Below are 72,089 nucleotides of genomic sequence, written 5' to 3' on the forward strand. Positions count from 1 at the left end.
TCTGCACCCTCATAGACCTTATTATTGTCTATCTAGGAAGGAAGTCTGCAGTGAATTCTTTCTCGAGACATCCAAAATTATATATTTACATTTTTCTTCATTTTCAAGTTTCATTGCAATGTTCAAATTTAATAATTAAAGGTGAGCTACGGAAGATACTACTTAGCTAGAGCGCACTGAAATCAAACTTTTCATCGACTATTAACATTTAATTTCCAATTATTTTTGATTTTTTATTCTATACGTAAAATGTTTAACGTTTTAAAATCTCATATGATTACACAAAACGTAGCTAAGCTGGGGAGTGTTATTCACTCGAGTTTTGAGTTCACCTCCATTTGCACTCAGTTTTTTTTAAATTAATTTATTCTGTAATTTTCTCGTTAACATCATGTTTACGCGGAAGACCAATGTAAACATTTATTTGCTAACGCTCAGCCAAAGCCCCTAGACTTGACACCCAACTTGCACCCTCATCGAACTAAGTGTTGCCCGTAGAAACGAAGCTTCATGTAAAATTTCAAGTCTATAGGTAATTTCGTTTACGAAATATCTTTTGAACAAACAGACAGAGAGACAGAAATTATATTTTTCCAGCACTTCCAGTGATAGGCTTCGCTAATGCTCAGACAGTAAGTGTCCATATTGCCTTTTATAAGTGAATTTATAATGTAACATACAGCTAATTCTAAGTAAAATTTATCATTCCTACTTATGATACCGAAATTTTTCAACATGAAGTATCTTTGTATAATAAATGTGAATGAAATTTAAGTTTGAAATCTAACTTGATTAAATCGAAAAGAGTGATAGACTTCAAGAGTGTTCTTGTGAATCCAAATCCATTAGTCATTTTCGAAAAAGTGTAAACGTATCACAATTAACGGGCTAAACACGTTATTGTAATAAAACATTTAACGGCCAGTAAATGTTTTACATTTTACGGAACAGTGTGATTAACATCCAGTATTGGGGTAACTGTTAGTCACAGATGAGATAGCCAACCTTAATTTTATCTGTATTTTTGAATAAAGAGTTTTGCTCATATTTCAGTGATTATGATATTTACCAACTCTTATTATTTAACTCAGACAATTCGATACTTAATGAAAGAGTATAAAAGCTACAGTCAGAGAACACAATGCCGCGTTCACACAGCGATAGTAATCTATATGTATCTCTTTCTCAATTGCTAACTGATCTCAAGTAAGCTCGTAGTAAAGTTATTATGATGTCCAGAAGTTAAAGATCCTTTGCGGTTCCAGTGCCTGAGTTAGTGTGTTGAGGACTTGTAATGGTGACCGACACTGTGGTAGATTGAGTACATCTCATTGGTTCCCAATATTTTAAAGGTAGGGATTATAGTGATATAGGTTTTTCAATGCTCTTATACCACAAGAATATATAGGATTTGTTTTGATGTACAAATTCTGTTAGTAAAGGATATTGCTTTCCAATAGCTCTTTTGTCTGAAGAGTTATCAGTATTGAGGACTAAATTAATGTGGGGTAGGAATCTCCCCCAACAACAGTCATATTAGATTCCGAGCTAATATCTAATCTAATATATGGAACATATTGTACAAACTGACAAAAACTTAGTAAAGAATTAATAAAAACCACATAGAAGTGAAGGAAAATGCTGATATTTTGGAACGACTTTATTTTATACGGGGTAAAATTTATCTAGATTTGTATGTTGAGGTAATAACTAGATTGAAAATGTGTAACCAGTTCTTTAACAAAAGAGATACCTGTTGAAGGTGCATAAAAGTGCCGCTTAAAGTAGCGCAATTGACATCACATAGGAATGGTTACTATATTTTAATTTTGAAAGAATAATTTGAGCACATCCATTTAAGATAACATTTCTGGAGACAGGTAAATTGAGAAAGACGCTTTCGACGATTAATTAGAGAATTGCTTTTTTTTTTATAAAGATCTTAATTTCACTAAGGAATAAGAAGAAAGAAAGTAATGTAATTTTCGAGTATTTTATTTTAAAAAAGGTATATAATTTCGTTACATTATAAATCAATGACAACCATACCACTCTCTTAAGCTATAATTAATATCGTAAAGTCTATTTACTGTAAATATTTCATACTTTTTATCTCCTGTTTTTATTTAGTCTTGATTACAAAATAAAGGTACTTGAAAAGCCTATAATTCATTTCTTATAAAGCTATCAAATAATGTTTTCTACTGTTTCTATCTTCTAGGAAGTTATCTTAAAGAGCTCTGGCTTTAAAATAAAAATATTTTACCAATCAAACATCGATTGAACCTTGAAGGGAAAAAACTACTTAACGCCTTTAAGTATTTAAAAAACTTCTTATATATTTTGTACAGTATATACTGTGATTAATATATTTTGAAGTGCTCAAGGTAAATACTGAGGATAATCATTGTATACAATGAATGAAATTGTGGTTTTACGAGTTAATGAGTTCCTAAACAGTTTTTAAAATATAATATTTATTTTCAAACAAGTTATAGAAACAATGTTTGGATTATTTTGAAAATTATGTACGTTCACAATGACTCAATAAATTGTAAAACATTTGTTATCAATACTTTACGATTTCATACAACTTTAATTAGTTTGTAATACGATTAGAATATGATATTGAACGTTGCCAAGAGTAAATTTACCATGAAAATTCGCCAAGAAATATCAAAAATAAGAACTTTTTAATATCAATTATTTTCATATTTACTATTTTATTTTTATTGTAATCTTGAATTTCTCTTTGGAACTATTTACATTTAACTCATAATAAACGAACATTTTGGTCCATGTCAATCAGAAAAGTAACACTCACACTCTTTTTTTAATTGAAGATGCAATAAGACAAATTATTCTTCTTTACGATGTGAAGTTGTAGCCTCTCAAAAGTTGCAAGTTCCTGATTCACGAGTTTGCACTCCGAGCAAGATGGCGGACCGATGCCAATACATAACCGTGCGACTGGGAATAATGAATAGAAACGCCTCATTGAGTGGCATATATCACGCTGGAAATCTCCTGATTTAAACACCCAAATCCTGCTTTATTCTTTCCGGAACGTCTCTTCCGAAACCGTTCTTTATTGTCAGCCACCAGAACTTATGGCCGTCTTTGAAAGAGCGGGTGGTTTTCTTATGTACATTTAAACTGGATTTAATTTTATGTGCCAAGTTGTTGACGTATTAATCTCAGTCAAGCAATAGTAAAACTTCATTGAAGAAACTGGTTTGGTATTACATAAGTTAATCTAAAAACACTTGCAGCTTCGATTGATTTGAAAAAGTTCTATTTAACATTCATTAATCTCTGTCAAGCGATAGTAAAACAGAATACCACAAAAGAAGTTAACTTAGTTTGGTATTCTTGAAGAGAATCTTAAAATACTTGCAGCTTTGAGTGATATGAAAATGGTCTATGTAACAGTAATTAATCTCATTCAAACGACAGTACTACTGAAATTCATAAAAGGAACTGGTTGGATATTCTAGAAGTTAGTCTTAAAAACTAGTATCATTGATTGATTTAAACATTGTCTATATAACAGTAATTAATCACGGTCAAACGATAGTACTACTGAAATTGATAAAAGGAACTGGGTAGACATTCTAGAAGTTAATCTTAAAAACTTGTATCATTGATTGATTTAAACATTGCCTAAATAACAGTAATTAATCACGGTCAAACGATAGTACTACTGAAATTGATAAAAGGAACTGGGTAGACATTCTAGAAGTTAATCTTAAAAACTTGTATCATTGATTGATTTAAACATTGCCTAAATAACAGTAATTAATCACGGTCAAACGATAGTACTACTGAAATTGATAAAAGGAACTGGGTAGACATTCTAGAAGTTAATCTTAAAAACTTGTATCATTGATTGATTTAAACATTGCCTAAATAACAGTAATTAATCACGGTCAAACGATAGTACTACTGAAATTGATAAAAGGAAACTGGGTAGATATTCTAGAAGTTAATCTTAAAAACAAGTATCATTGATTGATTTAAACATTTTCTATATAACAGTAATTAATCACAGTCAAAGGATAGTACTACTGAAATTCATAAAAGGAACTGGGTAGATATTCTAGAAGTTAATCTTAAAAACTAGTATCATTGATTAATTTAAACATTGTCCATATAACAGTAACTAATCACAGTCAAGCAATAGTAAAACAGAAATTCACTAAAGAATAAATTTTTTTACTCTTGGAGGGAATCTAAAACACTGGCAGCATTTAGTGATTTGCCATACATAACATAATTATTAATATACGTCAAATTCTCATGAAAATCAATTTAATTTACTCTTCTACGATATGACTGGGCTGTACAATAATTTACTAATAAAAATCGGAAATTTAGAGTCAAATAAGGTACGGGTGAAATGAAAAAAAACACACACACACACACACACAAAACTAGTATACTGATTCACTGATAAAAGGATAGTAATATGTATGTATAACGTTTTTTTTTATTTATAAGATCTATGCAATTACTTTATACCCATTTGATATTCTTCCTCTCAAAAGTAGCATATCCTTGAACGGCGAAGAATTTTAATTGGCTGCCAATTTTAAGAGAAGAGGTTCAATTTAATTTTCTTCATATTATTGTTTTAGAGTTATTCAAACCATGACCTACTATGGTTACATTTGGATTGTTGCATTGGCTCATTCAGTGCTTAGCTTAAAAGACCTATACAATTATATTCAATTATTACTCTCAGGTTTCCCTGGACAATGGAAAGATTTTATTAGAATCCTGCTATTTAAGAGGGTCAAACGAATTTCATACTCATTCCTTCCTTCATATTATTATTTTATTTTTAAACGATTTACGACTTACAAATGCTTAGTATTTATAGGTTTAGCACGACGAGAATTTTGACACGCCTTAGCAGTCATTATGTCATACATGTATTCCTTATATTGTATTTAAAACTTTAAACATTCAAATGATAAGATATCACCAAAACACACAAAGAGTTAACCTTGATTTGTTTACTATCCGAGTTAGTAGGCTAGTTGAGCCTCAGCTAAATTGTACTCTAGAGTGCTCTAGGTTCTCAGTAAACTAAACAGTCTCATGTTGCCATTGAGTTAGAAATGATGAAGTGTTTGACGTCTCAAAGCAAATAGGAAGGGATTCACGAACAAAGAGTTTCAATTGATGCGGAATTGTTCAGCGGCCAATCCATAAACTCGGCGCAGAAATGTCATCTTCCGGCGTCTGGACCTCCCCACGGAGCGGTATTGTTTTTATTATTGTATTTACATAGAAATGGTTGAACAGGATTCCAAGTGCTTTCCATAACTGCCTTTTATGTATTAAAATCGCCTCAGAACCGGCGTACATTTACATAAGCCGCCTGAAGATGTCTCCCGTGATATATAATTTGGTGGTGAATATATACCCCGCCCGTGATATGTCTACCTGAATTAAACATTTGCATCAAATGGCTTGGTGCTCTCCGCAGTTCTAAGCGGCCCAAACGTATTCACGCGAGATGGCTATATCAGTTAGGAGAGATGATTTACGAGTACTAAGGATTTTACCGTAGCCGAGTAAGAAAGATATCAGGACGTTTCCTGTTCACTGATGTTTCCATTACTAAAATGTGTTCGACATACGATATCGGGTCGTACAACTATCAACTATTTCGCATTACTGCATCTTGGATAGTATGTTACGATGGTAATTGATGATAGTGATTTACAGTACTGTGAGAATGATAAAATTACAATATGCCTACTAGTTGTTGTCAAGTCTCTCGTCATATTAACCCACAGTAATAGTGTGGATAAGTCTCCCGATTAGACATGTGTAATACATTGTGTGTGACTGAAGAAGTGTTGATTGGATACGATCATCCTGAGAAATCAGTAAACCCTACTCACTAGGCCAAGGATCTCTTAACTTTCAACAGAGTGTTCATTAAGCGACGAAAAGACGAGAACCGGCACCTCTGAATCCTGTCTTTGTCAGTAAGGAGAATTACCATCACTGCACCATATCGTGTGTCAAGCGTCAATAGAGTCTTTGGAAAATCTTGCTACATTTCGGATTCCACTGCAACCAATTGGTCATGGTTTGTAATTCCTATAAATCATCACCCCTGCATCATAGTATCTCACCATGCCATGTTTTGGTACCTCTGATTCTCAATAGATCGTCTCCAGTAAATCTAACTTTATTTATCCTGCTACGACATTTAGACCAATGCTTGTCACTTTATGCACTAGTATTGGCATTATATTAACTTCTAATACTAATAAGCTATTCGCAGTTTTTAAATAAATCAGGAACTATAACACTTAGGACTCGAACATGGGACTTAACTTTCAAGGCGAACATACCAGAATCATGGTTTCCATTACAAAACAGAGCTCTAACTTTGTATCAATACTTGTTTTCCATCCTATATTTCTGTCCAATGTGCATGAAGAAAAAATATATTTCAAGCAATTTTTAATAATGGTTTAATAAGCATAAATGGCATACTTGACACAAATTGTATTGATATTTCGGAGATTCGCCTAAAATACAACCGAGCAAAATACACCTACTCAAAGAAGCGGAGTCTAGAAAAAACTGTGTGAACTTCAACTTGTAAACCATATATTCAGTACAGCTTAGTGTAAAAAGCAGCTACATAATTAGCTATGCCTTAACTTATCCTAGTTAGACAAGGCGCAATTCATTAAGATATCAGTCAATTACTACTGTATACCCAATTACCAGATACTGATTATCCTCAAGGTCAAGTTAATAGGTTATATCAGTATAGGTATTATATACTATGAACTTGGCCGTCACCTATATCTAAAGTGCACTTTCTACGTCACATAGCGATTAGTACTGTAGTTTAAGATTTAAATAGAGTTTTAAATCATAATTATCTTCTATAATGTTAATGAGTTTATTTGAGACCATTCCAACTTCAGAACCCAATAATACGATATTTTGCATATGCATTCATGTAACCTCTAAGGCCAGCTGACTTATTGAAAGAAATTGAAATAGGCTACAAACAAATTGTTTGCAATAAAACAATAAAACAAGTCCTAGATATGCCTAGAAATGTTTATACATTCAATTAAATGTATTCACAAAACTATTTTACAAACTAGATATTTCAATGTTCATAGGCTGGACTGTTAAAAGCTTTATAAACGTTAACAATTTAAAATTTAAATATTTTAGAAACAATTTTAAGTTGTTGTTAGGTTCTATCTAATAGTATGTAATAATAATACTATGCATTAATACTTTTTTTTAATTACATATCCCTCTTAAATAGTAAATGTACTAACCGATGAATAATAATATACGCAGATGTAAGCCACACCAGGTGAAATACAACAGGCTTAGCTGATGTTCTTTACAAAATTTCAAATCTGTAGCTTATTTCATTCTGGTGATTCTTCTGGCAAAAGACTGGTAATTATAAACATTCAAATTATACCTCCTCCAGCAGAGAAAAGAGAAATTGCCTGGTAGGTGATAGTGATAGGTTTCAATGACGCTCAGCCAACTTTCATGGTTTAGAGTAAGAGAATGGTTGCATAATTATAGAAATTAATCTATTATTTTTATAAATAAAGTTTCATGCAATTAAACGTCTACAGATGAAATCTTTTTAAGATATAGTACGGATGATTAGAATAATCTGGTACTGTATAACATGTTAAAGTGGCATATGATTGTATTCAGTGTGTTTATTCAGTTGCCATCATAGTTCTCATAAGACTAATGTAGAAATGTTTCTAATCAATGGAGTGACCATGTACTATGAACGAGCTCGATGTATTTAAGACTTGAAACCAACTCGTTGGCTATATATATATATATATATATATATATATATATATATATATATATATATAGGAATGAAGCTTTACGCAATGTTTCAAGTCTATTAGTCAGTTCGTTTTCAGTATATCGTTCGGGCAGACAGAAATGGGGTTTCCAATCCCTTGATATTTCAGGTTTTTCTATCGCTCAGCCAGCAAGAATAGAATATGTTGTAGCACTATATAACAATCATCAATGGCATTCAATAACAACATATGCTCTGTTGAAGAAACAAATCCAATAACGAACTATCTATTTTAATACAACATATAATGTATATTATATGTTGTATGAATTTTAACTCAAGAATAAAATGTATATTCATCTTGCAATGACAGTATATGATAGGTAAGTATACCTATTACTATAAACTGAGTTACTACTATAAAAAGTAACTTTATAATAAGAAAGTCGTGTAGTAACAGGGAGAGGAAACTCCCATATGAGTTGTCAGTACATTATGTGCAAGATATTTGTAAAGTTTAAACACATTGTGAATATATAATGTTTTCTGAGCCATGTACTTACGCTCACTTTTACGGAGGATTATTACGTATCTATATTGTAAAAGCAGCACTTTGGGCGTGAGAGCTTTACTTTAAGGGGGTTCGGCTCAAATTTAGCAAAAAAAATTAAACTTTTTTTTTTATTTGTGAATTGTTTTCTACAACTCTTTACCGTTAATTTAACACAAATTTCATTTAAATAGGATGAGTATTAGTGGTTTTATTGATATTTTAGTTTGTGGAAGCACATGCATTTTTTACTGGTACCGTTGGTTAGCAACCTTGATTGTGCTCTTGAACACACTTTATATAATACACACCTACTATTTTAGGTTATATTGTTTGTTTGTAACCTTCCTCCTACAGTTATGGCAGAGATAAAGCCCATTTTTAGAGATTTATCTCAAGAACATTTGTTGCGGAAGTGCCTCCATGGTGGAACACAAAATCCTTGCGAGAGCCTGAACAGCATAATTTGGAACCGGTTACCGAAATCGACCTTTGTGATGAAGAACACACTTGACTTGGGAATTTATGAATCCATTGCTACCTTCAATGATGGCAATATCAGAAAGTGTAAAATCCTGAGTAAATTTGGTATTTCCCCTGGCCCAATGTGCATAAACGCAATGAAGAACTTTGACTTGACCCGGATTAAAAAACGCTGAGAAAGATATGTTGGAAATCGAGAAAAAGTGCCGGAAACAGCGAGAGATTGCTAAGAAAAGACTAGAGGACATGTATGCAGAGCAGGAAGATCCAAACAACCCTTCATATGGACCAGGCATGCACTAAGGTAGGATTACTTATGTCACTGTGGTTAAATGATGTTTACTAGCGATTTAAAAAAAAAAAAACAGATTTTTTACACTTAGGAACAATTTTCTCCTGAACTACTTGAGTTATTGCATTGATTTTTGATTTTGTTTTGTTATTTACAATGAACAATATGAATGATGGGATATTCATTATTTTATATAATAATATATTTTTTTATTAAAAATAAATTTTAATTTTGAATGAATTTTTTTCAACATTTTTTTTTGTTTTAAATTAAAAATGATTTTCATTTAATTCAAAAACCCATCACTTAAATATTAGGTATAAGGATAAGGATCAAAATATAAAAAAATAGCTTATTACCTCTAATGGTTTTGGAGTTGTGTGTTCCTAAGTTTGTGCTTTTTAACATGGAAAGGATAGGACGAGCCGAACCCCCTTAAACTCCAGTTTGTATAGTCAATATTTTATTTTATTCACGTGTCCTGGTGACGTACCTCATACCCACAAGAATCTTCAAGAGCCCTGATTTATTTTATTTTATCCAGTGTAGAGCTCAGTTTGTGAAAATTGTGGCGATGGAGAGGTTCCATCCCTTGTCTAACATAAGACAAGATATTTATTATCAGTTACCAATTTTACACAGTAGATTGTGTTACATAGTAGATTGTGTATACCTAAATTTAAAGTATGTAAACGTTAAATTGTATGGCATTGTGTACTCACTTTACGTTTTTACTCTCATTTTTGACACGTGTTTTTTTACCTGTTTACTACCTTTTTAATGAACATTTTGTCAATTCTGTAAACCCAATATGGAATCTCTTCACTGTTTCTGATAAATCGTTTAGTTTCATTTGAGTAAGTAAATGATCCGCAAATGCTATTATAATAATTGTTTATGGTTTTTTTTTTAATTTCAACAATATATGTTTAAAACCATTTTCGGTTCTAGCTAACTTGCAAACATTTTTCAAAGACGAGTCGCTTTAAAAATAATAAACGTATGTAATTTACTGATGGTTAATATTGAATACAGAAATAATCAAGATAATAACAATTATTTTTTCCTTTTGGATCTAAAATCACGTTTCATGGTAATTTGGAAAACTCTGTTTTACGTTTGGCGTTTTATGTTCTAAGAAGAGATACTGCACAAAATTTAGTGCTTATTTTCCTAGATATGAAGCAATCATCTAGCTCCTTATTTTCAAAAAGTACTTAAACAAAATTCATTGGTTTTGACGTGACAACGTCTTAAATTAGGTTGCGGCTCGGAGTCACTCATGAAAAAGTGTAACGCCCGGTAACGTTACGATGCCCGTCCAGTGGGTCCGCCGCACGGGATCCGCACGGGATAAAGCAGATAACTGTGGGTCCGCCGCACGGGATAAAGCAGATAACTATGTTTATTCGTGAAAATGTGGAGTGCTTAGATTCGTCATTTACAACAACTACAACAATAAAGGTAAATAATTGTACACTGATATTTCATTATCGTAAACTATGATTGATTGATTAATTGTTAGATTGACACAAAAGTTGAGAAACTGAGTTTATAGGTTATGTCATACTATTGACAAATGTTGATAGTGTTAAGTAAATTATTAGTTTAAATCACTCTGCAATCAATCGTAATTCAGTCGATTGAGAAGAAACAGCGCGTATTGCTAGTCAAACATTTAAAATAACAAATTATAACCTCTAACCTGTCATAACAGTGCGACCAAACAAACGAACTAAACCGACCAATCACCACGCGCGGAGTTTAGAATTTAACTGTGTTTAGCAAGTTTTCAAATTCCAATTTTAGTAAATGTTTTATTCAACTTTACCATTTACAATAACAAATTTTAATTAATTTCAAATTATGTACAATGTTTTAGTAAACAAAATATATTTCTATAGTTAAAATTTGTGCAATTCTTATTTTCATTCAATTCCTTGTTCCTATTGTGCAATTTAATAATATTCATATCAATAAATATTCTACCGAGAAAAAGACGTTGTCACGTAAAATCTTCGCCCGTAAAACCGACTTTACAGGCAACCATAATTTTTTTTTACTTAAATTTTTATTACTTGATCGGTGCTCATCATCAATCACTTAATCCTCTAGTCATAATAGCAGGTTGAAAAGAATTATTTAAATCTAAAGTCTTGACATATGAGATATCTATGTAATTTCATTGAATAGAAATAATTTAATTGAAATTTCCTTGTCTATTACGTTCTTTTCAATAACATTTACAAAATTAAGTTAAGCTCCATTTTACTTCTCGCTTAGTGCAGCGTCTGAAATCTGACACTAGTACAGATTGATTCCTGGAATCTACAAATTTATTAGCATTACCATAGCTACAAAAATGTACAATTACTCATAGATTTATGATAAACCCATAGTATTACATCACAATGATACAATATCATCATAAACTGGTAATATCACTATACTTTTAAGAGATATTCTTGAATTTTCAAGAGTTAATGAGACAAACAGCTTAAAATTACATTATTAAATTAAGAAATACAATAAAATAACTGTAAAATATTTAAAATGCTCAGATATACTAACTTCTAACCTTTATCGCACGACAATTATTTCAAATATTACTCGTACATAACAATGTTGTGGTATGAGTGTGTCATAATTAGTTATCTTCACTGATACATATTTTTTTCATGAGTATTTCGAAATAGATAAGAAAAGGATAAAATAAATAGCTATTGTTAAATATATTCACTGTAACTTCGTCTGCGTTGTTTACTGTATACAATTCGAAAATAACTACATTAAAAGTATTTCACGTTTTGTATTGAAATTAATATGAAAATAAAACAGCCTATAATGTAATTCGGATAATTCGAATGTCAAGTAAGGAGCGCCTGGGGGAGGCTTTTGAACATACTGTAGGAGTTGGCTAAGTTACTTACTCTTTGATCAGAGAGTATAGTTACATAAAATAACTAGTGGAGCTATAATGACGTTCAGGACTCCGCAACTTGTCATCCAATTAATATGAAGTTGTTAACTAGATATGTAAAAATGTACTGCTTTTTATTATATAACTTGTTATAAGTTTAACAATTGTTATGAAATCACTATCTTAACTTGTATTCTTGCCTGGGTGGTTCACAAAATTCAACACTGGTCTCGCTCGTTAAGGAGCCCTTAAAGCGAGTAAAGTTATTAACTGTTAGGTGTGTAATTTTACGAGTCGGTACTTAAATCATTTAATTTTTAACACAGATTTAATCAAACAAACTTTGTTAAATTTGCCGCTGCCGGCGCCAGCTCGTTTGAATGCGCAAAACTTACGACTTCCGACCCAATACCGCTCTGGACAGTTGAAGTAAAAGTTTAGAACATTTTAAAATATTCTTTGGGAATATTGTGTAATGATATCACATAAGGTTTTTGATACATTCCAGAATGGTCACCTCCTTTTTCCGAAAAACAGAGGAGTGGAGAGCTACTCAATTGTTTTGAATAGGATGATCACTCAATTGATACCTCCAATTAAAATGTCAAGATCAAAAACAACGAAACCAATTTCTCACCATCCCTTGAAAATGGAAACCGTTTGATCAAAAGGTCAAATTTAATATTCGGTTGATCGTTACGTCATATGGTTCAGGTCCTATGATTTTCACCGTCCTTCTTATTTTGTGAACTTTTAAAATAAGGTATTAATCGAAGTTCCTCTTAAAAACCCTTAGTTTATCTAAAAAAGGCCATATTTGAGAGATGGCTAAAGGTTTTTAACTGTCATATCAACCCTCATACACCTCATTTTTAAGGTTTTAAAGGAAGGAGAATATCTATGACAACCAGAGATCTCCAAATTGACCTGTTTTAGCAATACAAAAGGTATAAACTGTTTATGCCGTAATTTAAAAGGTATGTATAGTACTGCCTGGTTGTTACTATGGTTAATATTATGTGAAAAACTAAAGTTATAAAATATTACAGGCTACAAAAAGTAAAATACTATTACTACAGGGTCTTAGGATCATATAAAGTATACAAGGAAGTACCAAGGAAAAGATTCCTCAATATATCTCACTAGTATTAAGTTAGCTCAAATTCGAATGTAAATTGATGATAATAAAATTATTTAGCCTACTCATATTTCAGGTAATAAATTGGATTTATATCCCAGCATATGATATCATGTATAATAACATTATTTTATGAGTAAAAAGTAATGTACATATTGTTAAAGTAAATAATAGCATGAAACATAGCAACAAGCATTATAGGTTTTTATAGAGGTGTGCCTTATATGCACTACATAAATAATACCTATAATGAAAATATGTATTATTGGCATTATTTATTTTTAATATTAAGGAAAAACCTAGATATAGTCACAAGAGACAAAGAGCCTTATTAGTAAGAATTTAACAAACTAATTAATATTAGAAATTAAAATATTCGAACTTAAATAGAACAATGTAAAAAATAAATTAATTTAAATTAAAACTTAAGTTAATTAGGCCCAACGTCTTGTATTTTCCATTTAGTAGCTTTTTATATGAATTTACATGCCTTGCTGTACTAAAAGAAATTTTTATGTAATTATTAAAATTCAAATTACTTTACTAAACATATTAAAGGTTTAATTTTCAGAAAAATAATTAGGATTCGTTTTTTTTATTTTACTGATTTGTTGCATTCACATTGAAAGTAAGGTGAATACAACAAACTAAACAGCTTTGTTGTTTTGCAGACTGGAGTGCACAAATCCAACATTACAAGACATTTCCTTGTAGACACGTAAACTAAATTATCTATACTCAAACTAAAAAGATGAACAAATACCATAGTATGTACAACGACTACATGTATTATTTAAGTATACTGATGGCCATTTTATTTTACATTCAACATTTTTTCGTTCAAACCTACAAAAAACGACACGACGTGAAAACTTTAAGAAAAATTTAGAGCCTATGCTTCTTAAACAATTTCTATTGAATTAAACAACTAATTTAATAGTATTGGAAACCTTAAACATAAGTTTTTCAGAAAATTTTAGATGTATGTAGTACTATAATGCGTAAAAGAATAATTAACTAAAGTAATCCAAGTGATAATTAAATAAGTAAATACATGTCATTTATTTCATAGTGCCTATGTTATCTAGAAATGCCGGTGCTCGTTTATTAGACTAACAGGCAGCTAATCAGTCGTAATTACTCAATTACCTGGCACTGATAACAAGTTAAGGTCAAGTTAATCAGTGTTAAGACCGTTGTTCCTGTATGTTACTCAAAATTAGCGTTGGCTTTGTTTTGATTAGTTTTATACCATATAAAACTATATAGGCTCTAAAAATGCGTTGCTCTTATGATTTGCTTTTAATTTCAACATTGGAAGATGTGATTGTAGATTAAATCATTGTTCCAAAGAGGCACTGCTTCCAATATAAAGAAATGCCTTATATTGCTAGGCATGTCAGTTATAACCTCAATTCGCAAATTGTTCTGGTCTTCTGTGGTTTTTGACTGTTGAAGAGTGGAATCCGAAAAACCTAATCGATGTCCGTTACTTACACAAAAAGTCCCTCAGTTCGGCCGATAGGCAGATTGGATTAAGTAGGAAAATTCTATTGGTTAATCAAAAAGATTTAATTAGGTTTTCAATTTTATTCGTAAGAACCGCCTTCGTGTTCAGTTTCAAAGTATTTTTAATTTACGAATATTTTATTGATTGCTTAAAAATTTAATGAAAGATTAATCCTAGCCATTGAAATCAAACTCAAAGGCAAACTAGGACCAGTAAGTGTTATAACGTCAATACTAGTACTTATAAATATAGACAGTTTAAGTAAAAACTATATAATTTAAACAGGGAAAATGGATAGAAAAGGAGAATATAAAACAGGGAAAATGGATAGAAAAGGAGAATATAATTCAGCTAAAGATTTTAGAATTTAGATAAAAGTAGGCTTTTTACAGAGGGAAATGGTTTTTTTAACTATATTAAAATGTTGCTGTATTCTTTAAGTTCAATTTACTTTTGATCAGTTGTGTTAATTAACGTTAACTGAAAATAAAGTTTGTTTTCGTTGTTTTCGTTGGTTATTGGGAATTAAAAAAAATCATACGCTATCATTAATATACTCTAAAACATTAATGCTGTGTATTTTAATGTATATCAAAGCAACCATGATGGAAGAAGAATTATATTCATAAATACGATATCAACCACAAGTATATAACCTGCTATTAGTGTATCAAAGCCCCTTTTTCTTTAAACCCGTATTTAAAAAACGTTATTCATGAAAAACTCTACATAAGACAAAGCACATCAAACTCAACGATGACCATTAAAACCCACATATCAGTCGGTTAGAAGAAGCATAAAATTAGACGTTCATTCATAACCAGAAGGTTATAGGTAGTTCCATTCATCCATCAGAGTATTAACTCCCCATTCATCTTGGGATGACAGGAGCTGCCCACAAATATGCCGCACCGCTTCATTAAAAAAGGCACCGCAGCAGGAACCCTTGACCGCCAGGAGGTGCGGAGGCGGTCATCATCACGGCCTCACTTCAGTCATCAACTTGTCATTATTAAGACACATCATCTGATCCTTGATCAAGTTAAGCCTGTTGTGTTTACATGCTCAATCAAAGAGGTGTAAATCAAACAAGTTATATTTTAGGTTTACTGAGCGTTAGCAAAGCTCATCACTCGAGGGACTGTAAACATGTTATTTATGTCTGTCTGTCCGTCCGCGCGATATCTCTAACTGACCTATAGACTGAATGAGCAACGTCCATTTTATGGTGAATGGTCCATGGATTTTGGCTGAGCGTTAACGAACATTTTTGGATTGGTCCTATCTATGGCTGGCCATTATGGCAAATAAAAATTCGAAAAATTCATAAATTTGTATTCAAACTGAGTACAGTTGAAATTTAAAGGTGTGACTAATAGGCTAATTATGCGCAAGATATTACAATTTCTGTTTTATCTACCGAGAACATTTTATGTACATCCAGCGGACAAGCGTTAGACATCTCAAGAATGAAATAAGCTACAGACTTGAAATTTTGCATGGAAACTCAGAGGAGCTTGTTATACGACATGTGGTGTGGCGTACCTTAGTTGTTCGGAAATATTTATTTGTTTTCACAACTCCATGCGCTAATGTCAGAACAGTTTTACTGCGTGAATACGTTTCGTCCATTGAGAACACGAGAAACAAAAGCGTCACATAATTAAAATATAATGAATACTAATATGATCAAATATTTTAAAATAGTCTAAATATAGTCTAACACTCTCACGGATCCCTTTGCGTTTCTCGTTGCTACGAAATGTAGAAATAGGATACCTCACTCCGAAATAAAGAGGCTCCCATCGCCATCCAATAAGTTCCTGCAAACAAGCAATAATTTGCCGGGCTAAGTGGAACCACTCTTTGGAGAGATTATTATAAATGAGTCGTTGAGAAGTGACTGGAAATAAAATTAAATGAAACCACTTCAGCTAATTTGTTTACAGTGAAGAGACGGTTCAACAGATTGTACACTTAGTTTTATTTTAGTTGATGCGCTCGGGACGCGTATATTTAGAAAACCTTTTACTAAAACTGCTCTTGAAACGCGGCTACAATGGTTTGTGGTCTGCATTTATGTAATGCTACAATACGAGCATTTCATAAATTTAATAGTTCCACGTCAATTTATAAACAACTACTTTTAATTTTTCTAATTTTGCTATAACTTAAGGCCCATTATAAAATGCGGAACTTACATATATTTTATCTAATGTTTCTTATAGAGCAAAGACACTGTGATCCTATATACTAATTGAAGAGCATTGGGGATAAAGATAAATATGCCCGGTGAGTTTGACGACTTGTACAAGAACAAGACTTGGTGAGATTTCACCCGTTTCTTATAGTACATGACAGTATGATTATAACTGCGGCTTTGGCTCATTCATTACAATGATGGTATGACCTCTAAGTATCCTATCCAAAATGAAAATTGAGTTACAGCTACAATAGTTTATAACAACTAATTTAAAGTACACGCTAAGATTACAAAAAAAAACTCAATAATGATCTGAATAAAAATTGCAGAAAGTTCGTTATCAAGATACACTGTATTATAAAGTAGGCTACGCTGGTTCCACAGATACAAAGAAAACTCAGGATTGGATTTGTTATTATAATGTATTTACCAGAAGGCTAAAAGTGCAGCAAAATTTTTAAGGAGAAAATCTGCTGAATTTTGTCTAAATACAAGTAAATATTAGAATAATATAGAAGAACAAGGCACAGAAATGTTAAAAATGGCAGCAAGATAAAAATACTGAATATTATCAGCACGTTTTTGCTACTTCAAGTTATTAGTCACTTTTACGTTTGCTAATCACATTGTTATGGCAAATAATTTAACAACTTACATTTAAAACATTGTTGTGATAAGTTATAATCATATGTATCTTTGACTGTTGTATTCAGTTCATGAATATAATCTTTATTGCCTTCAACATATTTAGTTTATGCTAATGCGTACAATGATTAGTCCTATACAAATTATACAGCAATGACAAGATATAGTTTGATGATGGTGCATGTTCGTTCATTGCAGTTGGCTAAGAATTATTAATAATAACAAAAAATAATATCGAAATGATACTCGCATCACACATTCCTTTTTATCCACCAAAATCTCACACAAGGAAGGGTTGGACAGACCTAGTTCCTGTTCTGGTGGTCACATTGTCCCAGTTGCTTGACGAACCCTAATGGTGATCACTACTTAATCAGTCCGAAGTTTAAAATTTTAAGAATTATATTCTCCGAGACGTCAAATCCTGCAACAAATTATTGTTTACTATGAAGATATGATATTATAACTCTCGAATAGTACTTCTGAAACACAGCCAGCTTTTATTCATATCTGAACATGTTTTATTATGACATCACTCAAGAACACAGGCCCCCTTTTTACATTCCAAATGGGGATTGTACTACATGCGTGATACATGTGATATAATTTCAACCACGGTGATGAGGGACTACAGTGAGACTGAGTGCAATGACAAAACAAAGCCTTCAATACCAGCCTAGTAAGGACAAGAAGCGTGTCCTTGACTTGGAGATATGGAGGGCTGAGCTCGACAAAGGACATTAGCGCAGTGTACAGGAACAACCCACTCCTGGTAAATGTTAAATTCCTTTAAAAATGTAATCATTTAAAAGAAGAAAAGCTGTATGAACTCGTTGCCAATTTAATGAACTTAATAGTAAAGAAAAGTAAAGGAGAATGCCCAAAATCCAAATAGGTACAACTATTCCGTAAACATGTAGAGCCTTCAAAGGAATTTTAACTCATTATAAGTAACATGATATGTACAATAAAAATCGTATTTAAAAATGAAAATTTAACGTTTGAAAATTGATACTTGACAAATGCTTATTGCTGATGCAGAGTTAAGCTCCATCCTACATGTAATACCGTACGGAATATGTACTAAATTATTGTTTTTATCTCACAAATCTAGATGTGCCTACAACGAAATCGTGAATATAAAGTAATTATACAATGTATAGCCTTCCTTTCAAATTATACATTTGTCGGGAAACAAAAGCTGAAGTGAAAACGAATAAAACCAGATGTTTTGAGTTACACAGAAAGTTACAAAAATTAATCATTTACAAGAACAAATGCTCTGATTCTTGACCTGACCTAGCCCCTAGTTAAGTAAACAAAGAGAGCAGGCAGGCTACACATGCCGACTGCGGGTGGCTAGGGGTAGTGAACCCCGAGGGGAGGGGGGGTTATCCCAACTGACTAATATGATCGATGGTGTGAACTGCCGGCCGATTTTTGCGCCTGGGAAAAACAAATAAACTAATCGATCGGAAAATTGGTCTGCCTTAATGTGTTGCGTTTGGCTTTTTGAATTGGATTGACTTAGCTGCAGAGTAAACTCGGGGGGTGCCAAGTGTAACGTGGTCGCGTGGCATCGAAACGCGACGTTACGTAAATCCTGCTGGTCATAAGACCATAGATTTGTACTTCGGCGACATACTCACATGGAATCGTAACTAAAATTATTATAATTAGATATTGTATTATATTTTTAATTTTTCGCATATCTCACTTGATTTGATTTATTTGGAGATAATACATTAATTATTGCTATTAATCAGAAACAAGGTAGGAGTACACGACATTACCACGTATTCAAAACTTATAGTTACTCAAGAACTATAGTTACAGCGTATAGTTATAGCGTATTCAAAAACTATAGTTACACAAGTCTATAGCTCCTTACTAGTGTTACAATGCCACATGTTAACATGTATTTAGTTTTTAACAAATATATTTCTTTTGCAATTTTATCGTTGCCATTATTGTCGCCTACGTAAAAACGTTAAATAACACTCAGTCATACCCGCGAAGTGATATAACACTTCTGGCCACGTATGGAATATTGGAGAAACGGGGTGGCCTTTCAACAGGCAATTTAGGTTGATTACTAACCTCATTACCATGCCAAGTTCTACAGTCTCTAGCGTAATGTCCTATTTTCTTACATCTAAAACATACAACTTGATTGTTATGGCCTAATTGAATATGATTAGTTATAGGCCTACTTTCCCTGCTTGAGGTGCATTGTTGAGCCATCCTCAACTTATCCACATACTCAATATTTTGGCACCTTATGCAGATTTCATCCAACTCTCTGAGCGAAGTAGGATTTCCCATAAATATCATTTTATTGCGGGTGTCTGGGTTTAAACCCGTTTTAAACAATATCTACTACTTCCCTCTCTGACATTGATGTGGCTAATATACTAACCCATCCTTAACATCCAGTATAAAACCACTCAGGCTTTCATTAAATTTTTGGGGGCGATAGATCTTTTCAAATTTTAATTTCTCGCGATAGCAAAGGGGTACAAAAGTTGTTAACAATTTTTCATGAACAACACTGACGGGTTGTCCGTACCCTTTTGCTTCCAAAATTTTTGCCAATAATGGACCTTGGCAATAAGACACGCAAACTTCCAGGATTTCTTGATCAGAACATTTCGTTTCGTTTTTTAATTTGTTAACAACTTTTAAAAACTCCAATAGTTCAATTTGGAACTCAATATTACTCAATATTACCGGTAAACGGGCTGTGGCAGACATACGGGCAGAAATTTTACAGCTTTCGAGTAGACTTCCGAGTTGTTAATACTGCCGGAGTACAGGTTGTAATTAATGTTAACGCTAAGTATCATCCTTAAAAGAATAAAGTGTATTATTATTTTGTATAATGCCCATTGGACATATATATAACTAATCCTCTTAAACTCTCTGAATACGTTAAAACCATAACAGATTCTGACAAATATGCAAAAACAAGATTTAAATCACTAAAATTTAAAAAATTAGGAATGGTTACAAAATTTGCTTGTGTTTTTGTACTTACATGTTTTTTCACAAATGCAAGTAGCTACGATCCTGACTCTGTTTATTTTAACAAGGCTTTGTAAATTTTGAAAAATGTGTGTGAGATCAAGTTTCTTTGTATACAGTTTCATTTAGATCTTAAGATCTGCAACGTTCTGAAATATACACGGGGGACTTTTTATTCTTATTGGACTATTTGTATAGCAATATAACTTTAAGAAAAATATTTAATTACAAAATATTCACCACAGAACGTAGCTATAGAGGAATGGTTGATTCAAGGCGAATGTTGAATTTACCTCCATTTCACCTTCGGCTTAGTGCCCCCAGGAGTCAAGTCTATAACAGTGTCAAAGAAGGTGAAATAGGACTAATAAAATCCCAATATTCATCAATTAGATTTCACCTATTAATATGTTATATTTGAATAGGAAAATAATTAAGAATATAATAGTTGCAAACTCGTGAATGGTTTGTCTTACTTGACTATCAGGACCTATGTGACACTCAACTTCGGGTTATATATCGATTACTTATCAATATAATATTTTATTTTATTATTTTTGAGACAGCTGGTAAATTTGAATTAGATTCAAAATTAAAATTATGTATTCTCCCTATACGTGATTATAGTACAAAGTTTAAGAGATTTTTACGTATCTTCTTCGATATTTTAAAATAGGAATAAATGTCGCTAATCTAAACCAACTCAATTATCAGTTTTAAAACTTTTCAAAAAAGAAATGGCCACAGTCTGAATATTCTCAATCAAAGGCATATCTACATTGTGAATTATAGGTTACTACCAGTTACCCGCGGCTTCGCACGCTATTTCGTTGGCTTTCCACGTGTATGAGCAGTTCTGGTTAGAGTGAATTATATTTCCGACGCCAATATCAAGTTTGCCTTGTTGCCATGATCAATATAAGTCAAAAGTGTCTACTTCGTAATTAATTTATCGCAAACACTATAACGTATGTCTAGGTATCATAAATGAAACTGTTTACATCAAGATATATCAACGTTTTAATATAGTTCATGAGATGCTGCAGTGCCAATCACGCCACAACTCGTGCACCGCTAATGAAGACGGCGCAGGCGCGTGATATCTCGCTGATGACGTCATTATACAAGAGTATCACGGCGCAGGCGCTCTCACACGAACACCACTTAGCTCCAGAGGCTATTAGTGTCACTGCCACGGCAACTTGTGCCTAAAGTTAACAGGTTTGTTGCTCTAATTAGAGGTCCAATTTATTTAACTTTAAGGTTCCAGTTTTAATCCACAAATAGTTTGAAGTTTTTGGATTATGACATATAAATTTAATTAAACAATGGTTATATTAAAAAAAAAAACAACGAGTAAGATTGCAGAATTAACTAATTTAATGAATTAACTAATCCTAGACTAATTTAATTTTCTACTATTATTAAATTTCTACTTTTTACATTCTTTCTTAAGCTCTCTATTACTGCCGTTGAGGTGTTATGTCATTTACAATCCACTCAATAAAACAATACCAAGTTAAAAGGCCCTATTAAATCTGAATTGTCTGAAATAGTTCAAATGCAGTAGTTTTGTTTTTGTTTTTAATTTTGTTTCTACATGCAATTTTTGCAATTCCCAACGGCATGCAAGTAATCTGGAACGACTTTAAAGGGGGGAAATTATAAAAGGAGAATTTTATTGTAAGAATGTTACTAGCACCCACCATGTCTCTTTAAATCATCCTCAACTGTGAGGAGGTGTGTACTAATCCTCATAACCAACAGAACTCTGAAGATCTCTGCTTCCGAATAAAAAAAACTTAATTCAGACTAAAGTCCAAAGTTCAAGTTTAAGTAAATATCTGTTAAAAACCCAGTTGCGATTCCCTCTTAGCTGATAAACGTGAAGGAAAAATTCAGTAAGGGCTCTGTGCGATAAAAAAGGTAAGGGCAATCGTGCACAATACAAAAAAGGTAATGTTACTTAAGCAATTAACACTGTTTGTGACAGAAAAAAGTGTCAATGACTACTACTCCCAATACTTGAGAGTGTAGAGTAGCGTCACGATGCTGCCGATACTTGGTAATGTAGGTCAGCGTCAATGATGTATATAGGGGTCCCGATATTTGGATATCTAGAGCCAGCCAGCATTAATTATGTTGCTCCCAATACTTGTGCGTGCAGAGCAACGTCAATGATGTTACTCTCAATACTGCAGTGAAGGCGGTCAACTGATTCGCGAACAGCTGTTCTGATCCTTTTGAAGCCATCTCAGGGGTTCCCAGGTCTCTCTTTTGGGGCTCTCTTATTTGTTTAACTTGTTTATGAACGACATTAGCTAGATGATTGAAAGTGAGTTTCTGCTCTTTGCTGATGACATAAAGAGGTTTAAAAAGCTTTGTGCGAGAGAGCAATATTCTACAGCACTCTCTTGATACAATTTTTAATCGGTTCGTTACTAACAGAATGCAACTTAATACCTTAAAATGAATGTCCATATCCTTTCGTCATAGCGATTCCTACTTCCAGACTGATTATACCATAGAAGGCACTTGCATACGGCGTTGTAATATGATGAAGGACATACGGATTCTCTTGAACGTTACTCTTTCTCGGGATTTCCAATGATGTATGCAGTAGAGCAAGCCGACTCTTGAACTTTTTGTAGCGTGGTGGTAGTGGTGGTGGTCTGTCTGTCAACCCTACAGTATTTTTCTTCAAGACGATTCTAGGGAATGCTAATTCTTGAGAATGCTATAGTGGCCATATTATATTCATCATATTACCTAGGAAGGGAGTAAGAGAAGATTTTTCGAGGTTTGTTGGAACCAAGATGTAATGGTTGCTTGATGAAGTTCCTTGGAACAACACGTTTGATCTGGCTACTTTTCTCTTTCTCCATCAACTTGTCAACGAATTCGTGAATTGCCCAGCTCTACTAGTCAAAATGTTCAGGTTTTCAGGGCCCATTAGATCCACTGAAATACATGCTCACAACCATCATAGGAAAAATTACCTGTAGGCTGGACCCATCGCTAGATGCATAGGCTTGGTAACTGTGTTCCAGGTGAAGCGCACTTCTTGCCTCCCTATACTCATATAAAAGTCACGTCTGTTTCCCATACAAAGCCTCTACGTTGGATGCTTGTTGGCCTTGTTATCTTTGTCTATTTAAATTATCTGTCTCTGTATTATCGATTGTATATTACTGGCATTATATATTTATTTGTTAGTGTTGTATGACAAATTATTATTTTGGTCTTAATTATTATGATCATTGTATGTAGTCATCCATTATGGTTAACTATTTGTTATATGTATATTGGTATTGCAATATGAAATAAAATAAAAATAACTTGGGTGCGTAAAGCAAATTCAATTATGTTTCTTTTGATACTTGGGCGTGTAGAACCATGTCTATGCCTGCTATTACTAACACTTAAAAGTTTAACTCACCCATCACAAGAAATCATAACCTATATATGATAGGCAGACAGTCGTATTTTTAAAACTGTGTTTAATTCAATAACATCTTCTATGCTTTAATGAAACCAGCACATGGCATACAAAAACCTTCCTCATGTAATACACATTCCTATACATACATCAATTTGCTGTACTGAGTTAACTTGTTAAGCAATTCAAGTAGCTTTACTAATGGAAAACTATTCGGGGATGTCAGCAAGACACAAGAATGAGGTTGAATACAACAGATAATGAGAAGAATTCTATCTACGAAATATGCCATAAAATACATGTGCTGGGGATTAGGAGCCATACTTAACTCACCCAGATCATACTCACAAGTCAGAGGATGCCAGGGAAACATTTTTACGAGGAATGGATTATCATTCATTAAAACTCATACCCAAGTAGCAGCCATTTCTCAGAAGCAGACATCTTGTGAACTGAAGGCTGAAACTATCGAAGGGAGCTTGACTTTGCTGGTAGGACGAAAAAGGTGCATTTGGCCAAGTGCCGCATGAAACAGTTGCCTTATTCAGACTCAAATAAGGCTCCACTTTGACTCTGCCAAAAGATAACGTAGATAGTAAAAATCAAAGAACATAATAGTTAGAATATTTATTATGGTCCTTATAGTGATAATGTTACCTGGAAATATTATTTTATTTTAGAGTAATTTGCAGTACTTGCGTGTACTACTACATCACGTAATAAAAGTAAAAAGAAAAATTCATTCATGTATTCATTTCATTTATTTATCTCATAAATTATTTACACCTTTATCCAGGATGATGATAAATAGTCAATTTGCTGTACTGAGTTAACTTTTTAAGCAGTTCAAGTAGCTTTACTCATGGAAAACTATTCGGGGATGTCATGAGAAGAATTCTATCTACGAAATATGCCATAAAATACATGTGCTGATAAGAGTTGGGGGTTAGGAGCCATACTTGACTCACCCAGATCCACTTTGACTCTGCCAAAAGATAACGTAAATAGTAGTAAAAATCATTTTATTTTAGAGTAATTTGCAGTACTTGCGTGTAGTAACTACATCATGTAATAAAAGTAAAAAGTAAAATTAATTCATGTATTCATTTCATTTATTTATCTCATTATTTACATATATACAGATATAGTGCCAACAGATTAAACGAGAAGGTACCCATGGGCAAAAGCCTGTGTGTGAGAACCGAGTCCATCTTCACTCGATTTCGCAATCACAATAGTACTAATATACAATGTAAATTTTATTACAAAAATAAAATTACATGATTTAAAGATAACTAAAAATAACTAATAGTAACATGCTCTCTTTGGATGCATATTAACTAAACTCAAGCAGGGTAAAAAGTAATTATATTTTGCAATTAAGTGGGGGAATGACAACCTTTTCTTATAATAATGAAAATACATGAGAAAGATGCAACAAATTCTATTATCTGAAGTTATATGGCTATAAAATGTAAGACAGCATACGGGATGAGCTTAAAGAGTACGCAAGAAACATTATTAAAAGTAATGCATTTTTTCTAATTTGGACAGAAATGGACTTTCGATAGAAATTAGTATTATTATTGAGGAACGACAATTACCAGTTCATTACTCGAAATTTACGATAATTCATATTGGGTTATTAGTGTGGTAACCACCCTCCTTGCTATAATTATTTACATAGATTTATGTCCTTATAGCAGTTTTCTCCCGTTAATATTGTTTACTATGTAGAAATACAATATAATCCAGATTGTCAAATTTACATATACTACCTTACAAGTACCGAACAAGAATAATTGTACACAGAAGTGACTTGCGATTATCTCGAAAGAAACATACAGAGAGCCCGCAATAAGAAGCAGGAGATGAAGTGGAGAGTACATGCTAGGAACGTAGCCGTCGTCACTAGACCACCCCGCGGACGATAGAGATGTCCAACCTGACGACGGCCGATGAACGCGGTTCGAAATGTCCTTATTAGTCTGCTGCCAATTAGTAAACCCTCTGACGACATAAATATCAGACCTCCATCTTTAATTAAACATCATCCGATTGCCTTCTGTCATTTTAAATCACCTATAATGAACCGCCCCTTTATTATTTTCTACTTCCCTTTTCGATTTTTCGCTTTGTTGTTTGCATTGTAAGTCCCTCGATGGCTTCATTATTTCCAGATCGGCCCCGTCTCCCGCGCCGTGCCCTGGACGGCTTGCCAATTTAATCCCTCGTTAGTTCTTGTTTATCGGACATATCGGAAATGTATTTCTTGATGTGAGCCGGTTGTTACCGGGCCTCGCCCCGCCCTCAAAGGCAGCCTCAGTCCCCCAACCCCACCCACACCCTCTTTGTACGATTCGGTTTTAGGTAAATAACGAGAAGTTTTTTCCTATACTGAGATCAACTTCGTTATTGTTCAATGGCTCGTGCTGAAAAGACGCTTTTCTCTAATGGTTTACACAGTTCGAATGTCCACAGTCTTATATAACTGTAGCTACCCTCCTCGGCATCAACTGATGCTTATCTATGCCGATACATTCCAGCCATGACTTGACAATTCAATAAAACGATGAGATTATAAACCGTTAAACAATAGTATATCTGTTTTAAACTGTCCCAAATTAAATATTTAAACTATTAACCGTACACCATACATTGATTTTATGTTAAATGAGTGAGAGAGAGAGAGGGAGAGAGAGAAAGAGAGAGGAGGGGGTGAGAGAGAAAGGGAGAGGGTGAGGGAGGGAGGGAGGGAGAGAGAGATAGTCGATTATTTGGTATATTCAGCCTGAATTTTTACGCAAATGTAATTTGGCGTTTGAAGTCAACATTTGACACATTCGACACATTCCTAATCATGGCTAAAGTAGTTCATTAAATAGGCCGGAGTTAGGAGCCTAAGGGGACCGATCAAAACCCCAACCTAGACCGCACTGTGAGCATTTGGAACGTTGAAGTCATTTCTGCAGATTGCTGTCGTTTGTTTGCTGGTGCGAATGCGCAGGAAGAAATTTTTAAAAGCTGTAACTATCTACGAATCGTTTACTAGCCGAGTTTTTTTTGAGAAGTTAGTGAACGAAACGAGACGTTTGAATTAAAAACTGGATTGGAGCACAGATAATCCGTATTGGGAACAGGAACATGTTGCAAAAATGGACCAGTCGAGAGTAGCGAGTAAACAGGTACCCTGAAACGACTAGGTCTAGTGTGGTATATATTGATTGTAATTATTGATTCGGACTACAGTACGAACAATAACGTTCTCTGTTCGTGAACTAATGAACTAATGAACAATAATATAAACTTCAATCAAAACCTTATCGGTACAACCTTGGAGTAGCCTAACTCAAGATTATCCTAATAGAGGAACTTGTCGCCTGTGTCCCAAATTATGACAAGTAACGCCCAATATATTGAAAAAAAACCATAAACACCATCGTCATTGGAAATGGTTTCATTATTTTGATATACCATAACAAATTTTCTAGATACTATTGTGTTTAAATAATTTTTAATCAATAAATAAAACCTTATTATTATATCAGTCTTTTATGTAAAACCCCACTCTGGAAATATCAATTGGTCAACACAGCAGAAAGTAAGGAAACAGGACCGATTAGAACATTGAAATACTATATTTTAGCCACATTTGATCATGCACTTGTAGTCCCAGTGACCATAGAGTAAGTGATCAGCCACACATTAGCACATTCAGAGACTATGTTTCAGCCACAATCTCCTGCAGTCAATGTCCTGACTGGTCGGGTTGAGTTTCACTTTATCTGTACCAATTTGCCAACGCGGCTTCGTGCATTCCGACTCTAATTGGTCGATAACAAACCGGACTGGCTCCTAATTCCCAATTTACACAAGTTTTCGTTAATTCACCCGGCTTATTTATAGCGCTTTATGTGACCTTGTTAGGCGCGGCTTGTCCAATTTTATTGCGACTTCCATTACGGATTCCTCGGAAAGGTTCGGCTCCTGTCTCATTTGAATAATAGGTGTTGCTCCATCGACTGGTGCTACTGTCACTGCGTCTCGTGTAAACTGGGAATTATTGTAGTTGTGATTTGGAAATTAGAGAGTGGGATAAACAGTTCTACATATAGTTTATTTGTTAGATTAAATAATCATAATAAATCACCATCAGCTTCTTTGAAGAAAATAAGCCCATTTAATTATTTAAGAATGTAATACTCTACGTGTGAGCACACATTCATCAATCCACTAGCAGTAATACAACGTTGATGTTAACCTTGTAAGGAGTAATATAATACTACTTAAGAATGTAATACTCTACGTGTGAGCACACATTCATCAATCCACTAGCAGTAATACAACGTTGATGTTAACCTTGTAAGGAGTAATATAATACTACTTAAGAATGTAATACTCTACGTGTGAGCACACATTCATCAATCCACTAGCAGTAATACAACGTTGATGTTAACCTTGTAAGGAGTAATATAATACTACTTAAGAATGTAATACTCTACGTGTGAGCACATATTCATCAATCCACTAGCAGTAATACAACGTTGATGTTAACCTTGTAAGGAGTAATATAATACTACTTAAGAATGTAATACTCTACGTGTGAGCACACACTACGTGTGAGCACACACTCAATCTAGCATCAATCCACTAGCAGTAATACAACGTTGATGTTAACCTTGTAAGGAGTAATATACTACTACTTAAGAATGTAATACTCTACGTGTGAGCACACATTCATCAATCCACTAGCAGTAATACAACGTTGATGTTAACCTTGTAAGGAGTAATATAATACTACTTAAGAATGTAATACTCTACGTGTGAGCACACATTCATCAATCCACTAGCAGTAATACAACGTTGATGTTAACCTTGTAAGGAGTAATATAATACTACTTAAGAATGTAATACTCTACGTGTGAGCACACATTCATCAATCCACTAGCAGTAATACAACGTTGATGTTAACCTTGTAAGGAGTAATATAATACTACTTAAGAATGTAATACTCTACGTGTGAGCACACATTCATCAATCCACTAGCAGTAATACAACGTTGATGTTAACCTTGTAAGGAGTAATATAATACTACTTAAGAATGTAATACTCTACGTGTGAGCACACATTCATCAATCCACTAGCAGTAATACAACGTTGATGTTAACCTTGTAAGGAGTAATATAATACTACTTAAGAATGTAATACTCTACGTGTGAGCACACATTCATCAATCCACTAGCAGTAATACAACGTTGATGTTAACCTTGTAAGGAGTAATATAATACTACTTAAGAATGTAATACTCTACGTGTGAGCACACATTCATCAATCCACTAGCAGTAATACAACGTTGATGTTAACCTTGTAAGGAGTAATATAATACTACTTAAGAATGTAATACTCTACGTGTGAGCACACATTCATCAATCCACTAGCAGTAATACAACGTTGATGTTAACCTTGTAAGGAGTAATATAATACTACTTAAGAATGTAATACTCTACGTGTGAGCACACATTCATCAATCCACTAGCAGTAATACAACGTTGATGTTAACCTTGTAAGGAGTAATATAATACTACTTAAGAATGTAATACTCTACGTGTGAGCACACATTCATCAATCCACTAGCAGTAATACAACGTTGATGTTAACCTTGTAAGGAGTAATATAATACTACTTAAGAATGTAATACTCTACGTGTGAGCACACATTCATCAATCCACTAGCAGTAATACAACGTTGATGTTAACCTTGTAAGGAGTAATATAATACTACTTAAGAATGTAATACTCTACGTGTGAGCACACATTCATCAATCCACTAGCAGTAATACAACGTTGATGTTAACCTTGTAAGGAGTAATATAATACTACTTAAGAATGTAATACTCTACGTGTGAGCACACATTCATCAATCCACTAGCAGTAACACAACGTTGATGTTAACCTTGTAAGGAGTAATATAATACTACTTAAGAATGTAATACTCTACGTGTGAGCACACATTCATCAATCCACTAGCAGTAACACAACGTTGATGTTAACCTTGTAAGGAGTAATATAATACTACTTAAGAATGTAATACTCTACGTGTGAGCACACATTCATCAATCCACTAGCAGTAATACAACGTTGATGTTAACCTTGTAAGGAGTAATATAATACTACTTAAGAATGTAATACTCTACGTGTGAGCACACATTCATCAATCCACAAGCAGTAACACAACGTTGATGTTAACCTTGTAAGGAGTAATATAATACTACTTAAGAATGTAATACTCTACGTGTGAGCACACATTCATCAATCCACTAGCAGTAATACAACGTTGATGTTAACCTTGTAAGGAGTAATATAATACTACTTAAGAATGTAATACTCTACTGTGAGCACACATTCATCAATCCACTGCAGTAACACAACGTTGATGTTAACCTTGTAAGGAGTATAATACTACTTAATGTAATACTCTAGAATGTACGCACACAGCACACATTCATCAATCCACAAGCAGTAACACAACGTTGATGTTAACCTTGTAAGGAGTAATATAATACTACTTAAGAATCTAATACTCTACGTATGAGCACACATTCATCAATCCACTAGTAGTAACACAACGTTGATGTTAACCTTGTAAGGAGTAATATAATACTACTTAAGAATGTAATACTCTACGTGTGAGCACACATTCATCAATCCACTAGCAGTAATACAACGTTGATGTTAACCTTGTAAGGAGTAATATAATACTACTTAAGAATCTAATACTCTACGTATGAGCACACATTCATCAATCCACTAGTAGTAACACAACCATATAACCTTGACCAAATAATGAGTAATTCGGTATACTTATGAACTTACATATTAAACGTATAAAGACACATATTCATCAATGTACTTGTAAACGCACAAAGTCGATTTTGTTGAAATTTAGAGTGAATCAATATTCTTTGAATATACATGTACGTCCGAATACGCAATCTTGAGTTCTGTTGCAAACTCACAAACTTTTATTCTGGCTGTAAGCTGTAATGTAGTAATTGTATCTTTTTTATGTAAAACATAAGAATTTCGTGTATTATTCTCCTTACTGTCACACAACATCAATGCTTGGTGAATATGGAATAATTAAGAGTGGACATAGTATAAGAAAGAAAACCCATTACTTTAACTGAATAGTGTTTATGTCATTACTTCCACATTTAGGAATACAGTCTATATTTTATAAGGACTACATATAAAATATTTCGTAGCGTTATTGACATTTTGTCAAACATAATGAGTTCATGAAATAAACTATTCCCTCGTTATAGAATACATTTTATTCGCCCAATATATAAAAGCATCTAATTCGAAAGCCGCCACCGGATGTCTCTGTATCGACTCAATGTAACATCCATTCAGCTACATCAACATATGCGTTCAATTACCGCAAGGAATTCTGGGACAAGTGTAACTGCAGCAGAACAATACCGGGACGATAGCAGAGACAGCGGCAGCACTGTGATTGTTATAAATAGAGAACAATTAACATTGCAGCAGTGGCCAAATAGCCTAGGAGAATGCGAGAAGCGACCGGCCGGCAAATTGACTGGGATCGTTTGACGGCCGCGGAGTTCTACTAGAAAGTGCAGTAGTCAACTAGTTTAGAAATAGCCCTAGAATCGTTCAAGGTCAAGGTGAATGAACATCAGGTTATGTTACAGTTTTTTGGAGAGTCTAAGAACAAAGAAAATCAGAAATGTTATATATAATTGTAATATTACAGTTTTAATTGTTCTATTTATACTCGTATTAAGAAATTCAATGTAAAAACGTTAGGTGTTGAAAGTTACCAACGGTTTTCTTCAAACCCATGTGGCTACTTTATTCTTAATACAAAGAAGTAGAAGAGCAAATTTATTAATTAGGTATGTGTTTTTCTGTATATATATATATATATATATATATATATATATATATATAATAATTTCAATTTGATTTCACAGTAAAAATATAACAGTTGCAATACTGCTATACATTCAGTAGATTTAGTTATTTAAACAACTAAATTATATTAATCATTTTTAATTTTTTTATTAACAAAATAAACATTTGTTATAAAATCCCGTTAAACACTGATTACCATTATTTGTACTCGTATGTGCTATTTCTTTAGTTTTAACGATGGTAGGTGAACTTGATGCAACATTTAATCACTTTTAGGACTAAATACGTTCTGATATATAAAAGTTAACACATATATATATATATATATATATAGTATATAAATGTTAACTTTGTGATATGTATAGTGGAGTTATCTTAGTAAATTTACATCTAATATATGCAGCACTATACAATTACTATCAATAAATAACTATCCACATTCCTTTTTGTATCAGTGAAGCTTTGAACTGTCACAATTAAGCAATTCACAAATAACAAAAAAGAATAAACCGGAAACAAAATAAGATGGGTGATGCACATACATGTAATGCAAAGCAAATTGCGCGCAATTGCATCGAATACAAATGTATCGTTGTTTGTTTGACTTGTTCATTCATTAGTTTTACATTTAACTATCTGGTATTTTTTGTTATTATAATAAAGTAATCTACAAAAATTAACCCATTGACTACACAGCAAGATACCTTGTCATGTTTTGTCATGTCTATGCTATGTTGTATAATAAATACATTGCTTTCCACGCAGAATTTAGGCAATTATTGGTTTGTTAATGGAATTATTAAATGGGGGCGTGAAGGCATTTCCTTATACTTATTTATCTTCCAGTCTAATTTGTGAAGATCATAACTAATACAGTTCACTTTTCAGATGGCAATGTATGGCAAAACCAGTTTTTAATGGCCATCCTTAAGGCACTGTAGTAAATCTAAATATATACTCTTGTTATTTCTGATCTGCCTTAAAACTGTGTCAATTAATGTTCAAGAAACTGCATTTATACACTTTTCATAAAATAAAGGTAAAAGCTATCTTAGTTCTACTCCCATGACTCTGCTGGCTAATTTTCTGTATGCAAGAACATTCTTGTTTCCCTGTAACGAAACATAAAAAACGAAATGGCCTTACTTTACATGGGAAACTTTTTCAGTCAAAGAGGGTAGAAAACAGTAGGCCTACTACTTCATATCAGCTAGACTCAACATTTAACACTATGTGGCCTGGATACACTGCAAAAGTCACCCACCGCTTTAATCTGACCAATTGACAACCCTTTAACACGATTACCACGGCCTTTGTGTTCAGTGGTTTGTCGCTCCTGGACATCCTTGGGGTTGCTTAGATCTAAGTAACACATCGGTTTTTTGTTTACCCAGTGTAGATAAAAGTGAACCATCCTGGGAAGTGATATAGGTTAGTTTCACCCTACTGATGTAAAATCGTTTTAATACGTATTATCCTGCTCGGTACGAGAGGAACGCAGATCCATATACGGCCTGGTCGATTGCGATCGTGCCATACATACAGTATGTGACTTAACTCGAGTTGACCCTTCGGGGAGTTCGATGTCGGGACTAGGGATTGTCCGATCTGATGTGAGTTGTTACGCACTATTCGGACGCATACTCATATATTATTTGTTCACGGAAAAAACAAATCACGTTATTAAAAAAAAATTCTCTGGAAGATAGGACTCCCTTTATTCTGTAAAACCAATCCGGATAGCCGAGATTCGGATAATGAAGTTCCAAATAAACGAAATTGTATTGTATGAAGAATCCTAATAACAAGGTATTACTTTTTATCAGTTCCTGGTTTCTTTGAATAATGTTAGCAAATTTTGAGAGAATAAAAGGGCAAACTCTACTTAAAATGAAAACAATAACAAGGACACAATATACAGCAGTGTATGAATCCAGTTAAATAGTTTACCGTTGGAACCACAAATGTGAATTCTAGATTTATTTTTAGTTAGATTGTTTGTAGTTCAACCTAATGTTGGTTAAACTTTCCCCATCAAGTTACAATGACTGAAGACAAATACTGCATTAAAAACATTAAAATGTTGTATATTATAATTTTCTACTGGAACGGTACTATTGAATAAATAAATATTGATTATTATTGTTTAGATGTCCGCTAATAATCGAAATAATAATATTCGAATTTCATTGAGTTACAATTCGATTACAGATATTTCTTGGAATTTGGAAACTTTAATGAAGTAACGAACCGTATCTGTTGTTATAAATTAAGAGATTTCATGAAATAAATATTGCATCGCTTTAATTTGTTTATTTCTTCAGATGCATACATATATGGAATGAAACCTAAAAGCGGCTTTGCTTGCGTTGGGCCCCGCTACCACAAACAATGGTGAAGCGAGAGCCGTCTCTAAATCGGAGCGCCGCTGTAGATGGAATCGCGGAATGATTTCAATATGGTGGATAGAATTTATTAAGACATTAGTTAACGCGGGTGCCGCCACAGCGCCACCTCCCACTTCCCAATTAACGCTTCTCATTATCTGCCTCTGTTGGTATTAATGATGATTCCGCCGTTGACTACATGAATTCTTCATGATTCTTATTAGGTTATGTTAACCGTCTTTGCAATTATTTTATACTAGTAGTTGCCCGCGGCTTTACACTCAATTTCCTACAGACGAACAGGGACGTCATGGGAATATAACATTCTTAACTGTCCTGAGATCATATTTTAACCTCCTGATCCATTTAAAATTAAACTTAAAGAGCAGTTTTTAGGGTTGCCTAAGTCAGATAATGAAACAGTAAGTACCGTAAAATAACTCGAATTGATATCCGATATTTTATAATAAAGAAATGTAAGCAACAATTTAACTATTTTAGGCCAGCGTTAAAAAAATACTAAAGTTGAAGTTTTTAGCTTTTCAAGTAAACGCACTTATTGTGAATAATTGGGACCTATGTAGTTTTCTCACTAAGTTGATACTCCCACCAAGAATATATACACTTACGCAGGTATAAGAAACCAATGTTGGTAAAAAAAGCGTAAACCTATGGCCTTTGTATTTTATTCCGGTCTAAAGTATTTCTGTTGCCATAAATGAGTTTTTGTCTTAAAGGCACACTTCATTCAAAGACGATTGAGATGTGTTTTATAACAATATTTAAATCTGTAGTGAAAATCAGTAACTTTGCCTTTGATACCTGCATTAGGCTACACTTGTGATCAAGCACTGCATACTTAATAGGCTATTTGCTAAAATTACAGGGAAAGGTATATTTTTACTCGAACATCCTATTTTATTATCTGGATAACCTTTGTTGTAATCAGTGATTTTAGATAAGGTTAAAATATGAGCTGTTGTTACTTGTTAGCTCACTCTATGCTTTGAATACTATAAAAGTAAAGAAATAAAAAATGGTACCGTACTTAAATTAACTAAACATTTACAAAAAAAGTTGAGTACAAGACACATTTACTTTGGGCTGATTAAGCCAAAAAATGAATTTTCCGTAGCCCGGAGGGATTCTTGAATTAGGAATTGGAATATGTATTAATAAGGGACCCTAACAATGACGATATGACATTTCAATGCAATGAATACACAGACAGAATAGATATCATTAGGTTTTTATATAATAGTATAGATTACAATTGTTTACTTTTAAAATATATCTTCTTACCAAACGATCTTGAATTTTAAATTAATTATATCGTCTTTCAAAAACCGGAATGGTTATACATAGTAGACATAATTCAGCACTAACCTGAATTAACGTGAGTTGATTTTGTAAGAAATATTTTCCATGTAGATCGTGGATATTCTAGTTGCTGTAGTTTACAGTCCATGTATTATTGTTTATTAGGATTTTTCTTTCCAAACAATTGGAAACTTATTTAGATTGAGAATATTAAAAGTTTTAAGGGAATTGAAGAACTTATTTTATCATTCTTCTAAAACGGTTTTATCTCGTCTCACATTTAATATCTTCTTAAATTCTAAAATTTTCAGATAAGGCATGTTTATGCTTAGGTCAAAAAAGAAGTAGAAGTATAGTCATTAATCGATTTAAAGCAACTTCGCGAAAAACTTAGAGGTGTGAAATTTTGACCAGATCACATAACTGTATAGTATAAATTAAAAGGGAAAATATATGCATTCGCTGATTATATAGCTTCATTTTAATCTTGTAAAAGTAAAAACGAATTGGGACCCATAATTTTTCATGATATTGACAAATGAAAACATGGAGTGATTTTAATAAAATGACAGTGAATGTTCAAAAAACAAAATATAATATATAAGTTGATATATACAATATATATATATATATATATAATTTCAATAAACATTGAATCACAAAAAGTACTTGCTCCGCCGGGAGTCGAACCCGGATCTCTCACTTGCCGGGTGAATGTGCTACCATTACACCATAGAGCGCTTACTTTTTCCGATTCAATTATTTTGTATTTGGCCGTATCTGTCACATAATGTGTTTAAATAAGCAAACTAACATATGATCGGAAGACCAAATACCTGTCAAACGACTTTTATTACATTAAATTGTATAAATGGCAATAGACTTATTTATATATATATATATATATATATATATATATATATATATATATATATATATATATATATATATATATATATGGTAGCACATTCACCCGGCAAGTGAGAGATCCGGGTTCGAGTCCCGACAGAGCAAGTAAATTTTTGCGATTCAATGTTTATTGAAATAAATTATATATATATATATATATATATATATATGTTTCAATTTGTCAGAATTTAATATATCGAGTCCATTACAATTCCACATCAATAATTGTAGATACAATAGCTGAAACTGTACAACAAATTGTAAGGATCAATAGTGTTAAAAAAAACTGTTAAATAAAAATAATTCGCACCTCCTTAACAAAATGTTACTTTCTGAAACACCTTTGTAATAAAGAGCTATTACGAAAATTATAATATTCCCTAATCCACTCCAGACAACAGCACCGTATACATTACTGGGGAGGAACATTTAAATATTTGATCGAAAATTTTTATTTCTTACATTGTCTCTAACACTTATCTTGAATCGATATGTATTTTAAGAAATTGTTGCTAACTGTTGCATCAATAATAAGTACAACTCATATGAATGGCATTTCTCGTATCCGCCATTTTTCTGCTAATTACTTCTCACGATTTTGACTCCTTCACCAAGAAATAACTTTAGTAGCAAGTTGCTAATTAACTCAATTAATAATACTCTTTGAGTTCGCCGCTTCTAATTGACATAATCAGCTTTCCCGTGCAATTTGTTAAAATTACTCAGTTTGTTCCGTAAAGTTTTTATTGCCTTTGTATTGCTCAATTACCACTCGGTTTTGAGATTCCAGTTTTTAACTTTCTATCGGATCTCACTATACTTATGTTTGCTTTGTACTGGATACTCAACTGCCAGCTGCTCTTGAGTTGACTGGTTATAATTCCAGGGAGGAATGGAGGCTTCAAAGATTTTTTGAATGCTAGAAAAAAGTTTGTATACGAAATGATGATTAAGTTAATTGGACGAAAATGATGATCTGTTGATAAAATATTTTAAAAAAAATACCTAGCAACGAAGTGAAGAGGTAACTATATTTTCTTTGCTTTATTCCAGAAGTATACATCCGTTGAGTATACAAGAAATTCAGAGAAGATTTCAGAGATATTTTTAGTTTGAGTTTTGTCAATTTAGTTAAAAATATTTATCATTATCGTGGAAAATTCCTCAACGAATTCTCCCATAATCCTATTGCCAGCTGACGAAGATCAAAACATTTTATACTCTCTTCAAAGAAATTACGCACCCACTACATTCAACACTATAAGGATTAACTTGGTAAATAATATGAATGAATCACATTTAGCAAGTACGTTTTTGAATTGCAATTTCGATTTTCTATAACTAAATAGCGATACATTAGCTATATTCTATGAGTGTTGAAATCAATTGACAGATGTATCAACATTGCAGGTTTCTCAAAAGTCCAAATTACGTCCCCGGCCATGGAATACTGTGGGAGGCTACCGACCGCTATCAGGCTACCATCGCGCCCGCCACCACTCTATTGCCCGACTTCCACAATCAATTCCGCGGGATTTATACCGGTCTGCCCTCGGAATGCTGGAATGCTCGTCTAAATGTTCCGACAAATTCAAATTACTCCTCAGTCGTCTTCTTACTCGAGTTCTCCTTTGTTGCGCTTCCAAGTGAAACCACTTGTGTACGTGTGAGTAATGATCGAATTGCTAGGCGGTATTCCAATATATTAGACTAGTCTATGCCAGTCAATTGAAACACCGACTTTTCAGACAAAGCGGACATAATCTCTTTAACGTTTTTTTGCCATTGAACTTATGTTTATTATGGTCGTGTGAATGACAAACAGCAAATAATGAATACTTGTATTTACATGTAGGTGTTCTAGTTTTTAATTGGCAGTTACTTCAATATATATATATATATATATATATATATATATATATATATATATATATATTTATTCAATATATTTATATGCGTATAAATATATAATACTTAGAAATGTGGTTGACGTATGAGGACCAATGTGCACATTCATTGAACATTTCGGACCCAACAGAAAATAACAAACACAGTAAGACGGACTGCCCATTTACTTTTTGACCCTAAAACAAAAAGGTCCTCTTCCTTTGAGCAAAGAGGGTCCCATGTACTAATATTTAAGACTCTAGAACTTTCCTGTCAAGAGTTATTGTACATACGGGAAGATAGTCAGACGAAAACTTAGAGTGTCCTTTAAAATCTGTACCTTAAAATCAATAGGGTCCTTTCCTAGACCATGAGAAACATATGTACCATGTTTAAAATCTGTTGGACTTACCATTAAGAATTATCGCAAAGACGGACAATATCCATATTTAAATAAGGCTCTGGCAGATACTCAATAATAAATTATGTAATTTTAAATTAATATTTTTGTTGATTCTTGAGGTCGAGCTTTACATTCACACCCCCTAAAGAAACTCCCCGGCATAATAGCATGCATCTTTAGTGTAATATTATTCTCTAAAATTGATAAATAAATCCTCAAATCGTTAAAAAAAATATTATTAGCATTTACATGTTAATAATGATGAAGAAATGTACAAAGAGGGACAACATTTTAATTATGTATGGAAATTGGTGGACAAGTCTCGTGCGAAAATCGCTTCTAGTCTATACAAGGTTCTTGCACTGTTTTAAAATTGGTTTAGTTTTTCCAAAACATGCCAGACCATAATTGTGTAGTTAAATCGAAATAATGACATTTACATAAATAAAATACTACGTCACGGTACCACGCCACATGCAGATCGTTTTTATTCCAATGCAAAAGAATAGTACATAGGGGAGTATAAAAATAGACTCGTATTGATTTTTAATTTGCTTCTACTGATAGGGCATCCCACTGAACTCTTTGTCAACAATGAGAAGAACCCAATCAGAAAGAAAAGAACGAAAGTTATATCCACTATCATAATATTTGGCTACCCTCAATATCTTCTTATAGAGCGTTGAAATAATTCCAATACAGGCGGTATCATCTATTTAGCTCAACATAATTACAAAATTGGTTATTTTTTGTATCTTTTGAGAAGAGTTGAATATTGTGTACAATTTAGACTTCAATCGACGAATCAGTCGACTTTTGTGGGCTGTCTCTAAAATTTCTCAAGTTGATAGTTTTCTCTAAGAATTTATAAACTACGTGATTTAAAAATAAAATTGAAGGACAAAAATTTACACTGATCAAAAATATATTGATCATAAATAACCGAGACACAAATTTTCAGAGTCACGGCACAATTTTAAGTGACAAACACAGGATTTTCCCGGATACATTTTAACTCAGGGAAACGTTACGTCGTAGCCCTTGAATGAGAATGTTTGTTCCTGATGTAAATGTAAATAATAGTAATAAACAGTTATCCAAAACAAACTCATGGCATCATCTGTAAGGTAGTAGAATAAAGATATGATGAAGCAGCAGAATACGAAGGTTTAGCTCAGTTTCAAGTTTTCTGAAAATTAGAGGAAACACAATTTCAAGATTCTTTCAACGAATTTGTTTCGCATCTTTTCATATTCTTAGTTCAATCACGTTAAATACGAGCTACGTAGTATCCATGAGAATGCTTTTCTTGACAGAAGGAGGCGTGCACAAACTTTCAACATTATACTAAGTAACTTAAATACTTCTTTATACAGAAACAGCTAAACTTTGTACCAGAAACGTTGCACTCATAGATCTACTCCATGAAGTCGTATGGAACAAGGAACCAAATCTCATTTCAAATTATGATAGTAATACTTATGTGATTTAAATTCTCAGACACTTTGATTCAAACTCATTAGTGGCTATAGTTGCTATGGTAAGAATACAATTGGTTAGAGCACTATATTTTCCAAACGATGTCAACAGTATGATTATCCACAAAGGTTATTTCTCACTATAGGTTTATTACAGTCCTATGAGAATTATCCTACACAACGGCACCAAGCAGTGCTGATGCTTAAAATTCTAGAAGGAATATGGAAGAAAACCAGGTAACAGAATGTGCTGATATAATAACTTCGAAAACGCTGGATACTCGTATTTTGAGAATAGTATAGCAATTTTTTATTGCCGATGGATGATTGAAAAGATAATGGTTTGGATATTTGCCATTATATGTGGCAATAAAGTATAACACTGCAATTTAATTATTAAAGTCCACCCTCTTCCTCAGGCGTAAAAAAACATTAAAGCCAGAAAAAACGTTAAAATTCTAAACATACAGCTATAAATAGAATGTCAGCCAATAGAGCGATAGAGAACCATCATGCTAAGGGGTAAAGCTTCACCAAACTAGATAGATTCATTCGGTAAATTTTCCTTTTTGTCATATTATACAATAAGAAAAATATAATACGAGTATATTCGATCTACGCATAACGTAGTTATGGTAGGAAGGGTTTTTTCAATGTGAATGTTGAGTTTCGCTCAGTTTACCTTCGCCTTAGTGCAGCATGTGAAAGGTGCCCTCAATTATACACCTAATGAGTCAATGAGAACGTATATTCCCCTAGTTTAAGCTATATAGTAGTCTAGGCGTCTTTGATGTCAAAACGATGCAAAGTGTTCGTCTTTAGTTTCTTAGTCGTTGACTTTTTTTAGATCCCTTCAGACGAACATGGCTCCAGATTCCAGGTCAGACTCTGCATTATGAGGAAGGTGAACTGGAGCTGAACTCAACATTCACATATTAGGCCTATAAAACAATTATGGATGACGACTTTATCAAAGCACGTGCTTAATAGTTAGCAAGATTTGATACGACACTTAGACCTTCAGTTGAAACATAAGCACACAGCTCTCTGCCATCTGCTTTGTGTGGAGAAAAGCCAGCAAAAGTTTGCGTGACATGCATCTAAAAAATGACGATGCTGATGCAGGGTGCAAAACAATATTTATTGTTGAGATGCCTTACACCGTGCTACCACCGTCTGTTTCAACTAAAGAATTAAGCAAAGACAGTTTAAATGAGTTTGTCTTCAATGAGAAAGGGAGCCACTTTATTTGAGATAGGGAGAGGTAGAAAACAAGAGATGTCTGCTGTAAAATTTGAAGGGACCTAATACTTTTATTTAGAAACGCAGAAAAATAACAGCAGTTACAGATCTTGCATCCTTGCATTCCTAATAAAAATTTGAAAATTTCATCATACATTTGAGTTTCTGTATCTTGGTTATTATTGTGTTAAGAAAGACATTTAACCACCATAAATTAAAGAAAAAATAACATTCTTTAATTTTATATCGAGTATTGTTTGTATTAAAACGCATAGTTTGGAAGTAATAAGAAAAAAAAGATAACAAAGTGCCTAGTACTGTATAATACTGTATAACTCTGTTAAGGTGACTAAAGATTTATTAGGCAAGTGGATTTATCAGTTCCAAGATACGAAACATACTATACTTCGAAGCGAAATGCTGCAATGATGTTTTTTAGAGAATTGCCGATCCTTTTTTGTCCGTCCTCATGGGCCCCTGGTTTGTGTGAGTGTACTATAAACATAGTAATGGAGGGAGGCGATACAGTACAAGGTCATTGTTCTTATAATAAGTGAAACGGCCACAGGCAGGATTTGAACTTACGCTATATCTAACTATGACCCGAAGTACAGTGTCTCAGCTGCTCGGCCATGCCTATATGACGCATTAATGTTACAGATAAAACCAAAATAGTTGGTAGACGTTTCAATAATAAACTATACAGAGAAATTTGAACAGAAATGGTAATGTCAATATATATCTTCTTCACAGGGGGCTCTTCTTTTCAATCCAAACATTAATAAAATCTCTGTCATAGCTCAAAAACATGCCGAATAAAAATAGCACTTTTGATAAACCCTTTTTACTTCCATCCAGTATTTCATCTATAGGTGCTCAGTAACTACTTCGAGCTGCGTTTCATAAAGTTCAGATTTGAAAACTGTTCAACCCCAAAAATCACATTTTAACACCAAGCTAACACCAGTATCCTAAGTAGTATCTGATTTCAAATAAGATGACACATATGTTTCTGCTTAAAGGTATACAATAAATTATTATATGAATTACTACTTGTATATATCTACACGCTAAACTTGTATAACTTATCTTTGTATTATTTTGTTGAAACATTCAGAACCTTTGATAAAGAAATTAAAAAGCCGCCAAATCAAATTTCGTAATCAATTATTACGTTATATAAATAATTACGAATTAGGATTATTGTTTATTGAATTTACTTTGAATGCATAAAGTCATTGATACTTCAGATATATCAAATAACTGTTATTTACCTCTCACTATAAAAATATAATCCATATAATATAGCAATTTTACTTTGTCAAGACGATTAATGATTTGTCAGCGTAGAGCTGATGATTTCTTTGAACTTTTGGGTTTCTAAGATGGCGGCGTTTTTTTAGCTGTCCACAAACAAGTTTCATAGAACCTATTCCAATTTTACGTCAATGCCTTTTAAAATTTACAGGACCTAAATTACATCAAGGAAACTGTTATTTTACTAGGTGATCGTAAAACTAAAAAAACCAATCTTTTTAGAGAACCGTCCTAGAACCGATTTCAATATTTTAGTAATTTCCCGAAAGAAAGAGGCGGCGCGGCGGCGCTGTAAACGTCAGTAGAGATCTAGTCTGTCCGACCATAAAGCTAATAGACCCGAGTCAGGGAGGTGTTTAGTTGTCCTGAGATAATTGCGAGTGAGTGGACAGAGCCGCCGCGCCGCCCGTACCGCCCTCGTCGCTTTGTAGTGGGCATTGATGACACAGGGCTCGGGCCTAGAGGCCGCTCACCATTTGCTAGACACCCTGTAAATGTCTCGGTGATATATGTCGGCGCGGCGGGGTCTGGCCTCTCTAACAAACTGTAGAATCTGCGATTTCCATCTCGTTACAGAAAACTACTTTGGGGCAGAGAATAAATACATTGACATTAGTAAACATACGTGTTATTAAAAAAAGAAGTTTGGTATTCATAGCTATATTTATTAAAATCAAATGTGATGCATGGAAAGTGAAATAACAAGTAAATATTACGACAGAAAATCACAATATAAAAAATGGAAAAATGTCTTTCAAAAATCTTACAATTTTAAGTGTACGATAATTCTTTGCCTCTTTTGAGTGGTAGAGAGGGCTTGATAGCCATAACTCCGCCTCTATAATAAAGGCATTTTTCATTTCATTTAATTTCTTTTATCACTTCATTCCTACTCAAAAATGATAGGCTAGAACACTAAATGTTTCTTGATAGTTCGTTTATAACTAACATGTTCAAAATTAAAAATAAATTTATGGTGTTCATGGGTAATACAAATAGTTCAAATTACACAGTGTAAAATTCTAAACAAAATTTTATTTATAACACGGTTACATAACGATTGCCTTAAAACTACACTTCTGTTAAGTGAATATATGTATAATTCCTTACTTTTCAGCAATTCCCGCCTGGCGGACTTCTTGTTGACTTGATTTTATGTTCTTCATTTCTTCTCTCCTTCACCTACATATATCTTCTTTATTCTTTTCCTTCCAATACTCTTCTCTCACTTCGTTTCCATCTTTTCTCTCTAAACTTTTGACCGGGACAGTACGCGAGAGTCCCAGCTACTCCCCGTGGTCACCCGCGTTTAGATTAGTTGAATTCTCAATTATAGATTCTAAGAACTTAGCTGGTTTGATTTCGTATGCCAACCACAGAACTGCAGAAGCTGCTACGGGATAGTATTTGGAAGTGTAGAAGTTCAGATGGGTGACTTCAACTGGGTCAGTATTGAAGACATCGGTTCCCTTCCGTCTTTCTTCTGATCTACTATGGTAATCTTTTCTCTTATTCTCCTTTCATTATTAATTATTATAAGTTTGTAAATACTACTTTACTTACATATAAGGTGTCCACACATATTACACTATCATTACAAGTTCATTGTATGATTTCTCACCTCAAATTATGTAAAAAATTGCATATAAGAGTTAGAATTCAATGAATATAATCAGAAGTTAGTGTAATTCTATTGATGAATTTCTAGCGAGGGATAGAGGCCAGTAAAACCGTTCTAACAGTTTTATTATTATCTGCAGTAAAATAAACTTGGTATTAAAATGTTAATCTAAATATAATCAATATTTCACTATTCTTATGAATTTGTCATATCCCTTCAGTACTGTAATTACTGTAAATTTAGTAATTATTACACTTTGAACAATTTTACGGTTGACATTTTGAAACCTGAGATGATATTTTTCCCAAATGTTTTTAAAGTCATAGTTTGTTTAAAAGTTATTAAAAGTCGTATAAAACAGAACGTATTTTTTAATCTGGAGAACCTCGTGCTAAACTATGTATGATAGAAACTACTTGATGCGATTCACAGACTGTTGCCCACTCAAATATTGATCATGCTTAGAACTGGAATACGTATTGGAGTAAAGCAAAGAACATTTAATTAATAGTTCCAGTTTATAATTGAAATTGATTATACCGTTTTCAAGAAGGTGTAATCATACTTTACGAGTTGATCATAAGCTAATTTTTCTTGGTATCCAGTAAAATTATGCTACAGTAAAAAGTAAAGGTTGTAGCGCGCATGACAACCTCTCACGTTTAGTACCTCAATCTGAACATTTCCCTAATGGAAAACCTTCAGTACGTGTGTAATGCCGCAGTAAATAACGGTTTATTAAACAGGTACAGTCGGCACACCAGGGGAATAAACGTTGACGACACTGTAAAAGCGTCGTAAATTATCTTTTCATATTACAGCGGGTTAAGAGTGCTTTAAATTAATTGAAGAATGGCGAGAGCGACTAACAAATTGATATAATGTCCGCCGGTGGCGACGCTTAGCATACCGGCTCCAAGGAGTGCAAATTTTGCTCATATAAGGAGCAGTGAACGCGCCTAACGAGAACAGATCTCTATCTGAGCGCCATTGCTGCTGCACAGATGTCTCTATATTTTGGTTGACTATAGAAGCCGCTTGAGGAGTCGTGGTTAAGTCCACTGCTACCTCTACCTGTAGCAACTATAGAACTCCCTGTCCAACAATATTATTTGTTGAAAAGTTTTTAGTGATAAATGGATTGTGAAGGTTACTGGTACATTTGCCATCGTTCGGTGATACTGAAAATCAGTAGCATTACATTTCGAGATCTTCAATCTGATATCTTCTTTAGATTTATAGATAACCTAACACACAACTACAAGCACTATTGTTACCTTGCTGTAATCATTTTTTATTGAACTATTTGTTGAGCTGCTTCTCAAAAAAAAAAATCGCGCATGGTTATGGCATTTCGATGATCTGATATAAATATATGCTAATAGTTTTCAAGAGACCTGCCAATGTATAGAAGTTGAGAGTATGTCATGTAAAGTTACCAGCAATGCCAGAAACCAGAGTAATGTTTGGAGTAATTAGAATGTTATTGAAGATCACAGTAAAGAAGAGATTGAGAAGAGAATTAAATGAAACTAGTTAGATCCTCAAGTGGCGGAACCATAATTTTTTAAATAACACAAATGAAGGGGCTCTCTAGAAATTTGTTAAAATATCAGAAGTCTTCAAGATATAATATACATATCAGAATCTTAGTTGCCCCGATATAATGGGTTTGATAGACCCTGTGTCAAGAGTAGTTTGAAGGTCTGTAGTCTGCAGATCAAGTACAAGATTCGGGTTCATTAGATCCGAGGAAGAAACAAGAAGTTTTAAAATCTAGTAGTAAAATATATCTGTTTCCTGAAAATACAAGTAATATTTAAAATTAAAACTTAAACTTAATTGCCCTGTAGCCAGATTTATTGTAAGATAAATAATCCCTATTTAAGAATCAATTAAAATTAATTGTATCATCATTGCACGTTTTACTTTAATAGTTTTAAACAAAATAAAATATATGATATTAATACTTTTTGGTAAATAATAGACCTTCTAAGGTTAATCCTGTTTGGGATAGCCTGTCTATATTATAGGAGTATAAATATTTTAGACTCAAGTTAAAATAAACAAGTTTTAAAAGTTCTTGCTACAATTTTAGTATAACATTTTAGAAAATTCCAGTTAAACTAGTACCTGGTTGCTTTCCACCATCCATCCATAAGCAAGATGGTCCAATTTATAAAATAGGTACAGCCTGGTTATTTTCAGTTCCATTGAGTCACGTGATCAGATACATAGAAAAAGTTAAGATTCAGGGTTAAATTAAATGCGTTTGTCTGAACCAGCATTTTGTTCATTGTGTTGCAATCAAAGAGAACATAATCTACTTAAGATGCTATTACTGCCAGGAATTTCGTTTTGCAGAGCTTATTCGTCTACCTTCCCACGAAAAGGAACACGTATTGTATTTCTTATACCAATACAGTTTTAAATAAAACAAATCAACTATCATAAATGGTTTCATGTGACTGGGACATTTAAAGTATTTGGTCATAATCAATTTGTATAGATGACTTGAAAGATAATGTATTCAATATGTGTTATACTGGTGTGATTATTAATTCACTGATTTACAATTAAATAAAAATTTATCAGGTAACACAAAATCCCTCTTTTTGAATACTAGAAATTTAACGCTTTATTCTCCTTGTAAATGCATAAGAAAACGCTCGAATGTGTCGTAGCGCAATGGCGTTCCTTTGTACCCAGACTGTCGGGGATAGATCATCCACCCCGGATAACCCAGATTTATGAGCTCATTGTGTCCGCCGCTTAATTGATCAATTCATTGGGATTCACTTGATGTAGCAATCAACAAGGGCTGTCAGAAACGACCCTTATAAATATAAAATTAGCGAAAGAAACCCGTTTTTTGTCCAGGCAGTGACAGCCGTTGGAAGACGTACGACCGGGACAGGAGCCGAGCGATTGCGACCCCCTCAATTATAAGCAGCTATAGTCATCTGCCTAACGGATAGGCTACTCAATTCATATTGTTTCCAAATGAGTTCGGGATTTGTCTGTGATTCCTTAAACATCGATATACCCGAGGATAGATACCGGGATTGTGTTTGTTATATTTATTTATGGTATAAATTTAAATCCTATTAGGTCTGACTGAGCTGAAGGACTTGGATTTTGTAATAACGATGGTTTCAGCAGACGGCTTTGTTCTGCTAGCAGGTGGAGTTGGGAAATCTGCTTGCAACGAGATTAGTTACATTGACTACTGCCATAGTGGTTTCTTCATAACATGGTAGCACACATAAGAAAATATCCACACAAAAAACGCTCGCGCGCGGGTTTAATTCCGAGATGAATAGTTATAGTTTATAAAATTATGTAATATTTTATAGTAAATGTTGGAACCCAGAGTTAATTGTTTTAGATTTGAACAATCGCCTGACCAAATCGGTTATTTGTTAATTATTTTACAAACTGTAATTTAATTTGAAAACAACATGTATCTTTGCGGAGGATTGATTTTATAATTGTTAAAGTTTGTTGCTAGATACGTGTTTTTGGTATCCTAAAATAGCTATAAGAGCCATAATGCAGTTTTGTTTCAAGCATTAATTCATTCTTCATCAGAATACGTACATATTCTACATCCATATAAGCAAGATATTGCATTTAAATTCGTTTATTCTTTAACTTGAAATATACACATGTAATACAAACATGTTTTAGTGCTCTTTGATTTAACAAAATATGGCGCCATACTAACAAGTATAACAATAATAATTTACTGTCGTATCAAACATTATTTGATTCTTGATAAAAATTGGCACACATTATATCCGTATCTTAAGCAAACTCGTATTAATGCGTTGTACTTAGTTTCTTGTTTCCCTTTAAATACATACATGTAATAAAAATATTTTATATATTGTGTATTTTGTCTTCACAAATGTCGTCAATCTAATAGAATGAGTTCTTGCGTTACTTAACAAATTATCTCAGTTTGTTTTCCAATTAAATGCCCTGTAATTACATCTAATAATGTTTTCTCCCTCGTGACATGCTATTCAAATTTCTCTCACCTGAAAATAATACCTAATCACCTAAGTGATAAACATTTGACTGAAAGTGCATGTGGTGTGAATTGCTGCGTGTAATATTTTGTTTTTTGTTTTTTTTTTTTTTTTTAGAAATGGACTTTCCATTGATTCTTTCATATTGAATTTACTGTCATTTCTAAACCATATTATAATATTTATTTCATGGTATATAACATTTTCATACTTCATTACTTCAATGTTCAAATCTATGACTGGAACTAACGCTATATCTCCACCGGATATAGTATTAGTCCCGACACTGAAGTGTTTTGTATTTAGATTTATTCATTATTTGAGTCCATCATTTTTTGGCAGAAGTTACAACTTACCATTCATTTCCTTACTCTTGAAGCCACAAGAGAATTTAATAAAAGGTTTATCTTTACTTTTTTACGCGATGTTAAATATTTCAAAAGAGATTTTTCATTGACTTTAAACCTCATGTTGCTCTCACAACGATTGATAAAATAATATGTAAAACGTTTATGTTGTAATTTAACAACATACTCGTAGAGATGATGTTTATTAATTTAAGAGATTTATTTTGAACGGAAATCAGCATTAAACACACTGATTCCTAAAGGACTACCCAAACTGACTTTCTTTTACTTATTTCGGTGAACTGAAGGGATCATTTTAGCTGGATAATTCACAAAAAAGACAGAATTTTCAGTTTTAATAGAGAACTTTTAAAATGCAAAGCTAGCCCCAATGACTTTTAATACTTGAAATAGGATAGAAACCATTCAATAAGAGATTCGTTAACAGAGTGTCAATAATGAGTAATAATAATGAGGTTGTTGCCCCATTTGTAGAATATATTAAGTTTTCGCTTCCTGTCACTACTATCGAACTGCTCTTGAGTTCTAAATCTAAATTTCCCATTTAGATACTATAGTACTTACGACTAAATATCATCATTCATTCGTAAAATAAATAATAGCGCCGATCCTATAAGGACATATAGCCTACAGAATAAATAAAAACTCTGTAAAACATTAATATGAACTATTACCCCCTCTCTTATTAAAAACATACAAAACCATGAGATTTGAAACTTTTATAAATTTAACAAATAAAAAACTGTTATACTACTATATTTAAACAACTAAACTTTTTATAAATAAGTTTATAAATTACCTATTCTTTATTATAGAGATAGTCCTTTTGTTAATAGTGAGTTTTAGATGCCTTTAAAATTTAATATTAATAGGTAAATAATATTACTGTGTTTTGAACCTTATCTAGAGTTATGCTAGAGGAAAGGCGTATTTATTAGTTGGTAGCAACTTTAACAATTATTTATTTAATTTAGCTAACTTATGAGCAGTATAAGCAAAAGAATAATATTTCACATTTGCACTTATTTCCATAGTATTTCGGTGCATTTCATTGTAGTTCACCACACGGTAGACAAGATCGATGAACGGGATTATCAAAGTTCGTTAATGAAGCTTTATTCCACCTATAAAAATTGAAACAGCTGTATCGAAGAACAATATTGTTGTTTATTTAAACTATTAAGCACTGATAAGGTATCTTGGTTATCCGTTATACAAATGAATATCCCCAGCCATATTCTTTAGTCTCAACTTGACTTTAAAGTCGCCACACCGAATCGATGATTTTTTACGCACCTTTACCAAAAAAGATAAAGACGTCGGAATGATATAACATCAGTCTCCTTACCTTTGCCGGTAGGGACAAGAAGAAAAACACTACAAAGCCGACACTGGGCCACTTACTTGCTCCGTTTCCTTAAGAATTGTCTGGCATTCCATTTCGAATCCACAAACAAAAAACGTCAGCAAATGGTAAATCGTTTAAATGTTTTAGCAAATATTATACTGACCAAACTATCATATATAAATCAAGGATAATATTAAAAACTAATTTAAATACATGCTGGAACTGCATCCCTTTGTGTAGGGGTAACCCAGAGCTAAAGCCGCAGACGGAAAACGAATTTTAGCGATGAATACCAGAATTCATAAGTTACCAGATATTAGAGGAATCACATATCACGCTTTAAAGACACCGGAAGACCTATTGAAACATGTACTAGTGTTTGGTTTATAAAATATAATCTTATATTCTGTTATCAATTTTCTCTAAAACACTGGTCTTCTATATTTACTGGGATTCTCTTATACTTGAGTATGAATATACTTTGTATACTTTCAGATCTAAATCTTGAACTGAAGGATTAGTTAGTGTGCATGTTACTGGCCAAAGCGAAGCCGTCTGCATTGGTTCAAAATCAACTGCCAAAATTATCCATGAAATTCAAACCTAGTTACATAAGAACACCTGCGTGCCAACCATGGATGGTTCGGTCCGACTGTTACGTTCTCATAGAAAAACACAGATCCTTGTACGTAATAGTCCTACCAGACCAGACCAGACCTACCAGTTGATAGAGATAACTTGCGCGGAATGTCTGGAGGGCGGCTACGTCAAGAGTGCAATCTACTGGACGAAGAGGGAGAGACGACGAGGATGCTATGCCTAACCTCGTCCATCCTCAGTCCAATTATTTTCCTGATGTATGTCAATGATGTAGGTTCATCACTTCTGCACGGAAGACTTGTACAGTATGCTGATGACACGACTCTCTGTTTCACTAGCAAATCAAAATTGATTCTGAAACAGCAGAGTTTTGAGGTCGAAAACTGCGTCCAACATTTCAACAGCCTCAATATTAAAACCAATTCTGCAAAATCCAATTTTCAAAATTTTGCTTTACGATTAGTAGACAGGCCTGACGAGCCAGGTGTTATGTTGGCTGACACCATGCTGGAAGAAGTGTACTGTTCGAAATCCTGGGAATATACCTAGATCGAGGGTTGACTTGGAATAATCATATGTACCACGTTTGCTCCAAATTGGCCTCTGGCGTTTATGTTTTAAGGCCTCCTCAAAATACTGCCCGAGTCAGGTTCTGATGGCTGCGTATTATGGCTTGATTCACCCTTGTCTCACTTGGTGTTGTTGAGGACTTGTGCAAACAATCAATTTATGAGAGTGTTGAAGCTGCAAAAACAAGCGATTCGCATTATTGCTCAGTTGAAATTAGAGTCGTGCAAGGAAGCCTTCAAATTTTTCAAACTGTTGACGCTTCCCAGTCTGTACATCTTGGGAAAAAACTCTGTTTTGTATGTCTAAATGTGTCATGACGAATGGCCGAGACATACATTTGTGTGAGACTAGAGGCAGAGATAACTACTGACTGGTAGGCACAGTTTATGAACGCTTGTTTTCATTTCGTCAACAAATTACCAGATTCAATTAAAAAAACACTCGTTTAATAGTGTCACAAACATTTTATAATTTTGAAGCATATGATTGGGTGACCACCAATTAAAAAGACTGACTGAATCCGTCGCTGGAAGTGGGGATAATTGGTGAATGAATGAATGTAGGTAAGTTTGTAAATTGTATGTTTGAATGAGATTTATTGTGGTGTGTATCACAATGATTTTAGCGAGTAAAAAGTAAAAATTTGACTTTTGCCATGCGTTGTATAATGTTCCGACAATAAAAGTCTGATTTGATTTGACATCGACCCTCAAACATAACTCATCATTATAACCCATCATTAAACTTATATTTCACAGAGATCATACTTGCTTTGGAGCTTTCCAGAGTCGAATCCCTCCGTTCAGCTCATCTGGATCGGACCGTCAGCAAAGAATACACAAACCAATGTTTGGTGTAAATGTTCTTATCTGTCACAAAGTTCGGACACCAATCTTATAGAAGCTGCACAATGTTAGCACGGTCATGTATAGATGAATTTGGGACAGAAGGGATCCACGTTTCTGATCTGATGGCCAACTGATAAAACAGAGTCATGGAAGATGGCCTAGCAAGCCAATTCCCAGACTCAATATACATTATCCCCAGTCATAAAGGAAACATATTTAAGACGAATTATTAAGAGAATAGATTCTAATCTTTGATACATAGCATTATATCTGTGTAATATAACGATGGATAATGAACGAAACCATGTTATTCTGTCAGTTTCAACCCGTTATTTTAAAAATATTTTCCTGATTTAAATAACCATACTTCTGTATAATCTCAATAATAAAAACGAGCTGCTGTAAAAAGTAGTATTTCCTAACTAATTCTGATCATTTCACCATTGGATCCGAATCATTTAAAGTTACAAGGAAAAGATAACCCGCCTTTTACAGTTGTTCAAAATGAACATAAAGTAGAAATAATATCACGTTTATATAAAAAAACCTCAAGTACTTTGAAACGTCCTTATGAAATATTCAATAATAGCTCATGTAAAAAGCTGAAATATGCCCATTTAAGTCACTTTTACATAACCATCAGAATTACTAATGTACTTTCATTCTTAAGTGTAATATAAAAGTTGCACTTGTAATCAAGTTCATTTTGACTGCACCGAAGTAAATATAACAATTAGTAAATTAGCTGTGGTAGGAAGGGTAAATTTAATTTGAACGTTGTTTTGGGCTCCAGTTCACCTTCCTTTTATTTTGCATCGTTTGATATTTGTCGCTGTCTCAGACTTGATTCCTGGCATCTAGAGTCATATTCGTGTGAAGAGCTTCAAAGAAAGTCAGAGACGAAGAAGCTCAAAACGGAACATTTTATCGTTTCGACATCAGAGGCACCTTTAAATAAGTAAATTGTGAGTCTCGTTGTCTCCTCAGGTGCACAATTGAGTGCATTACGAATGTTCTAAAAAGATCTCCAAACACGGTGCAGACACCGAGTTTTCTGCACATAACGTAGCTATGGTAGGAAGAGTTAATTCAATATTTTTGATCTATTCAGACGACCATGACTCCAGATTCCAGGAGTCAAATCTGACACAGCTTCAGATATCAGACGCTGCAATAAAAGGAAGGTGAACTGGAATTAAAATTAACATTAGAATAATTAGTAATTTATATGTTATTTAAAATTGATAAAAACTATTTTTGTGTATACAGAATATTGTAATAATATATTATAAAACATATATTGTAATAATATGTATACAGAATATATTATGTTAAGTGATATGTGTAAAACAAACACCTATTCAGTTCGAACGTACTTAAAAGACTACAGTACAACGAATTACTTGTAAACTGAAACTGGTCTACATTTTATACATATTTGAAACACCCTTCGTTTTCTTTTATTCAATAATAAATATAAGAAAGGTAGCTAGATAACGAAACAAAGAACGGTAGCAAAAAGCAAAAAACATATAACTATTTGAATCACGAGGGCATAGGTCCATTATATTATTCAGTAGCATTTTCACAAGGATCAGTTCTCATAGGTGGGCGGTGCAGCGCAGCCATATTCCATGGACGTATAAAGAGCTCACGACAAAGACCTTAAAAGACCACTTGTGGTGGTGGGGAGGGGGGCTGTCGTCACAAATATATCGCGACCTGGGCACATTTAAATAAGACACAATGCACATTGTCCCTGTCGCCGAGGCTTGTTAGGACTGCAGTCGAGGGGATGGGAGAAGGAGGGGGATAATTCCGTACGCTCGCAGACTAATAAGTGCTCATTGAAATTTGCAGAGAATTCTTGTTCGGCCGCCTTCCTCGACACCCGCGCCGTGTCCCGCTCTGGGCGCTAAGGAGGTATTGTCCTCCTAGCAGTCCGTGGCTACTCATGTATTACGAATTAAAACTGAACTTTGAAGTCAGAGCAGGCAGTTATTCTTGATCATAAATCTTACAGGCAACTTTTAGAATATTATCTAAATTCTTTTACAAAACCCATATACCTAAACTTCTATTTTCAGTTTATTATGTACGTGTACTACTGACGTCTGGTGTACATTACTGGTAATAATAATACTCGCTGTTATCTTATATCATCTGACATTACCATTGACAAATTGGGAGGTAATTTAACTAAAGTTTTGTTTAAGGTTCTTCGTTTTTGATTGATCTTCGTAGATACGGAGACAAAGGATGTAAGATGAGAGTACGATGGCTGAACTTTATTAGTGGAGTAGGTGAATTCAAATGTTAAGCTATTCTTTATAAGATAGTACTAACAAATTTCTTTTTAAAGTAAAAGATGAAACAATAATGTAAGAAATGCGAGGTTTACACTCAGTATCAAACCTTAAATCACTAGAATTGCTTTCGTAATTACAAACTATTAAAAAATAAGGTCTTTTCTTGTAATATCAAATTAAAATACTGGTTTACACTAATAATAACCAGTGTCGTCACACGTTTCGCGTAGCAAACGTCGCTGAGGTTGTATGTAAGATTTGAAGTCTATTGCTTATTTCAGTAGAACATCGTGTTATTAGTGTATTATACCACATGTTAAAATGTCATATGATTGTACTTATTTTCTGTACAAATTGATTTATTTTGAGATTTTCTTGTTGCCACCATTGCTACACATTAGAAAAGTACGAAAATGTTCGCTAACGCTCAGCCATATCCCATCGAATGACCACGAACCATCGTCAAACTTGATGTTGCTGATATATAAATAAAAATTCGTGCAAAATTTCAGGTTTGTTTATTGTTGAGACATTGTGAAGACAAACAATGAAATTTTTCCCACCCCTATAGTTGTAGGCTTCGCTAAAGATCATCCAATAAGAATAATACACTCATCAATAATATAATATAATATAATAATATTCAATAACAACCTGAGGTTTGCTAAACAAACAAATCCAATAACGAAATAAATTAAAACAAAAATTCACGAGTCTGTAGGTCAATTTGTTCTTGAGATATCGTGTAGATAGACAGACATACAAACTGACAAAAATTAAATTTTTCTCTCAAGTGATCTCTCTAATGCTGAGCCATTTATGTGCTAAGTTGTTTATTATATAAAAATACAGTTGAGAAGGTTATCATTTATAGTATATGATTTTCTTTCCCTTCGTGCCTTCTGACATTATCCAGTTTAGGGATGAACTACACGCCATTTGTCATAAAACTACAAAAATCCTAAAACTGTCTAATCCTAGAGTTCGCTACGTCATGTTTTGTGATATGTTGTGTAACGGGCTCTTCTGAGGTATAATACCAAATTGCAAGTTTATAGCTTATTTCATTTTGATAGCCGGGCTACACACGTTGTCATGTCACAAGTTGAAATTACATATCATTGTACTAAGCTTGTATACACATTTATTTATTTTCGATGTCACTTAAATCTTCAAACAGAATAAGTCAATAGGTTAGTGCTTTATTGAGATATTATGTAGGCAGGCAGACAGAAGTTAAACGATTCCAGCCCTTTGAGTGATAAGGTTTGCTAACGCTCAACAAATTAATAAGCTATAATCTTTAAAAGGTTTGTTATTATCATGTTTGGATAAATATTTGATAAACTAAACAAAGAAGAACTAAACTTAACATCCAGAGATATGTATATAACTACTTTATTGTTAGTAGACGTTTCTAAACTATGAATAATTTAATATGTATGTAATATTGAATAAATGAAGTCTAAAGATTATTGATACAATAATATATTTGTATAGCTTAAATAAAAATAACCTACGCTATATTGAAGTCTGTTGTAAAGTGCAATGCATAAGAGACTATTGAGGACAGCAGTACGACATAGTATACTTTCAATCCTTTTGTATCATATCATTAATCACAAAAGGACACCTTCTTATAGCCTATTTTAATAAGAGATGACTTTTGCTTTGCAAACGCTTTATTCAACATAAATGTAACTAGTATTCAAAGCAATTTTAGATTGAGACGATGTATTAAATGCTGATTCTATTTGACTTGGATATTCGAATGCCAAGCGTCAGGTAATCTCCCAGGACGTCTTGAACAAGCGATCCACGTCGTTGCTCTCCTCCATGGTTTACGGACCTGCACCTCGACACAAACCCATGTCCCCATGACTAATGCTTGGCGGCGAGCACACTCGATGACAAATCACGGGGCTCTGCCCCAGCGGGGGGCGAGGACCGACTCCAGGCGCCACTTCGGCCAATAAAACCCATTAGTGAAAAATTACATGTGTCTCAGTTTCTCCGAAATCAGGATAATTGTTGGGCTCGACTTCAGGAGTCAGTTTAGACACCCCACTATTATAGGCGGCTGACCTGCTTGGGACAAGATGTGGCTTGGCAAAACACCGAATTACTAAGTTAAATGCTTCCTGTTCCTAGGGAGAGATGTGTAATTTCACAACACCACTCAACATCACAAAACAACACATCGTATTACGTTTTACGTCAAAATAAAAATCCACTACATTGTAATCCATGGTTGTATATATACCTCGAATTGAAGTACGTTACAAATATACGTGTTGAACGAATTTTAGAAATGTTATACGAAAGTACTGGTAAATAAGTTAACCACTAAAACAGTCTCAAATCAGTTCGTGGGTTTTTGTTTAACTTCTTTTACAAATTGAACTTTTTTACAAGAGTGTTGTACTACGTGGTGCTTACAGGCAGATGCGTTTGAAAATGTATTCGTCGTAATTTACAGCAATAATACAGGATAAGTTTGAATTTTAAACACAAACTATTGTTTATATATCTCATTCAAACTCTGTTAGAGATAGACACATAATTAAAATGCAAAAGATATATTTTTTAATAGTCTTTAAAATGAGGTATAACACAATGTACCACTCCATTAAATTGTTTATCCATGCCTTTTATAACTGTTAGGCAAAATATATATTTATGTGTGGGTGGACAAATGTTAGTAAATATGTTTATGTGACACATAATTTTAAAGGAATATTGAATTGTATTTTTTTTTCACAGAGTGCTTATGAATTCTCCTTAAATATTTTGGGGATTTATTCTTCATGTTACGAGAAAAAAATGTAATATAAACATGGATCAGAAATTCTTATTTTACGGTCTTATCAGTTTTATCTATTTATGTATGGGTTTTTTAGTTTTTTTTCTATTTCAGAAACATGTAAAGATACAAAATTTGGCACAATTATTTTTCTCTCTGTCATAAATGAAGGTAAAATGTATTTATTTGTTATTTAATCAAATCATAATTTAAGATAGCGGACGTTTAAAAGGTATAAAGATTAGTAACGTAACAACTGATAAGATTATGGTTTTTCTAAAAAAAAAAACAAAGTTGTTACATCTTGTACTAATTTTTTGTTATACCCCGATAATAAAAAAATTTTTATAGTCTATCTATATATATAAAAATGAATGTTTGTATGTTTGTCCTTTATGGAATCGTGAACTATTGGACCGATCATGATGAAAATTTGTACGTATATGTATTTTTCCACGGAGAAGGTTTATAAGCTATGCCCATCCCTTTCCCGATTCAGGATTCCGCCCCACTGGTTACAGAAATACCCATAAGAAATGCATTGCAGCAAACATATGTTAACGTCTTTTCAAATTTTTAATCAGCTGTTCTTTGTAAACATATATTACACTTATAGTTTTTAAAGCATAGAGTAAGCTTAAGAGAAACGACAAATTTTTGTTTAAACTGTTTTTGCAATCACTGTTAAACATAGACTTTACTATCCAGATAATACAATTCAAATTTGACGTAAAAATTCACCTTTAACTGCAATATTTATTTAATATAAACCATGCTCATGCTTGATCAGAAGAGTAATGCAGACATCATAATTACTATCTTACGTTGGCTACAAATATAAAGAATGTTATAAAATCAACCTTAGTTGTTTTTTTTTGACAGAAGTATGGTTCTCAAAACTCCGTGTGTACATATTCTCTCGATCGAGACAACAAAGCAAGCTCAATCGTGGCATCGGAGATATAACTAATTTAATCTAAAATTTATTATAGTAAAAAAAAAAAATTTACTAAGTAATATAAGGACTTCGGTTCTTAAGATTTGCGTGCGAAGCCGTGGGTAACAGCTAGATAGAGGCAGGAATATGGTACATACCTTCATAATACGCCCAAGAGGCTCACGATGGAACGACTATCAATTATCTCAGCAATGTTTAGAATGTGATAGAAAAAGAATAAGTGAATATAGTGTACTGTTTTCAACGGGAAATTGCGTGCGAAGCCGCGGGCAACTTTTGCAAAAAATTATTGAAATGCGCAGCAAAGCGCGCCGGGCCCGCTAGTATATATATATATATATAAATGAATGTTTGTGTGTTTGTCCTTTATAGACTCAGAAACTATTTGACCGAACATTATGAAAATTTGTATGTATGTGTATTTTTCCACGTAGAAGGTTTATATGCTATGCCCATTGATGTAACTCACCACCAGGAGGCGCTGCAAAATATATAAGTTATCAAAGCGCCTGCACATTGTAAACTACAATTACGAAATAGTTGTGTATAATAACCACACACTATGTGAAGGCGCTAAGTTTTTATGGATATTATTGTCTTTCAAATGAATTTCTGTTTGGCCTTATAGCTTAAATGTTAGACCACTTTATTATTAAGTACATGTACGTGTACAATGGCTATAAACATACACTTTTGGCAGATTTTCTTGATAGAGTCAACAAGGTAAACTCTACATCGGCGTTGACAATATAATTCACTTGAACCAGAATTGCTCATACACGAGCAAAGCTTACAAAAAGCGTGCGAAGTCGCGGGGAACAGCTAGTAATTTATATATAAGCTTATAATTGTTGCAATGTATTGCAATCTTATCATTGTTTAAATTTTTACGGCATCGGCATCAATGACCGTGCATTACAACAGTTAAAAGTTTACTTCAACATTAATTTCTGGCCAACTTTAATTTTTTCGGTGATAATGTTTGTACTTAAATGTTGCAACTTTCATTATTCTTTAATATCACTCATAATCTTTATAGTTTTTACGGCATCAAACCTTAAAGATTTCAACAATCCACCACATTTTAACGTGATAAGATAATAAATATGTATCAATAGTATTATAAATGTTTCTCTTGAGTTGATACTGTAACAATAATATACTTATATTTGTGTTACATTGAGTTTTTTATGTTTACGTGTTTAAAGTAAAAAAAGATAAAAGCGCGACTTTATATTAGACTTTTTGTTTGTCTTGACACGAAGAAGGTATGTACAATAGCCATAGGTAGCACACAATTTCATAAGCAACATGATTCTCCTTCACAATCACTTTGTGGTGTTGCTTCTGGAACTGAGAGGACTCCAAAAAGACGCCAAGGTCCGTCCAGACGCAGTTCTCAAGGTCGAAGGCTGACTTAAGACACAAATCTCCTCAACAAATTGAATATATCAGCTCATATCAAAGCTCATTGTCCTCTGATATATCGAGGATTCTGGTCGGCCATGCCATTGTCATCCTGCGCTAAGGACTTAATCTTTGACCGGATCTCAGTGGAATCTCAACCACCGGCAGACTTATTTGTTTGCTTTGCAGAGCAAGTCGATGCGTCCTCCCAAAAGTTCCTTTGTAAGAAAGCTGACCTTGCAAGCTATTTCGTTTTAGAATTTCATTGCCGAATTTGAAATGCAGAACGTTCTACTTTTGTGATTGACGATTCGTGAGTTATTCGTTATATCAGTTATATAATGGCTTTAGTTTTAACCGTTTTATTCAAGTATGAAAATGCTGAATATCTAAGTAATGGTAGAATTTATGTTACTATTTATAACATAGTGGCAATAATAAAATCGTTGAATCCACGTTTACACCGGAGTTATTACACGTTTTAACGACAAATTTAGACAACCTTTGCAAAAGAACACTTATTTTGTTGTATTCTACGATATTTGTCGTTGAAAGAAGTGCCGCGTCCATTCAGTGTTGGTAACCCCGCTGCTCCCCTCGTTCATTGTCACGTGGCCGCTAGCAAACGCTCAGAAGTTCTGTGAAGGAGAAGTTTACAAAGTTTATTCCGATGAGTTTAATTTTTATTGACATCACAGAGTGCTTCTATGGAGTGGTGGAGAGAACGCGTGGTAACATTGATATAACTGTTCAGAAGTAGACCTGTTCTCTGGGACAAAAATTTGCCTGGGGTCAAGGAAAAATACAAAAGGAATAGTGGTCGGACTGAAATTGAGGAGTAATAAAAGAAAGCAAGGCACGTTTAAAAACAAGATAAGAAATTTCGCTTCACGGTTATAAAGGGAAAGTAAACAGGTAAAAAAGGCTCAGAAGCATATAAAATCAAGTGGTTACCATTTAACAACCGCGTAGGCTAGCTTTAAGCACACTCGCCATCTCAACTGTAAAAACGGTCCATCTCTTTGTAGTTTACAAAAGTTTAAAAAACCATAGAGCCCAAAAGTAGTTCGACAGCAACAAAATGTCGTCAACAAAAGTTTGCATACACAAATGTCTGCACGCGTTTAAGTAATGCAATCATGAAAAACCAATTCGGTGTGACCTTTCTAAAAATAGTATGTAACTTTTTAGTTTAAAACCAACAGCAATAATCAGGGAAATCAAGGTTTTAAAGATTCAGTGGAATCCAGTTACATGATTTAGTAGCTTTCATTAAAAGAGTCTAAAAAGTTACATTCATTTAAACTTATAATTCTTGTGCCATAAATATGAATTCAGTTCAATTATTAATAAAAGATAGCTGTTAACCTTCAACATACTGTGACTACATTATGAACTATTAATAGTATTCTGAATATTTGGCTTCAATATGTAATTACGAAGCCTATATTGCGTTTGCTAGTGGGTGAGAGATGCACTGCAACAGCTATCCAATTAACTAATTACCTGACCAATTTGCTCCTAGTCTGGATTTATCTGCAGTATCTGTCTTTTAATGTGCAATTGCAATCAGACAGCCAAGACTGTGATAAAATATACCGAGTTAATTCCAGTTTGCATCACTTAATTGCTTCTCGGGCCTGCCTCATTATAAAAGGCAAATTACCAGTTCTTTGGCAGCATACTGAATATTCCTGTAGAGTTAAACAGCTATATAAACTCTTCTATTTACTCCGTGTATATTTTAAAATATAATTTTTCAATTCAACGTCAGGGATAAAATTCTGATATTTCTAGATCTGCTACTGATTCAAATAACAACACCAACTTAAAAAAAAAAAACACCTTTTCCGAATTTCATTTTAGTCATGTTCACTTCACTGGAAAGTTTGGACATCCCAAAACTCAAAATCTACATTCTTTTTAATTGGTAATCCCCTTCTAAGTATGTTGCCGAGTACGAGGACCTTATCAAGCAATCAGGGTGAGAATTGATACAGTACAAGGTCAGTGGTACTGATTAAAGTGCTGCAGTGACAGTCAGGATTAGAACCTGCGCTATTTATAACTCAAATCAAAAGTTCGTGGTAATTTTCAAGGAAGTTCATTTTTGTCTAGGAATACAAACTTGTTGCTGTTAAAGCATAAAACATAGCTATCTTTCCACCGACGACTGTCTTTCTGGCGTATACGGGTTTTGATGGTTAACACGTAATTACCCAATGATAATATTATTGATCATGGCCGCTCTTAAGGATATGTATCAGATGAACATCCACCTAACGGGTCATTGATGGTCATTCAGCCATGGTTGCTTAAGCGTTGAGCCGTCATTACCGTAACAAACATAAGCGCAGATCTATAGCGATACAAACTTTCTATTACCCGGAGTCATCCACCCCTAAAATTTCAAAAAAAATTTTAATTTCTTACACCGTTTTCGTATTTCCAAATTGCAACCTATCTGTACTTTCCTCCGACATTCCATAATGGTATTTTATGTCACTTCTCATATAATGTAAATTATTGCACCATTATCTATCAACGTGGAACAAGCAACGAATCAATTATTTCCCCTCTTCCTTCTTACTAAAATAGCGTTCTTAGCGTCAGTCATCAAGCTAGCGTGCTAATACTGTCTTCGTCCAATCGGTGCATTCCTACAAAATCATTGTTTAGCTAGTGAATAGGAATTATAGAGAATCCAGTGTATTCGTAATCACCTTGAGGCTGGACAGACAGACATAATAAAGAACCATTGTATTCCTAATACAGACTAGTAGCTAGTGAGTAGGAACTATAGTGAGTGCAGTGTATTCGTAATCACCTCGAGACTGAACATATAGATATAACAAGGAACTATTGTATTCCTAATACAGACTAGTAGCTAGTGAGTAGGAACTATAGCGAATGCAGTGTATTCGTAATCACCTCGAGGCTGGACAAATAGATATAACAAGGAACTATTGTATTCCTAATACAGACTAGTAGCTAGTGAGTAGGAACTATAGCGAATGCAGTGTATTCGTAATCACCTCGAGGCTGGACTGATAGATATAACAAGGAACTATTATATTCCTAATACAGACTAGAAGCTAGTGAGTAGGAACTATAGCGAATCAAGTGTATTCGTAACCACCTCGAGGCTGGACAAATAGATATAACAAGGAACTATTGTATTCCTAATACAGACTAGTAGCTAGTGAGTAGGAACTATAGCGAATGCAGTGTATTCGTAATCACCTCGAGGCTGGACTGATAGATATAACAAGGAACTATTGTATTCCTAATACAGACTAGAAGCTAGTGAGTAGGAACTATAGCGAATCAAGTGTATTCGTAACCACCTCGAGGCTGGACAGATAGATATAACAAGGAACTATTGTATTCATAATACAGACTAGTAGCTAGTGAGTAGGAACTATAGCGAATGCAGTGTATTCGTAATCACCTGTAGGCTGGACAGATAGATATAACAAGGAACTATTGTATTCCTAATACAGACTAGAAGCTAGTGAGTACGAACTATAGCGAATGCGGTGTATTCGTAATCACCTCGAGGCTGGAGAGATAGATATAACAAGGAACTATTGTATTCCTAATACAGACTAGTAGCTAGTGAGTATGAACTATAACGAATGCAGTGTATTCGTAATCACCTCGAGGCTGGACAGATAGATATAACAAGGAACTATTGTATTCCTAATACAGACTAGTAGCTAGTGAGTAGGAACTATAGCGAATGCAGTGTATTCGTAACCACCTCGAGGCTGGACAGATAGATATAACAAGGAACTATTGTATTCCTAATATAGCCTAGTAGCTAGTGAGTAGGAACTATAGCGAATGCAGTGTATTCGTAATCACCTCGAGGCTGGACAGATAGATATAACAAGGAACTATTGTATTCCTAATACAGACTAGTAGCTAGTGAGTAGGAACTATAGCGAATGCAGTGTATTCGTAATCACCTCGAGGCTGGACAGATAGATATAACAAGGAACTATTGTATTCCTAATACAGACTAGAAGCTAGTGAGTAGGAACTATAGCGAATGCAGTGTATTCGTAACCACCTCGAGGCTGGACAGATAGATATAACAAGGAACTATTGTATTCCTAATACAGACTAGTAGCTAGTGAGTAGGAACTATAGCGAATCAAGTGTATTCGTAACCACCTCGAGGCTGGACAGATAGATATAACAAGGAACTATTGTATTCCTAATACAGACTAGTAGCTAGTGAGTAGGAACTATAGCGAATGCAGTGTATTCGTAATCACCTCGAGGCTGGACAGATAGATATAACAAGGAACTATTGTATTCCTAATACAGACTAGTAGCTAGTGAGTAGGAACTATAGCGAATGCAGTGTATTCGTAATCACCTCGAGGCTGGACAGATAGATATAACAAGGAACTATTGTATTCCTAATACAGACTAGAAGCTAGTGAGTAGGAACTATAGCGAATCAAGTGTATTCGTAACCACCTCGAGGCTGGACAGATAGATATAACAAGGAACTATTGTATTCCTAATACAGACTAGTAGCTAGTGAGTAGGAACTATAGCGAATGCAGTGTATTCGTAATCACCTCGAGGCTGGACAGATAGATATAACAAGGAACTATTGTATTCCTAATACAGACTAGTAGCTAGTGAGTAGGAACTATAGCGAATGCAGTGTATTCGTAATCACCTCGAGGCTGGACAGATAGATATAACAAGGAACTATTGTATTCCTAATACAGACTAGAAGCTAGTGAGTAGGAACTATAGCGAATGCAGTGTATTCGTAATCACCTCGAGGCTGGACAGATAGATATAACAAGGAACTATTGTATTCCTAATACAGACTAGTAGCTAGTGAGTAGGAACTATAGCGAATGCAGTGTATTCGTAATCACCTCGAGGCTGGACAGATAGATATAACAAGGAACTATTGTATTCCTAATACAGACTAGAAGCTAGTGAGTAGGAACTATAGCGAATGCAGTGTATTCGTAATCACCTCGAGGCTGGACAGATAGATATAACAAGGAACTATTGTATTCCTAATACAGACTAGTAGCTAGTGAGTAGGAACTATAGCGAATGCAGTGTATTCGTAATCACCTCGAGGCTGGACAGATAGATATAACAAGGAACTATTGTATTCCTAATACAGACTAGTAGCTAGTGAGTAGGAACTATAGCGAATGCAGTGTATTCGTAATCACCTCGAGGCTGGACAGATAGATATAACAAGGAACTATTGTATTCCTAATACAGACTAGTAGCTAGTGAGTAGGAACTATAGCGAATGCAGTGTATTCGTAATCACCTCGAGGCTGGACAGATAGATATAACAAGGAACTATTGTATTCCTAATACAGACTAGTAGCTAGTGAGTAGGAACTATAGCGAATGCAGTGTATTCGTAATCACCTCGAGGCTGGACAGATAGATATAACAAGGAACTATTGTATTCCTAATACAGACTAGAAGCTAGTGAGTAGGAACTATAGCGAATGCAGTGTATTCGTAACCACCTCGAGGCTGGACAGATAGATATAACAAGGAACTATTGTATTCCTAATACAGACTAGAAGCTAGTGAGTAGGAACTATAGCGAATGCAGTGTATTCGTAATCACCTCGAGGCTGGACAGATAGATATAACAAGGAACTATTGTATTCCTAATACAGACTAGAAGCTAGTGAGTAGGAACTATAGCGAATGCAGTGTATTCGTAATCACCTCGAGGCTGGACAGATAGATATAACAAGGAACTATTGTATTCCTAATACAGACTAGTAGCTAGTGAGTAGGAACTATAGCGAATGCAGTGTATTCGTAATCACCTCGAGGCTGGACAGATAGATATAACAAGGAACTATTGTATTCCTAATACAGACTAGTAGCTAGTGAGTAGGAACTATAGCGAATGCAGTGTATTCGTAATCACCTCGAGGCTGGACAGATAGATATAACAAGGAACTATTGTATTCCTAATACAGACTAGAAGCTAGTGAGTAGGAACTATAGCGAATCAAGTGTATTCGTAACCACCTCGAGGCTGGACAGATAGATATAACAAGGAACTATTGTATTCCTAATACAGACTAGTAGCTAGTGAGTAGGAACTATAGCGAATGCAGTGTATTCGTAATCACCTCGAGGCTGGACAGATAGATATAACAAGGAACTATTGTATTCCTAATACAGACTAGTAGCTAGTGAGTAGGAACTATAGCGAATGCAGTGTATTCGTAATCACCTCGAGGCTGGACAGATAGATATAACAAGGAACTATTGTATTCCTAATACAGACTAGTAGCTAGTGAGTAGGAACTATAGCGAATGCAGTGTATTCGTATCACCTCGAGGCTGGACAGATAGATATAACAAGGAACTATTGTATTCCTAATACAGACTAGTAGCTAGTGAGTAGGAACTATAGCGAATCAAGTGTATTCGTAACCACCTCGAGGCTGGACAGATAGATATAACAAGGAACTATTGTATTCCTAATACAGACTAGTAGCTAGTGAGTAGGAAACTATAGCGAATGCAGTGTATTCGTAATTCGAGGCTGGACAGATATAACAAGGAACTATTGTATTCTATTACAGACTAGTAGAGTAGAGTAGGAACTATAGCGAATGCAGTGTATTCGTAATCACCTCGAGGCTGGACAGATAGATATAACAAGGAACTATTGTATTCCTAATACAGACTAGTAGCTAGTGAGTAGGAACTATAGCGAATGCAGTGTATTCGTAATCACCTCGAGGCTGGACAGATAGATATAACAAGGAACTATTGTATTCCTAATACAGACTAGTAGCTAGTGAGTAGGAACTATAGCGAATGCAGTGTATTCGTAATCACCTCGAGGCTGGACAGATAGATATAACAAGGAACTATTGTATTCCTAATACAGACTAGAAGCTAGTGAGTAGGAACTATAGCGAATGCAGTGTATTCGTAATCACCTCGAGGCTGGACAGATAGATATAACAAGGAACTATTGTATTCCTAATACAGACTAGTAGCTAGTGAGTAGGAACTATAGCGAATGCAGTGTATTCGTAATCACCTCGAGGCTGGACAGATAGATATAACAAGGAACTATTGTATTCCTAATACAGACTAGAAGCTAGTGAGTAGGAACTATAGCGAATCAAGTGTATTCGTAACCACCTCGAGGCTGGACAGATAGATATAACAAGGAACTATTGTATTCCTAATACAGACTAGTAGCTAGTGAGTAGGAACTATAGCGAATGCAGTGTATTCGTAATCACCTCGAGGCTGGACAGATAGATATAACAAGGAACTATTGTATTCCTAATACAGACTAGTAGCTAGTGAGTAGGAACTATAGCGAATGCAGTGTATTCGTAATCACCTCGAGGCTGGACAGATAGATATAACAAGGAACTATTGTATTCCTAATACAGACTAGTAGCTAGTGAGTAGGAACTATAGCGAATCAAGTGTATTCGTAACCACCTCGAGGCTGGACAAATAAATATAACAAGGAACTATTGTATTCCTTAATATAGACTAGTAGCTAGTGAGTAGGAACTATAGCGAATGCAGTGTATTCGTAATCGCCTCGAGGCTGGACAGATAGATATAACAAGGAACTATTGTATTCCTAATACAGACTAGTAGCTAGTGAGTAGGAACTATAGCGAATGCAGTGTATTCGTAATCACCTCGAGGCTGGACAGGTAGATATAACAAGGAACTATTGTATTCCTAATATAGCTAGTGAGTAGAACTATAGCGAATGCAGTATTCGTATATGCTATTGCGTAATCGACGCTCGAGCTCGAGGCTGGACAGATAGATATAACAAGGAACTATTGTATTCCTAATACAGACTAGTAGCTAGTGAGTAGGAACTATAGCGAATGCAGTGTATTCGTAATCACCTCGAGGCTGGACAGATAGATATAACAAGGAACTATTGTATTCCTAATACAGACTAGAAGCTAGTGAGTAGGAACTATAGCGAATCAAGTGTATTCGTAACCACCTCGAGGCTGGACAGATAGATATAACAAGGAACTATTGTATTCCTAATACAGACTAGTAGCTAGTGAGTAGGAACTATAGCGAATGCAGTGTATTCGTAATCACCTCGAGGCTGGACAGATAGATATAACAAGGAACTATTGTATTCCTAATACAGATTAGTAGCTAGTGAGTAGGAACTATAGCGAATGCAGTGTATTCGTAATCGCCTCGAGGCTGGACAGATAAATATAACAAGGAACTATTGTATTCTTAATATAGCCTAGTAGCTAGTGAGTAGGAACTATAGCGAATGCAGTGTATTCGTAATCGCCTCGAGGCTGGACAGATAAATATAACAAGGAACTATTGTATTCTTAATATAGCCTAGTAGCTAGTGAGTAGGAACTATAGCGAATGCATTGTATTCGTAATCACCTCGAGGCTGGACTGATAGATATAACAAGGAACTATTATATTCCTAATACAGACTAGAAGCTAGTGAGTAGGAACTATAGCGAATCAAGTGTATTCGTAACCACCTCGATGCTGGACAGATAGATATAACAACGAACCATTGTATTCCTAATACGTTATTTTTGCTACTAAGTAAGAATATATCGAACCCCACTGGATTCGTGTGTATTCTTAAACGCTTTGAGGCTTGACAGATTTATGTTACAGCAAAACCGTTGTATAAATTATAGTATTGTTGCTACTGACTAGGAACAATAGCGAAACCTGTTTAATGTTAATCACCTTGAAGATGGACAAATAGATGTAATAAGGAAAACCGTTGTTCTCTAAATACTTTCATGTCTCTGGTGAAAAGGGTTTTAGGTAAAGTGTGTTTATCACTATTGAGGTTTTCGAATTGAGTGTAGAAATGAAACCGATGTATTCCTAAAACGGGCATTTTGCTAGTAAATAGGGGTTATAAGCAGCCAGTGTATTCGTAACCACCTTCGGAATAGTGCCAGTGAATGTCAAAATGGAACGAGTATTTTCCTATTACAGGCTTGTTACTGGTAAGTAGGTGTTATAACGAAATCAGTGTATTCGTAACCACCTTCGTAATAGTACCGGTGAATGTCGAAATGGAACGAGTATTTTTCTATTACAAGCTTGTTACTGGTAAGTAGGTGTTACAACGAAGTCAGTGTATTCGTAACCACCTCCGGAATAGTGCCAAAATGGAACGAGTATTTTCCTATTACAGGCTTTTTACTGGTAAGTAGGTGTTATAACGAAGTCAGTGTATTCGTAACCACCTCCGGAATAGTGCCAAAATGGAACGAGTATTTTCCTATTACAGGCTTTTTACTGGTAAGTAGGTGTTATAACGAAGTCAGTGTATTCGTAACCACCTCCGGAATAGTTTCGGTGAATGTCGAAATGGAACGAGTATTTTCCTATTACAGGCTTGTTACTGGTAAGTAGGTGTTATAACGAAGTCAGTGTATTTGTAACCACCTCCGGAATAGTGCCGGTGAATGTCGAAATGGAACGAGTATTTTCCTATTACAGGCTTGTTACTGGTAAGTAGGTGTTATAACGAAGTCAGTGTATTCGTAACCACCTTCGTAATAGTACCGGTGAATGTCGAAATGGAACGAGTATTTTCCTATTACAGGCTTGTTACTGGTAAGTAGGTGTGAAGTGAAGCTTTTGTATTCCTAGCCACCTTGAGAATGGTGACATAGATGTTAAATGAAATCGATATATTCCTAATACAGTTTTATTGCTGATAAGTAGGTGTTATATCGAATCCAGATTATTTATAACCATCTTGAGAAGGGCAAGATAAATGTCATAATGGAATCGATATATTCCTAATACAGGTTTATTGCTAATAAGTAGGTGTTATATCGAATCCAGATTATTTATAACCATCTTGAGAAGGGCAAGATAAATGTCATAATGGAATCGATATATTCATAATATAGGTTTATCTCTGTCAATAGGGGTATAGTAAGTACTTTTTATGATTTAATGTTTATTGAAATAATTTCGCCTATTGCCATATGATAAACGTAAATAAAAGTCGTTTAACAGGTACTTGGTCTTCTCAGCATATGGTCGTATGGTCATTTAAACGTATATATTATGACAGAAACGGCGAATCACAATATAATTGAATCATAAAAAGTAAGGGCTCTGTAGTGTAGTGGTGGCACAATCACCCGGCAAGTGAGAGATCCGGGTTCGAGTCCCCCGGCGGAGCAAGTACTTTATGTGATTCAGTGTTTATTGAAATTAAATTCGGCTATTGCCATTTATACAAATCTAATGAGAGCATATCTAACCAGTAGCTTTACATGCTATTCACCATAACAAAAGCTTTGAGGATTGTTATAAACTCAAAGCTATAAGCAAAATTACACCTTGTGAAAATAGTTCTCAAAATTATTTGAATTTAAGAAATAATGAATTGGCACACAACTTATATTAAAACCGAAACAACCATATGGACTTAACATTCGCTAAATTATTGTTTTCCACTTGAATCCTTAGATTCTGATCTACTAATTTACCTAAATTCAAAATTATATTAAGTTATTATTTTTTAAATTAACAACTAATAAAAACTTTTTTACATATCAAAATTGTATTTACATTTATATAGTTTATTATCAGGTGTTTCTTCCTTTGTTTGTTTATTTTATTCTGAGTATGTTTTCCAAGTGTACTTGATAAAGTTGTAATTACAACGAAACATTGTATAGTAAACGATTGTAGTTTTCTTTTAAAACTGCTCTAAGAGATTATATATATACTTGCAAATTCTCATATATTTTTCTATCTTAAAATAACAAAGCCCATTTTTTATTGTAATTACGCACTGCAAAGGTGGCAATATCATTCATAACACAAAGCGATATTTTGAAACGCTTCCTCAGTCTACTCATCCGATTAAATGTCAAAATATCCAATCAAATCGGATTAACGAAGAAAATAATTACTCGAAATAAAACATCATTGATGTTTGGAAAAATGGATAAAATAAAAAAGTAATCCTCTGTGTATACCAAACAACGATCCTCAGGGATTTAAACGTGTATTTCTCTCTTGTCATACTGTTTGCTTATCACTTGTTCATATAATTCTTATTTGAATCATCCTCCTGACTCGATATACTAAACAATACTGGAAAATTCAAATTTTAAATTTTAAATAAGCTTAGTTTTATTCAATAACTATGGAACATACAATCGAATAATATGTTTTCAACCTAAATTTAATCCCATAAGGTAAGTCGTATTATCATAAACAACGTAGCTGGGCGTTCGAGGAAAATGTCTGTGTAAAAAACTTTTACTGAACCTTGAAGTGAATAAATATGAAATGTTATAAAGTTTGAACATAGATATTTCTAAAATTTAGTAAAAATAAACTTCTTGCGACGCTTTAAAAGTTGTAACTGACAGAAAATTCAGGCAGTTACCATTATTTTTTACTTATGCAGAAATATACAAGACACTTGCATTTTTAAATTAAAAACCACTGTAATTTATCAACTTTTCAACAAAGCTGTCCTTTTTAGTCATGTCATGTGATAAGTTCTATAATACCGGCTATGATAAACTTTACTTCTAGTACTTATAAAAAGTACTTATAGTACGAATATCTTTAAAATTATTAACAAGATAATGAGACACGAAGGAGTCATAGGAAAGAGAGAGAGAATATGATTATTATAAATCTTTAACAATTTGGCAAACGTCATTAAGCACGTCATCCATGAGGTATCAAAATCTCTTCTAGGCACAGAGTTAAAGAGGGCGATTCGACAGCCATTTTTATTAGGGTTTCAGTGCTTAAATGTTCTGGTATTTCAGTTCACCAGTGTCTGAGGAGATCTCTTGAGCACGCTGGGGTTACCGCTGCCAGAATTTAGCTCGAGATCAACGTCAACAATTTATGGTCCTAGAAAGACTTCCTGCAGCTATTTCGCACCTGATACTGACCGTAAGTCTTATTCTCTTTTTTTAAGAATACCACTCTTTCCAAACTGGCACAGGATGAGCCTCCTTACAGGACAATGCCTTAGCCCATGTTGCTGCAAAAGAGGATATGATACAATATGCGGACTCTTAGAGACTATGTTGTGTTAACAGCTACTATTCATCTAATGTTGAATAAGACACTTCTAAGGCTAAACATTGCTTGCTGAACAATGGTGTTTTAGCTGAATGTACAGAACATTGGTTGAAAATCAACCTTTGAACAGTAATAGTTATGGAACAGAATAAGAAGTTAAAAGCCTTGGACATGTGAGGTTTTTATCAGAA

This window comes from Homalodisca vitripennis, chromosome 4, assembly GCF_021130785.1.
Source record: "Homalodisca vitripennis isolate AUS2020 chromosome 4, UT_GWSS_2.1, whole genome shotgun sequence".
NCBI classification, from domain to species: domain Eukaryota; kingdom Metazoa; phylum Arthropoda; class Insecta; order Hemiptera; family Cicadellidae; genus Homalodisca; species Homalodisca vitripennis.